We start from the raw sequence: 72,089 nt of genomic DNA, 5'->3' as shown, positions 1-72,089 counted from the left end.
CCAAGGAATGTTAACATTTTAAAGAGCTCAGTGATACAATAAACCCTTACACTAGATTTACAGTATTGGCATCATATTTAATTTTAGTATCTGTAACGTTTTTCCACTTTACATGCAGAAAAGTGGTGGAGGGGTTACAATTAAATTCTAGAACATCCCTATACTGCCATTAAAACCTCTTTTTCCTCCTCTAATCCCAAAGCTAAAATGACTTTGTTTTCTGTATTGATCTGCCATTGCATCACGATAAACAGATACATATCTTTAAAATTATATTCCATAATATGCAAATTGGCTCACCACATAAATAAATTACTGAAATGTCACAAAAGTAAATGGAAGAACAAAAGATTCTTATAAACCATATTGCTATTCCTATTGGATACTAAACACCTGAATTTTTCATGCCATATTTATTCCGTCTTTAGTGTACACTCCTTAGGACAGATGATTTCTTATGGTATCTGAAGGCAGCAAATTCTGTAAAAATTTGCATGCAGTAAATTTACCCAGTAAACATTGGAAAAGATGGGCTGGGCCTAAAACCTGTTGAAACCCTATTGAAAATATTTCAATTCAAGTTGCTTTGGATCAGTCCACAAGTGCAAACTACCTTTTGTAAATAAACATTTTAGAATATTATGTCATAACATACTCCCACTTTCTTGTTCATTACAGTATTGCCTTCCTTACATTATTCACCTTAGAAATTATATATCTATATATGCATATATAGAGATATACACACAGACCCTTTTCCACAAGAGGAACTTAATATGTTGAGACATTATAGCTTTCTTAGTATGCGTCATACTCTTCCCTGTTTTGCTATTGCCTCTAATGATCTATTCCTATCCATTTTTAAGAGACCAACTAATACAACTGCACTTCTTGCTAACAGCAGATCTTTGGAAATGCATTATAATGGACTCTCTGAAATTCATGATTCCTCTCACCTTTGACTGATATTCAGTTTTCAATGGCAGTTCTATATTCTCACACGAAAAAAAGAGATTACTCCCTGAACATACTTAGGCTTCATGCATCAAATGCAAACATCTAGCAGTCCCTTGGAAATTGTATAGTACCATACAACTATGAAATGGACTTTTCTACAATGCCAGTGGGACCTCACATTTTTAATAGCTTTCTGCTCCAGTAGCCCTGGAGAGGAAAATGTCCAGATATTAGCAATAAGCACTATTAATAGATATTCACTAATCGTAATATTCCATGATACGATACCTGAAGTAATACATCTTAATGTAGGCTTCAAAACCATGTGCCAAGGAAAGCATTTAACTTCCACCTGTACTTGTATATATTATTCACATGACTGAATGCACAGAACAGGAGAGTATCAATGAAAAATTACTAAACAAGTAACTCATTAACCACTTACATATATAATAATTTCCTTTACAGTAACTATGACGCAAATTTAACCATGGCAGACAGCTCTCCACCACTACAAATGTATTCTTACATAAGCTTTCAAATCCCTGCATATAGGATCTCAAAAGTCTCTGACCCTCGGAAGCTATTTTATCAGGCAGTCAGAATTTTCAGATCTTTTTCTCCTCAAAATAAAACAACAATCAAACTCAAATCTGATGTATTTTTTGGATCAAGAATAGCAGAACAAAAAGTCAGCAAAACACTAAGATTAGTGCCTAAATATTACAGTACTACTTCCTTTTTCCTTGGCTTTTTTTTTTCATTTGAAGAAACTTCACGTGGTGTAAAATAAAATCCATTCTTTTCAATGCGGAGTAGAACAAGCAGTTACCTACTATATAATAACTAAGAAGCCTATCCAATTAATGAGGCCCCTGTGAGACATGTTAGGGTTTATCTGCTGGTTATCATGGAAGGCAGTGATGCTGATGGAATGTGAGCGCAGGCCCTGCCACTCTGACCGCAGCACCTTTCCAGACCTCATCCCAAATGGAAACAAAAACCAGTTGTGACTATCAGAAATCTGATTAATTGAGAGTGGCATTCTGAGCCTGGTGCTGGTGACCCAATGACTGGGAATTGCCCTGGAGGTTTAAAGTCGCATGTCCTTCCCAGGGTAGCACTCACACATATAACAAAACTGCCTAGTTAAATTACATTAGCCAACTACTGTTTACAAATTTCAGGATCACATACGGTCTGCCCATTGTTTGGCACAGATAAACACAATCAGCCCTGGCATTTGAAGCTGCTGACAGATTGCCAGCCACTGGTGCAGATGGTGGCAGCACAAGAGCGCTAATTACTGATGACATTAATGATGAGGTAACCTGTCTCTCTTCAGCTAATAAACGGATGGAATGTGTTTCCTATTAATTTTTTTTCAGATAACAAATTGTTTAGCTTTAATGGTAGAAAGCAACAAAACCAAATTATCTGTTCTTTGGAGAAATTTGTTTTCCGCTAATTGCTCTAAACAATCAATAAAAGAATTACAACTAGCATTATCCCACTGGGAACAGAAGCAGAGAAGTCAAAGTCAATTAACTTCCTATAGTACGATGCACTCAGATGGAAAGAGTCATTACAACAAAGTGTAAAAGTCAAACTATAAAGTATGCAATTCCACGAACAAAGCAGACTTGGATGGAAAATCTAACAGAGGGCTTTTACATACCTGTCAATTCCTCATATATCACTGCAGTTTCCAGTTTTTCTTTAGATGCTTCCAAAAAAGGGTAAAAGACAGGTAAGACAACGTCCTTGGATCTTAGAAGACTCTGTGACTTAGGAGCACATTAAGGCTACAAGTCTTCAGAAGTCATGGCTGAGAAATGTCTCATCTACAGAATAAAAAGAACAAATAACCAGCTCAGTTGTCTGTTAATGTTCCATTAGTACAAATATGATAAATATAGAAAGGCCTCCACAGTGGCTAGTGAAATACTATGCAAGTGGGCAAAATAGCTGCCGTAGTTTACTTCCTAGCCTTTTCTCCAATGTTCTCAATGAGGGGCGGGCGGCAATGAAAAAATAGGGCAACTGTTGCTGCCACATGATCAGTGATTAATACGACGGCAATGCTTCAAGTGAGGACACAACTTCATTGGGACTGGGAGTCCCTGCCTTGTGTAAGCACCAGATACCGGCAGTGTGCTGAATGACCAGAGCGTCCATCTTCTCAGAGGCAGGAGTTCAAGCTCTTGCTGAGTACCTAAAAGTCCTGAGGAGAGGTCAGATTCTTGTGTCCTGCAGGGCCATGGCTCCTGGCCCTGCTGAGCAGTGCCTCTCAGCAAAGCCCACAGCCTGTTCAGGAGGAAGCAGCCAAGAGGCAGTGACCCCCATTCTCTCACACACTAGCCAACTAGCTGTCTCTTTGCCCTGTATGCACAGAAACACCTGCCATCCCACTCCAGACAGTGGTGCACAAAAAACTTGTTGATATCCTGTTTCAAAATTGAGAAGTGGTGATGTGTATTTTTGCATATAACCCCATTTCCCCCACTGTGGGTTTATGATACAACAGAAAGTACATGTGTGTATATATATAGATACACACACACACAAACTGACTATTCACGTTGAATATTTTAACTAATAGCAATTGGATCAAAGCAGCAACCATGTAGCAAGGCAAGTCACCTTCCCTGGAGGTATTTAAAAGATGTGTAGACGTGGCGCTTAGGCATACGGTTTAGTGGTGGACTTCGCAGTGTTAAGTTTAGGGTTGGACTCGATGATGTTAAGGGTCTTTTCCAACCTAAATGATTGTGTAATTCTATGATTCTATGACCATCCATATAAGAAAAAAATTCAAGCACATAAGATATAGACATATTCTGCTAGAATAACTTCTCATTGCTGTTATATCTGATTTTCCTCAAAGGCATGGAGCTATAAATTTACTTTTATTTTTTAAACAATATTTATGGATTATTTGTTGGTCGACAGCCGGCTGAAGATGAGCCAGCAGTGTGCCCAGGTGGCCAAGAAGGCCAACGGCATCCTGGCCTGTATCAGAAACAGTGTGGCCAGCAGGAGCAGGGAAGTGATCATGCCCCTGTACTCGGCGCTGGTGAGGCCGCACCTCGAATCCTGTGTTCAGTTTTGGGCCCCTCACTACAAGAAGGACATTGAGGTGCTGGAGCGTGTCCAGAGAAGGGCGACAGAGCTGGTGAGGGGTCTGGAGCACAAGTCTTATGAGGAGCAGCTGAGGGAGCTGGGGGTGTTCAGTCTGGAGAAGGGGAGGCTGAGGGGAGACCTCATCGCTCTCTACAATTACCTGAAAGGGGGTTGTGGTGAGGTGGGTGTTGGCCTCTTCTCCCAAGTGATAAGTGATAGGACAAGAGGAAATGGCCTCAAGTTGCGCCAGGGGAGGTTCAGGCTGGATATAAGGAAAAATTTCTTCACTGAGAGAGTGGTGACAAACTGGAATAAACTGCCCAGGGAGGTGGTGGAGTCACCGTCCCTGGAGGTATTCAAGGAACGTGTGGACGTGGCATTGTGGGACATGGCTTAATGGGCATTGTAGTGGGTTTTTTTTGGTTGATGGTTGGCCTTGATGATCTTAGAGGTCTTTTCCAACCTTAGTGATTCTGTGATTCTGTGATTCCAGTGCATTCAATTAAGAAACATTTTAACACCCTTTGTGTTGAACATAACTCACATTGTGTGTTCGAAGAGTCAAATCCACACTATTTCACATTAATTCTTTGCACCCCCCAGTTTCTCATCAGTGAAAAACTTAGTAGCGTATATTTTGCCCTGGAAAACTGAAATCATAGAGCTTTACATGAACCCTTGACTGATTTGACATCTCTCTTGGGCTGAGCTCCTGACTCTTCTAGTAAGGAGTGGCTAAAGAGCCAAAGTGCTCTTGCACAGGCTACTTGAATGACAGTGCTTGTTTCTCCCGGATCATTCCATCAGGGCACTTCCCTGCACAGGTTTATTTTTCTACAGCAATGTCTCTAATTTTATACAGGGTAAAAATTGCTGGCCACACAAGGTCTTAATACATTGAGCCGTTTTCAGCAGTGATGTAATGTTGTATTTGAAAACACATTATCTCCCCACTTTCTACTTTACGCTGTTGCACACAAAGGAGTCAATTGAATTTTTCATGCAAGCACAATTGCAAAGGCATCCAAAACTTTTGTTCAAGGCCACCTACTTTTTCCATGAGTTATCAGAAACAACACAGGCAGCTATTTAGAACTGAGTAATAACGAATGGCTGTTCTGGGCTGGGAAAGGTTTACATACATCCTCACAGTTCTCTTTATTCAGAGCTTGTAAATAACAGTGTACAAGCCCTACAGCCACTAATTTAGCACGACATTGTGACTCCCTCTGTTCCTCTCCATTTGCCTCAAGCAAAGTCAAGTTCTAGTGACCTTTTCTGGACGATGTATATGAATCTAGTTCATGTGACCTCCGTACTGTTTTGTACAAAGCATTAAATATCTTGTACCAAAAAAAAGGGTACAGTTTGTTGACCATGAAATTCCTATGACTGGGTTTAAGTTGGTTTGTCTATGCATTGCTGAATAATTAAGTGTGGGACCAAATTTTGTTGAAAAGGAAACCAAACATTTTGTTTAGTTTTGTTGCAAAACATTGCTAATTCAGGGGCCATTCTGCTGCTAAGCAGAAAAAGGAAATCTTTAAGAAATGAAATTTAATAGTCCTCAGTTTTTCTCCTTAGCCAGGATTCTTGTAAAATGAAGGCAACATCCCTCTATGGCTATATGTTCAACAACAATTAGTTAAGCCACCTGTAACATGCTATATTTTCCTATGCAAAACAGAGCATGTGGTGGTTAGAACAGATACTTGTTACAGAAGAAAACATCTCTCTTATATAGTCTCTGTTTACAAAGCCACTTATGAGATTTTAAAAATTGCTCTGAAAGTCTTGCTTACTTTTCCAGAAGAGATGTTTTCTTCCTGTGCTAACACAAGATAGATTTCCACAGAACCCAGCTGAGTGCTAACATTTGTTCTTTACAATGTACTCCTCTACAGATGAGACCCAATTCTGCTTTCCTTCTCATTTTGGCAACTACTGTATAAGTAACAGTTGCACAGTGTCATTCTGAATCACAAGTTTTGCTTATGATCTGTAGAATATATCTCACGTTAGACCGCTTTTCTTCCTTAGTGCTGGAATCCTCATACTTTACCATATACGGATACACAGGGAGGGTATCTAACAAAACCTAACCCAGCTCTTACCATGCAACTTTTGTTTTCCCTTCACACACATGAAGCGCTCCTGAAGTGTTTATACAAATGAAGGAAATCTTCTATCATACTCTTTGCTCATCTGGGTCACCTGAAAAGCAAAGTGCAAAATTAAATTCCTACACACAGTAAAACCGTTCATTCCTCTTTCTGTGCTCTGCTGCACTTCACCATGCACACAATGTGGTAATTGCTTTTGCTTGACTTGTTCAAACAGCCATTTTCATGATGTGACAGCTAGGGCACTAATATATTTATGCCCTTTGTAATCGGCCAGCACTGCTTGTAATTAGGTGCAAAGTTAATTAAGTGCAATACATCTAATAACTGCCTGCCAGTAATTGTAAAGTTTGATTTAGCACATGAACTGTCAAGGTGTCAGAATGGTGTGTTAAAAAATAAGTTGCTAACAGAAAAACAATCCTGCCACAAGCCAGAGAAAAGCACTGTGACAGTGAGTCCGTTGAAAAAAGGAAAAGGTATTCAATACTTACTATTTCCGACAGTGGGAAATGACCCTACCTGCATGTTGATAAGTTGTATCTTGCTTTATTGAACAACAAATTGAAATATATTTTTACTTACCAGCGAATGTCTTCTCCTATAGACAACCCTTCCTTTTAAAAGCTATGAATATGACATAGAATTTTTTAGAGTCTGTAAATGTCAGTAAGAGAACAGATTTAATTTAAAAAAAACCCTAATGCATGAAGAGGGTTATAAAAAGAGCCAAGAAGGCCCAGAGAGTCACATTTCATGTTTAGGGACCTGGTTTTGTTTGTTTCTTTTATTGCACAAAATACATCTTTTCTTCTACTGAACATTAGAGATCATTATGCATATCCTAAATACTTATATATAATACTAGCGTAAATAATTATGCTGTAGTTGTTTGTGCTTTAGTTAATTTTACGATTTCAATTCTTCACCTGGGAAAAAAAACTGTTGTTCATTATTTTATTCACTACAGGATATCCTTTCTCCAAACCACAGTTTCAAACTACTTGTTCTTGGTTTCAGCTATTTACTTGTGCTTTTATTTATCTCTTCAGTTTTCTTGAAAACCAGCTCCTCTCCTAATGATTGATCATCCCTTCTCCACAAGCACATTGTGAGTTTTCCAGCTCCATATTCTTCTTTCTTGAATTCAACTTTGATTCTCTCAAATGTTCCCTTCACCTCCATCCCTGTATGGTGTGAACTATAAAATTTTCTTTTCCTCATGCTAGGCAGTCAGGGCAGGTTTGAGCAAAAGTGGGGGGGAAAAAAAGAACAAACGACAAAAATTCTACACGTAGAATAATTTAGGACTAGCTGTACATCAGATTAGAAGTTACAGTGAGCACAAATTATGAGTTACATATGTACCACAGCAGCACAAAATATGTGCATAGTTCAATAATACTTTGATTATTAACACACTCACAGATGTATGAAGCTTAGAAAATTACACTTATAAGATATCAAGAGGGAAAGCATGGACAATGCTCTGAAGCTTTTTTAGGCCAGCAGCTGCAAGTAAATTGATGGAATTTGTACACATATAGGATAGCCCACAAACCTTGAGAAATAACTGAAGTTCAAGAACAACATTGCTACTTCCAAAGCAGTCACCACTAAAGCTTTCTTTCTAAAATACTTCACAAAAATCAATGTCAGGTAAGCTAATCTTTGTGGTTAGTTATTATGAACTGATATTTGATCAGGGAAATTATGCTCTAGATTGACATGAAATTAATAATGCTTGTTGTGTGGTGCCCAATGACAAAGGTAAATGCTAATAGCTCTGAAACCCTAATGATTGCCAAAGTACTCTTCCAAGCTTTGATTAGTGCTTGTGTTGTGCAATTATGCTTTTCTATAATTACTGTGAATTACCATCATGATATTATTATTCTCATATTTTTTATTCCTCTGAAATTCTCAAAATTTCCTGCAGCTAAAAATGGATTTCATTTGCATTATCACAAGCTTTGATTGTTTAATGAAAAATAATTCCATGCAGACCCTTATGTTAAATTGTCCATTTAAAATTTTCCTGTTATCTAGATTATGTTGAAGTGCCCCTTCTTTCATTTATCATTTGCCTTTATTATCACAATCACTGCCCCTGCTTAATGCTATATTTCAGAGAGAAGGAAAAAATGAAAGAAATTTTTATTCATATCCCTGTCTTCTGCCTGGAAGCCCTTTCTCTGAATGTTCTCCCTTTTCCTTAAAATTCCTTATTTGGAAAGCTTAAAAATGCCAGGACTTCTCAGTAAAATATGGTAGCTATGCTAAAAATATGATTTTCTTTGGTTGCAGTAGGGTCTGCAGAAGGCTACCTTGGACTTGTCTATGGCTTAGAACCATGCCCTAAGCAAGTGAGATGACCAAGGGCCATCCTTGTCTATGCCTGATGGCTGCTGGGTATCTCCCTCTTAATAAATACACGTAAAGGGACAGTGTGCACTTCTTAAGAATGTCCATCTCTCCACTAGGCGCACAGCTATGTCCGCCTCACTACTGAAATGTTTTTGGCAAGTGTGGATATCTTCATGGTTTTCAGTGCTGTAGTGGCTTTAAACTTCACAAGACAGCCTAAAATTACAACCGTTCTTCAAAATGAGTCTTCACTTCAGCAAATTTCAGGACTGATTTTGAAGGTGTTTGCACTCCCTGTGAGTAGTATTGATCAATTTATCATTAATCAGATGGCTACTTAACAGTCTTGGCAAAAAAAACCCAAACGAGATCATCTCACCTTCAGAAATTAAAAAATAAATAAGCCATTTGTTTGCATGTTTCCCAATGATTTTTGTTTATGCGCAGGAAAATATTAGACTCAAAGTATTGATTTTTGTAGTCTTATTTTTTCCCATCTGTAGACATTCATTGATTTTCTCATTTTTCCTTTCTCAGTAATTTTACAGAACATCTGATGTCTTATGAAGCAATGATAGTTTTGAAGGCTTCCAAAAGCCTTGCTCCATGGCAGCTTGCAAAACATGAGTGCAACTGTGTTGTGGGGGAACACTCGAAGCATGTACTCAGCCATGCTGTAATGAAAATGCAGCTTAAGCCATGCTCAAGGCTAATCTTCAAAAAAATTTTCAGGAGCAGAAAGGAAAGAGCAATTGACTTCAGTAGACTTCTGGATACTACATCTAGTTCAAAATGCGTACAGTACCAGAACCAGCAAAATCCATTCAAAAGCCAAGTTGCAAAAATCGTGCGAAATGTGGGTTTGTAAAAGTATATAGGAGCCTTTCTCAGAGGCATTGAGTTTGATATTTTTAAAAAAACACCAGAGACATGACCTGCAAAATTAAAAAGTATGAAAGTATCCCACAACCTAAAGAAGAGGTCATCTGATATTTGAAATATTTCTTCCTACATGTATCACTTCTGCATGAAGTGCATGTATGTTTAAATAGATGGACGAAAGGAGATAGACAGAATCTAGTCTTCAAAATTTAGTAAAATTCAGTTAAATTTTTCTTGGTTTACATAGAAAGTTTTCACTTCTATTGCAACAAAAATAGAAAAAACTTGTGACCTTTGCACAGTTTTGATAGACTTAAGGTCTGATTTGTATGTTCCTCAGTCTAGCTCAAGTTCACCATCATTTTGCTGTCTCTACATCAAAAGCCTTCACTGCAGTATTTCTACAAAAAGAGTAATTCAGACATTTTTAAATAGATTTTTTGAGCTATTTTGTGATGTATTCACAAATGCTGGACTAGAAGACGGTCTAGATAACTAAATTTATATTATGTATTTCACTACATAGACACAGAATATTATTTTTTTATTTTGTCTCCCTCATTTCTTTCCAATCTTTTTCAACTGGTTCCATTTTCACCTCATATATGCATCTGATTTTTCTCTCTCACACACACAAGTCTCCTATGCAAAGTGTTAATATAACATGTGTGGTCACAATTTCACACTTGTAATATTCAAATAGGTTCTAAGTTAGTCAGAATGAGTTTGACCATGCTCATATGTATACTGAAGGAGACGAAAGCCTGAATCAGATGAAGGAAGACAACCATTTTTTCAAAAAAAATCTTATATAAGGATATATGTCCCTTAAAGGTTTGTTTTCATTTTCACCATGGATAACAACAAATGGAGATACTTCATCTATAACTTTATTGTGATGTGGGGAAAATTGAGCCCACATTGAACATGTGTAGATTGCATCTTTCGAAGCAGTGCTCCACCAGTAAGATTTCATAATGATAGCTAAAGAATGTTGGGTTTTGAAGCAGCAATGTACTTATGAAACCACAACTTCTTTTCATCCGTTTGTCAGAACTGTGAATCTGTTCTCATTGCTTCCTAGATGAATCATTGTTCCACTGGGCTGCATAAATGTCCTGATGAGCATGTGTTACATGGTCATCTCTGACACTGCCTTAAATATTGGTTCCGTATCTCCTAACCCAGCTATGGCCTCCAACTGAATGAACATGGCAGTGACACTGATAGTAACATTAGCATCTTGCACACTTTCATCCCACTCTGCTTCATATCAGTTCTACTTGAAGTCACATTGTATTAAGAAGGGCTGTTATTTTTAGGTACCCAAACCAATGTTACATAAACAAATAAGCGGGAACAAGTTATGCATCGGGTATTGACCTTGCCAGTGAGCCAACCTTCTCCAACTGGAAACAGTATAAATGTAAATTATTAGAGAAGCTCCCACCCATACTTCATGGAAACTTCCACTCTGCCACCCACACGGTCACTGCCCAGTCTTACCCCTCATATGGGAGGTCAGCACAGATCCTGCTTGTTTCAAAATGTTTCTTTTATAATACAGATCAGCTTCAAGAGCCTAGGAGAGGAGCTAATCCTACACACATGTGCCTCTGGTGAGATGGCAACTGTCCCTGGCTAAGGAATTAACACCCCTTTTAAAGTTATCCTCTTTATTGTGAGCTTCCAACAAACAAATCAAAGCCAGCATTTAGCAACTGCATGTTTCAAATCACCAAAAGCCCTTTCAGATCTTGAAGCTGTACACACTGTCTGCTAGAATAACCTCAGGCATTCTGTGACAATTGAATTATAACCAGTGACACCCTCTTTCCCATCCCATTGCATTCAGTTACCTCCACTGTCTACAGAGAGTACTCCAAATGCTTTCATGCAGGCAGCAATATGCTGGACAACAGCGGGAACATATTATTAAATATTTCTTTTATCTTCACTTACAATAGCCACAAATTTAACCAGTCCCCAAATATTTTCCATTAGAGTATTGCAGTCACAAAGGTTCCAAGCCACAGAGACTAAAGGGGTTTAGGTGATTATGGCTCTTCAGTCACTTTTATCTAGCCCAACCAATTTTATCCACAAAACCTTGAAGAAAATACCCAGTCACATGCCACAGCACAAGATGAAATGTATACAGTCATCTGTGTTGCTCTGTTTCCTGCTAGGCCTCTGAGATATTATAGGTTTGGCTGTTGACCTTTCAGTACAGTTTAAATTTTGTTTGAGGGTGTTAGAAATATTTCAGCTTCTGAGTGGTCACCTGTGACTGGAGAGACTGCAGCCGGTGAGCTGGGTGGTCCTTTCTAGTTAGAGGCTTTTCTGGGCTCTCAGGAACTTACTATGCTAATCCGTCACTGAACTCAATGTGCTTGAGTAGCCATATTACTTCATTAGTGCAACTTACAGCGTAGTGTGGAGGGATTTCCTTTCTGTATAAATTGGGACTGTCATTGACTCTGGAGCCTGCCAGAAAAAATATATTTGTATGATTTTTTTAATTATCTTGGTATTACTTTGTGCAATGCTTTACATGTATGCAGGAGGCATTGTTCTTCCTTCCCTCTGAATGTTCTGCAAAGAATGGAAGAGCAGCCTGAATGCAAAGATGGGAAGAAATCACGCAGAGCACTGTATCCAAATCCCTTCAGACAGGGAAATGGTCTGATGGGTTCATACCCATCAGCATATGGTTATTCTATTTATAAATTCTTATAAACCTACCTGGTTATGGCTAGAGCAGTGACTCTAAACTGCTTTGTGGGTAACTCAAGGGGATTTGGGAGAGGAAGTTCTAATCCAGGAACCACTGCTTAGCTGATGAACAGTCTTGGATTAATCACTTTCCTCCCCATATTACTATTTCTGTTTGCAAAGTACAGTGTTATTTAAGGGTAGGAAGCTGTACATAAAACGTCTTTATTATTATTAAAGGATACTCTACTTTTCACACTCCACTGAACTGCAGGAAGGTTTAAAAATGTGCTGCTGTAATCAGTCAAAACCAGTGTTTTATTGGACAAAACTGTTTCTACCTGTCACCAACTAAGTCATCTCACATAACTGTGGCCAAACTCTAAAAGCATTAATTTTTTCTAGGCAGCTACATACATGCCTGGAGGGATGCATGAATTGTCTTAGTGTGTTAGAGTCTGACTAGCAAGATACCAAAAAACTTCAGTAGTTATATACACCTCTCTAAGTCCTTACTTGGACATTCAGGGACTATATGCAGTAACGCATACAGTTTCAATTCCCTTGATCAAACAGCTGTGAAGTCTGGAGGAAGCTCCTGACTGGCTCTTTGAATAATCCTTTTAATGGGAGTCAGATACACACAATGTGTCTGAATCTGGACCACATTCAGGTTAGAATGTGATAAGATCTTCTAGACAACCCAAGTTACGCTGAAGATGGTTGACATAGTTAACTGCTGTCAGAATACCGCTTGAGTCACCCATTTTGTTAGTCAATTCCCTGACTGACATTTCGATCACAATGTATAATAAACTAGGCCAGTCACTTAATTGTATTTCAAAGTGGATTACAAAGGAATGTTGCCTGTTCTAGATAAAAACTGGACTGTAGCCAGCAATCCATAAATCCCTTTGTCCCATCCTGAAGGCAGTATGTAGTACCAGAATATGGCAACATTTTGGAGTCTCTGAAATGATCTTTACCACAGAGATGACAGATGAGATACTGTAGAGCAAACACCGCTGGAGCTGTGGCTACTACACTGAAAGAATACTTGGTAGCACAGCTGTGCTGCCAGGATGGGTGAACAGGACTGAAGATGTAGTAAGTTTGAAGGTCTTCGTCTGCTTATCCAGCCTTACATTAACTCAGCCCAAATACTGGAAAGCAGAAGTTTGCAGCCTTACAGATATGAACCAAGGTTATACAAACAAGCAGGCAGTAATCACAAGCCAACATGTTGAAATGATGTTGTTGAACTAGCCAACACATTGTCTTCTCTCCCTCTGAGAAGAGCCTGGCAGGCAAATGAGTGCTAAAAATGTTTACACTCCTCCACGAAAAAAGTACTGACCTTCTCATGTAGAAAAAACAGCCTAGGTAGCTATTTGATCTTCCCTCAATTGGTTTTATAGTCTAAAAAATCCTTCTGCCTTAATGTAGCTATCAAACAGAATCAAACAAGTTGAAACTTACTTTTACCAAAGCAAATGGATGATCATCATTCAGATGCAATGGCAGCAAGACAAGCTCAATGAGAACTGTTGTATCTGTACTGCTGCATCCAGACCTGCATTGTGATTGGGATCTTCACTCTAATACCGAGTGAGCTGGAACACTGAGCTCTGTGTTGTCTATCAACAGAAGCAAATAAGTATCAAAAGAAATTCCAAAATTAGACCAGAAGCAAAAGCAACACATGGATGAAGAGCAGGATGTTCAGAATAGTAGACTGTATTTGTAGGGATGTTTCCAGTATGAGCTGGTTAGAAACCATGCCTGAGGATATCTCTGAGAGATTCTTGTCACGGATGAGTGGAATGCACCTCACTCAAAGAGAGAAGCAGCAAGCTTTTTTATTGAGGTAAAATAATAATTTGACAGAGTTCAATAAATTCGATGGAATTTAACGAAGTTTAACAGTGGTTTACCAAGGTTCAGTAAGTTTGATGGCAAGGTTCACCTTATTAGTTACTGAATGGAAGAAACATACGGAGGAAAACTGAGTTAGAATCGAGTTAGAATGATTCACACATAGACCGGAGACGCAAAGCATAAGGAAGACCCTCCCTTTGAGTCATGAGGTTCAGTGTGGACCCCTTTGCTCACCACAGGGTGTGAGCAGCTTCACTCCCTTGTACGTGAGCCATCATTTTCTTCGAAAGTGAAATTCCTCACAGGTGGGTATTTATTTCTTCCGGAGGAACTGGGCCTGACTCCAGCCTTAGGGATGCCATTTCAGGGACTCTCAACCAGAGGCCTCATCCTGAGGACCCCAGATGTCCCAAAAGCGAAGCAAAGCCAGAACCATCTAGCAGGTGAGTTTAAAAAATCTGCCCTGAGACAGATCTGGGCAGCTCCAGAACACACAGGGACCAGCATCTGTTGAGAAGACTGGGGGACAAACTTAGATAAAGAAATGCCATGTTTAAATGTTTCCTACATCTTATATTGTGGGATTCCTGACAAAACCTTTTTTTTTCTTTTTTTTTTTTGGGGGGGGGTGTCCCCTTAAATTAAAAAAGTACTAAATTAATTGAAGAATTTATTTTGGCAATCCATAACAATACTTAGGGGACATGACTGACTAATTCATTGTTCCCAATTCTTACCTTAAGCCTCTAAAGCATGTTATGTTCCTGTTCTCAAATCTGTTTTCTTAAATTGAAATTTTTATCTTTCCTATTCTTTTTAACCCTCACATACTATTTTCAAAAAGCATCATTCCAAATCTCACATATTTTTGTGAATCAGGAAATAAAATATTCCATTGTTTTGCAAGTTTAATAGCTACCACGCTGTTGAGTAAAATGTAAACATCAAATACTCAGCTATTTTCACTAATTAGAGGACTTTCAACCCTTACCTCAATAAACAGAGCTGCTAATACATCTTTCCTCTTCCAAGGCAGAGAAATGTTTCAACAAACCAGGGAAAAGATGCATGAATGTTAGAAATAATAAATATGACTAGTTGCCACAAGAATATCATGAGATGTTCAAAGCTAAAGAGGCTTTGGGAGTGCTATCTCCATGTGATGTTTTGTTTCGCCACCAGTTTAATTTTTTGTAATTTGTATTTCCTTCTATTTCCAGCAGCCCTGCTCTCCCATGTAAATTCTGGAGTTATCAGGTAAAGCAGATTCAGTACCAGCTTACTCCTAAATTGTGACATACCAGCTCTTTGCTTTCTAAGCTTAGCTTCTATCAAGGATTTAAACATGAAACCAAGTATCTTGAAATTCACCAAAAGAGCTTTCTGACACAAAACCTCTTTCTTGAATATCTATATTCACTAACAGCATTCTTACAGTTTTTTGAAATCAGATTTTAACACCACTGGCAAACATAAAAATAGTCTTTCAGAAAGTGAAGAGAGGTTCCTTTGACTCTGGCACCATCTACTGAAAAGTGAATAGCAGTGCCTGGACTACAAGACCAAGAAAAGATATATTAATCAAGGAAATATGCTCTAATTTCTTCTTGCAGCATGAATTTTTCTATTTTCTCATCATCAAGAAGGCTTTCCCTTACATCCTTGAAAAATGTTTTCTTAGCTTCTCATTACTGTTGACATTCATCAGAGCACAATGATATAATGTAATAGGATCTTTTCAGTCTGCAAGATAACCAGTACAAATAAACAAAAAGTTGCTTGCACTGACTTTGCAAGCAATTCTTCACCACACAGACGCTGAGGAGGAACAAGCCATCTCAGTGTAACTGACAGGAATGTGCTCAACTGTGCAAAATCCATTAAAATGTGAATGCTAAAAAAACCTCACACGAAGGCTTAGTTTAGAAAACAGTTTTCTTATTCTTGCCTTTCTAGACAGAATACATTCTCCATGCATTAACAAGCAACCCATAAAGGATAAGGAACTGTATTTTGTGATTAACATTTAAGTTGAAAAATTTTCTAAGTAAAAACTTAAGAAATGGCAGTTTTTTACCTGTTTTTTATGGTTACCGAAAAGTACCAAAGTTGAGTTTCATAAATTTTTGCCACTAGTGAAAACAGAGTATTCAGAGAACAACATTCGTACTAAAAATATTTTTTAAAAATATTGAAAATGGCCCCTAAACATTTTCAAAGTATAAGAGTTCAGGGGAAAATAGGCAGTATTTTGCCTCGGTCTGTATACAGAACTCACTTAAAAGGGGAAGAGAATTTAAAATACAATCAAAATGCATAAGGACAACTAGGGGTTACAGCAAATTCAGAAGATGAAGACAGAGGTTAATAAGTAAAAAATGCTGCAGAATAATAAGAATTGATCACCTGTACCTCTGCGCAATGAAATGACAAGGAATATTGTCTTAAGCCTGCTGGACATTCAGAAGAACAGAGCCGTCATGCTCGCAGGGTCTGCTGATTAATGCTCGGCTTTAACATAATATAAGATTTATTGTATTTTGCCTGAAGTGGGTAATTGAATAATCCTTCTAAAAAGCAATAATTTTTCCATGAAGTTCATAAAGTTAATACACTCCAAATCTCCAAGCAGCAGAAAAGAAACAGCTAAGCATGTACCTGTGGAAATCATTGGTCATAATTCATAATGCACAAACGTCACTTCATAAAAGTTTGTAATTAAAGTGTTTTACAGGAAAGAATAAATAATTTATTTTAAAATAGTGTCTATGTACACATACCATGATTGGTTGAATGAACAGTGATTCCTGATCTCATGTCTTTTTATATCATAGCAATTCCATTGAATCACTGAATACTATTCTCAATTTATATGGACTAAAATAAAATTGAAACTCAAAGATAGCCTGACTCAAAATCTGTTTATTTTTGTTAGTCTTTCAAGCTGCACTGGCAATATTTCCAATTGCTGGGAAATGGGAGAACAAGTTCCACATGTACTACTTTGGCTCTTGATATCAATGGGAATATGGGTAAAAGGAAAGAAAATTCATATTGATTGGTGCTGTGTTTGGGGTTTATAGACCATATCCTGTAAAATACATGTAAGACTTGGACCATCAGCCAGAGAGCTAGCACTGTACCATCTAGCAATCACTACAAAAAGATAGAGGATATAATCTCTGTCTATGCTCTAGAGTGGAAATCACCAGTACGAAGATCCTAGCAGACCACAGAAGAAAGCAAGCTGTCCTCTTCTACTGGGCTGTGTACCTAAACCAGATCAAAGGGGCGTACAATAATGACCATATTCCCTAGGGTTGGATTTATAAGTGTTCAAAGGCATAGGTTAGACTAACAGACCAAAGATGTGTCACTTAATTAGTTTATGCAAAAAAGAAACTGAAAAAAATTTTAAAAGCAGCATTTGGACAAAATGTGGCAATCATAAATTCTGCCTCAGATGATGATAATGTTAATAAAGAAATCTGAGCTCATAGTGTCTTTCAAAGCAACACAAAGCAAGATGCAATAGTCTCAAATCTAATAAGATCAAATCTATCAAAATCCTCAAGCTTATGTACTTAAAAACTATCACCTGCAACTGCAACATCTACAGACATTCTTACCAGGAGAAAGCACTGAACGGATTTTTTCTGAGGAGAAGAAGAAAATATCAAGCACTTAGACTATCACTAAGAATGCTGTATAAAGGAAAGGCGAAAATCATACTGTTGCAGTGGCCTGTGGGCTCTTCTTAAAATCCTGAAAGATGGTCCCAACTAGCAGAACCATTTCACTGCATCCCAGAGGCTCCAGCAGGAGTAATTTTTGAAGACATCTTACATGCTGCAACAGCACCTTGATGTCTGATAATCAGGCTGCTCCTGAGATCAAATTAAAACAAAAATTGTCAACACATAAATGATACCTGCCCACAATGTTGTGATGAGAGTCTGACACTAGTATTTTAAGAATGATTGTAGGAAGTACTATTACTACTATAATCATCCGGTAAGGAGAATCAATTACAAGGACATTTTACTTGATAGAACGAGTAGTTATTTTATGTAAACATGCAGTGGACATTGGTGATCAAGGTGCATATTTATGCATCCGAAATGACTGACTTGTGCACCTGCTGTGCCTGATTTGGGGCCTGCTCCATTAAGGATACTGACATCAAATTTATTCTAATGTGGCTGACCTCTTAGCCACACATGGCGAGAACAATTCTAGGGGACGGGAAGTTCACTGTGAAACTTTCAAAAGACTTCAACTAAAACTGTTAACGATCAAGCTCTTTTTTCTAAAAGCGCCCTTGAAGATACAGCCAGACTAGAACGAACCATTGCTAACCTGTCAGAATGCCAGCTCACTGCCCCATGGAGAATGTGCACCATCATGGAGAAGTCACCCACACTTGAGGACACGTGCCACGATATTCTTACTATTGAGTCCTGTAACAAAGGTAGATAAATATTTCCAGCTTCAATTTCAACAAGAATTTTGAACTCTGAATTACCTGCATTTTCTCTATAGGTCCTAGGTAATACTACAGTTCAGAAATGCAAAATTATTAACTCTAACCCAATCATGCCCATAACTGTTCCAAATTTGGTTCCAAGTATCATATCCAACTGTTTGGCTGGAAGCTTCCAAATCCATAAACATCAGTATAGGACAAATTCAATCCTGGTGTTAGTGGATGCAACTTGGCAAAAGCCAATGCAGTCGCAAAAGATCTGACAGGTAAGAATTTCTCAGATGGTTGGAAGCTATACATGACTGTATGGCACATGCTATCTAAACCTAGTTAGTTCCAAAAGAACAAAGTTACAGCGTTTCTTTTGTGAAGCATCCATTAATTTATTTTGAATTAGCAGATACAAAAACATAACAAAACCAAATTCCATAAAAGAATGCTTAGAGTGTAATTCGGAACAACTGGCTAAAACCAGAAAAGCAATGAACAGCAAAAAAGCTCAAGGAAAAAGTCTGTTCACAGGAAATCCGTTTATATACTTCAGCTTTCTAAACTGCCCTCTTGTCTGTGGCCTCATACACTTCAGATATTCCCACACAGCCATACAAATAGCTGGACATTGCACCACGTCCAGAAAGTCAAAGGATTTAAGCTGTCCTCAAGAGAGATAAATGAAATCCAAAGAGGAGGAACAATGCTCTTGCACTAACCCTACCAACTTAAATCAAAAAGCAGTGGCTCAAAGCCTCTTCCCCAATGGGTCCGTGTAATACATCGAGAGACACCACCTCTTAAAACAGGTCATCGTGTCTCTCACAATTTTCATGGCTTCTCTCTGTCACACTGTCTGAAAACACTTTCTGGAGCCCCACATAGACTCAGCTCCTCGGTGAATGTAAACTAGTAAGTCCTGGAGTAGAGTCAACGGCTCCATACCTAGCCACAACAGATCAGAACTTGGACTCCAGTTTTTCACATAGCTTTTCAATCTTTGTTTTTCACCTGGCCATGACAACAAAATGGCCTTTTTGCTGGGGCGTGCAACTTACACCTCCAAAATTACCCTCAGTGGATTACAGACTCGAGAAAATTGTGATTCCTTTTTCATTAATGAAATGATTCTCAGGCTAGATTGCAGTGATACAATACATTTCAGACATTCTTCTTCTCTGAATTAATGCATGTGGGACTACTAATGTAGTACTTTTGACATAAGAGATCTCTTTTGATTGTACACTTCATGTTACATAGCTTCACTAGAAACACCAATGGAAACATTAGAATTCTCTACTCATATTTTTAACTTTCACTTTGAACCATCTGGTAATCTCAGCCAGGTATGAAGTAAATTACGGGCCTCCAATAAATTTTCAGGACAATGTCTACTACTTAGACTAGATAAAACCCACATTTTAAAAATATGATATAAACATTTTAAATTTGAAAACAATGTTATCACAACATATACAGTAAGGTAATGGAAGAAAGAGGGCGCATTTTTGGTACTGATGTGTAATTAGAAAGAATGATACTTCCATCCTACAATCAGGTTTAGCATGATACTACCTTGGGAATTCTGTACGAAGAAAAAGGCCAGATGGGACATATTGGTCAAATACCTCTTAGGGAGTAAAAGTGTTTGTTTTGGCTCCTGTTAGAATAGATTAATGGCATAAGAATGGCTATGAGAAACATGGGAGTTCTTGGCTGAAGAAAAGTTACTCAATCTTGAAAGCAAACAAGCAGTGTGGGCTGCCAATGAAGCAGTCCTTAGTGTGAGACACTGATTTCTCTTGTAATTTTATTGGTTTAAGAATTTAGAGTTCTTACCCATGTTAGTCTGAAACATGATAAACATTGATTTGTGTTTCCATAAAAAGTCTGTTGTATTTTCTAACTCAATTGAAGAATTGCTTGGATAAAGTATTATGCTTTTCAGGGCTGGCATAGAGCTAGGCCTGACTGAATGATCAATATTTGTGATGCCAAATTTGCATTCTTCATTAAGCAACCAAAATGCAGTCTTTGGTGTATAGTTTAGGAGTTTGTGGTAACACAGTACCTTACGTAGTAAGTTCTGTTCCAGATAGCATGGCAGATACTAACAGAAAAAAGTGGAGAGGGGAAGTCCATGCCCTGCAAGCAAATTACAGTGGGGCCTAGTGGGGACCATACAATAAAAGAGGATGGAAGTTTGGAATGGCTTAAATATTTGGAGAGGAGAGGAGAGGGATTGAAAACTGGGAGTAATGTGAGATAGAAAATCTTGCCAAAATATTTATGTGTCTCTGACCTAGGCAGGTTAGATCTTCAGATGAGAATCTGTTTGTAACAGGGGCAGCTAATAAAAAGTAAAATTTATGGCTTTCTCATTGTAAACTCTGCCCCAGATGTTCAACCACAAAGTACATAGGTTAACCATCTAACGAAATGCATGGAAGAAGATCAATAAAACAACATCAGAGTATCCTTTTACCAGTGAAGGCAGAATATTTGACTAAAGAGCAAACAGTGTATGGTATCTCAAGTGACTCCTTAAAACTCTTGCCATAAAATTATTGAGGATGTTAACATGAGAATTGCAATATGAAGACCAAAGACCATATTTTTCACTCTTCTCCTTTACAAAGGGAGAAACAGAGCGGTTCTCAAAACCCGGACAGGATCAATACTGTCCCTGATAGGTTATGAGAAGTTCATATAATAAGATAAAACCCCCAAAGCATGAAACATAGAATCATACTGTCCTTTTATTTGATCAGATGGAATTCCACAGGGACTTTGATCTATATTCTAGCAATAATCTACTTTCTGAATTTCTGCAGAAAGAATAACATTGGAATTACTGTGTCTGTGACCCCAGTGCGGCACATCACGAAGTAGTCTATCGCAATCCTTCACTTCACCCATCAGCTGGTTTTGAGGTAGGCATTGCTGTATTATGTAGAAATCTGATTAATCACCATGCACCCTTCATATTCTACAGCCAAGAGCATCCAGAGCTATAACTTTTGAAATGCAAGATTTCCCTTGTTGTTTGCTGAGTAAGTCCAAAAAGCCTCAGTCTTAGGTCAAAATGCCTGTTGTCAGTTGCAAATAAGCTTTCTGCTATTATTCATAAATTTTGGGGCTAGATGCATGATTACACTAATCCTCATGATAAAACAGCAATAAACTTACAACCAGTAAAGGTGAATGGTCCCTGCAAATGATCAAGACTAGAATAGATTTGTGAATGTTTATGTGGATGAAACATTCAATCTTTTTTAATATTTGCCTGCAGATAGTTTTCTGTTTGTCTTTTTCAGTGTTGAGGCTTAGGACTTCTTCATTACATTATACATAAAATTCAGCTTTCCCTGCTATTGCTTATACACATTAGAGAACTTTTGCTATTGAATTTTCAGAGGTCATTGATGATGTACAGATTAAGTACATCTTGCCTGTAGTAAATTTGTGAGAACACCATATGCCTGGTTCTCCTAAATTGTCTTGGTGTCTTTAGCTGACAATGTAATAAGAATGAAAGATGACTTATTGCATGTGAGAGACCTTAAAAGTGTATCTGTGGGGGAAACAGCTTTGGGAGCACATAAATGTTGCAATTTTTGGTTCTGCTTTGCAAAGGAGACAAATAAAAAGTCCTTGCTATTTGCTGAAAAGCTAGAAATACGCAGACTGAAAAGAATTAGAAGAGTTGTCTAAAATTTCTCAAAGCCAAGATCAAATGATTTAGAAGGTTGGGCAAGGTGTGCAGGGAGCAATGGATTAATTATGTATTTAACTTTGGTTTCTTGGTTTGACTTTCTCATGAACATAGCACAATTAGCTGTTCTAATGAATATTTGCATCTCAGCTACTTTTTCCTATCCATACCCGATGATATGGTATGACAGGTCTCAGGTTTTGAGCGCTAGCCCAGTGTTTCTGGTTAGCCAGGGCTTGATTTCAGGAATTCAACTTTCAAGGTCTACAGGTACATTGATGCAAGATGTGTTAATGCAGTTTTTGGATTTCAAGAATGGATTATATAATCTCTTTGTAGACATACATAGCTGATGAGTATTATTTCTATAAAAGGATTGCACTGGAGCAAGGGAAACTTGGAAAGTGTAAAATATTCCATATTCTTTTAGACCATCTTTGCATCTTATGCCAGGTGCAGTTTTAATGTCACTTTATAGCTACTTTTTTTCTTGTAATCATCTATGCCCCAGCATAGAAAGGGTTCTTATAGCTTCCCACTTATATGTTGATGATTTCAATTCTATTCATTGTCATTGTATAATTTTTTCACGGAAAGAAAAAAATCACATTATTGTTTGAAATAATTACATTCTGCAGCATTCTGTGGCAGTGATGTGAGGCCCCATCTTTTCCACTGTTTCTGACATCACATTCCAGGATTATTGTATCAACATTTCAGTTGCAAACATTCAGTCCTATGAGTGTTCACATGCATGATGTAACCTTCATCAGTTGTATCTCACAGTGTTCTTTTTACCCATAAAAAGGAATGCCAAAAATTTAGGATGGGAAGCCCGATTATTTGTTTCATCCCTGCTGCTTTCCTACTATCTACTGCTGCTCAACACATGAGAAAATCATCTCTGGTCAGACCAAAGGCCCAGCTAGCTGAGTAGCAGATGCTTAGGAAAACAAGGTATTTAGAGATTTATCCTTCCCTTGAGATGCCCTCTCAGGTCTTGGAGTTGAGTCACTCAAGAACCACCTGATGGCATCTACTCAGGTGCCTCTTTTCTCTTACTGGAACAAGTAGATTCAAGGTGGAATTTATTTTTCTCTGACACTATGCTGAGATTTCTGAAGTCTGTCAATCTTCATGCTACTTTGCCTTCACTAACTGTAATAGCCTGACAAGCATCATATGCTCCTGACTGGCGACCAGTTCCGCTTCCACACAAGACTGATCTGTTGTGGGATTTGGGGTAGGACACTTTTTCTGTCTCCTCTCATACCTAGGACTGGTATGGTGCTTAACATAAACAGGTTTCAGCTGGAATCTCAGCATTCTGCAGTAATATAAATAGTAGCAACACTGCACATCACATTTCTTAACCAGTGAAAATAAGACCTAACATGGAACTTGGCCCCTTAGTTATCCACAGTCAGCATCTTCATCTTCTTCCATTGGTCCTCCACCTTGCCAACACTTCCTTTTACCCTATTTTTTCTTTTTCCCCTGGTGTCAGAGGTAGGTACATTGCCAAAAGCTAAATTTTCCCAGGTAAAAGAGGTTTTCTGGGATTTTGGTAGCAGATCTTTGCTTCTGGAATAAAGTAATTTTATTTTCATTTTCCCTTTACAAAAGAGAGGATGGGACAAAGGGGATTTAAAGACATCTGAAGACTACAAAGAATCTGAGAAGAGCCTACCTTGTGTTAAGGGTTATATAGTAGGAACCCAGTAGTCCACCACACTGAATTTACTCGTAAAATGATTTTTTTTCATTTAGTTACAGTTTCCGCCTCTCCTTTAAACATTACTGCTGTGCCTGTCTTCAATAGCCCGTGTTTCCGGTTCAAAACTTACTTTTCTTCCTTGAAGAATATTGCTCTTTATTATGTCATTTGTAACAACAGAGCTGTTAGGCTAATGTAAATTTAGTCCAAATTTCACTTCCTTTCACATTCCATTTTTGCTGAAATGAAATAGATGAGAAAAATACAGAAACTTCAATGGGAATAATCTTGTGCAGATGGAGGAAACCCAGATGCATTTAGTAGAGCAGCTCTTTGTCAGTCAAAGGAGTCCAAAGGACAGATGTGTTGTTTTTTAATCATTCAGAAAACCCTTGTGATTAGGAACTCCTAGATCTCAAAAAGGCCAGCCAACTAAAAAAGATACACTGTGCTCCAGCACTCATGGTACTCCATTTGGGAGAATAAGAGGATTCCTTGGCCAGAAGTAAGAACAATGTAAATAAGATTATTATACATAAAAATCAGAGTGCATGCCCTGGAGGATGGGGAGATTCCAGTTCTATAAATCAGCTAGGAAGTTCATTGTCCAATTGGCTTACAAATTTAACAAGAAGACTAGTGCAGACATTTCTTTAAGAGGCTTAAGGAAAAACAGAGGAAGATTCAAGCCAATGAATTAAAACACTATAAAAGGCAAGTGAAAGCTACTAGTAAAGAACCTGAAAGCAATACACTGTGACCCCCGGAGAGTATCCCCCAACTGTACAGAGTATAAGGGTGGAGGAAAAGCAGAGAGGATCCTATGAGAGCTAACATAAATAATAATGTGAAGTCATGTGGAATATAGAAAGAGTTCAGCATGTACTGAATTTTTGCATGGGAAAAAATAAATGTATCCATTTTATATAATTCACATGATACCCTAGGATTTGTAACTCCTGTTGCATTTAATCAACATCAAAATTAAAAACCATTTTTATTATTAATAATTATTTGTATTACTTAGGACATGGTCCAAAATCAGGGACTCGAGTTGCTAAACAAACAAAGATGAAGTATACAGCTGCTGCCCCCAAATATGCACAAATAGATAATACTACAAAAAAATAAAAAAGATTAGTCAACAGTATGATCAATCATTTCAGCACATCCTCTGCATACTTGCTTTCAATATTTCTGTAGACCTCATGACAAAGTAGAAATATCAGAGGCTGAAGAACAGTTTTGAAGTGGCTTTGCTAACTCATGGTGAGATCCTTCTAAAGATGAAGGACAACTTAGAAGAAAGCACAAGATGCTTGTTTGGAAATCTAAGTAACAAGGGAAGATGCTCTCACGGGGAAATCAGTTTGGTAGAAGTAGCACAGTAGTGATAGAGCAGTGTGGCTCGTACAGTAACTACAGCAGAGGACAGGAACTGAACTGTTGAGCCAAGTTGATGGTAAAGCATTCAAGAATGGAAGCTAATGGCAAATGACAAAGATTTCAGTCTGGACTAAAGGAGACAACTGAATGTCCTTGTTGAGAGATTATCCAAAGTTAAGATGTAGAAGGAAAAGAGGAGGAAATCAGAGGCACAAAACCCCCACAGAAAAGGAGGAGGGAATTGGAGAGGATCTGCTTGTAAGATGCGCTGAAGGAATAAATAGGGAGGTAGAAGAGAAATCGGAAGAAGACAGAGGCACAGCAGCCAGACCAGACATGATCTCAAGCAGACAAGCACTGTTGGATGGGTCAAAGGGGATGAACAGGGACACTGATCAGAGACGCCGCTAACTCTGGATAGAGCTTCAGTCATGCTGAGTTATGAGGCAGCTGCAACAGCCACTAACAAAGACTTGGCTCAAATAAGCACCATATTTAAGTATTGAGACTCACTGGAACAGAATGGTACTGCACAGCAAAATCATCTCTTTTTCTTGTTATTCTTAGGCATAAGGACTGAGTACTGAACAGCTTTATGGTCCATCTGTGGGAGAACGTAGCAATTGACATAATATGTGAACAGTAGGTCCCTGATTTGCAAAAAAACATGGGTTAAAAAAATCTTTGTACAAAGTTTAATAAATTTTTTCACTCCAGCTAAGCACTGAGGCCTGGAAATAAACAGGTGAACACACCACTGATTGTGCCATACGTAAATCCATGAGCAAGCCAGGCATCGTTTTCTTCTACCCTTTTCTACAGATCAGAGTTAACTATTTACCACAGGAAGATCATAGAAATATTCAGTCTATGCAACAGAGCTGTTCAGTTGGTGGTTTTGCACAAGCAAACATTCTGTTCAATTTCCTATCTGTGGGAGTATGCATCCCCCACATCTAATTTTCAGATACAAACTCACACAAACCCTTATTCTCATAATAAACATTCCAAGCTACTTCTCACCTAAATTTTCCATGGTGCTGAGTTTAATAAAAGCTGGATTTAGCACAAGTTGTTGGACAAGACTTGTTAAAAGGTTTCTGATAAAAAAATCCTTTTTTTTCATCTGCACTATGAGAAGCATAGAATTGGTGACTTATGACACTTTGCATTACAATAGTTCTAAAAAAAGATAACTAGAAGATTAGTTTAGTGATTCCAGCACATAAACCCATCCTTTTGCAAGGGAGAAAAAACCACTGTTCACACTAATGCCTTCTATGTGTTTTATCAAATAAAATAGTTATGGTAAAATACAACACAATGTTCAAAAAGATCTTGTTTCCACGAACAAATTCTAGTTTCTGGCCAATATACATCAGAAGAAATTTATCTGCAACGTACACCCATTGGTACTGTGCCACATTTGACAGTTTTTCTTACAGCAGTAGATATTCTTCAAATACTTGAATGAAGCCAAAGTTTATAGGTGCTAATGTTCAGTTTTCAAATAATTATAACTGTACTGAAGCTTAGGGTTTAGCATTTTTACTTGTTAACAACATGCTAACACACTTGTGATCCAACCAAAGTAATCAGTTACCAAAGTAATCTGAGAACTATGAGTAGCTTGCTCTTTCAAAATTATCCTTAGTATGGCGCAGTGCAGGAAAAAAAAAAGATGAAAAGTTTTCTAGTATTATTATGAAATTGAAAGGTCCTTTTCCTTTGTTGCAAGTGCTTTAAGAGCTTATTTATGAAAGTACGCACATCACAGAAACAGTGTTTCATGACAAGTATCACTGCTGAAAGACTTGCTTTACTCATGTTTGAACAATGTGTTCTCTCTGAAGCTATAGCTCCTAGCTTTTCAGCCTTCTAAGTACAGTAGGAAACACTATATTGTGTTTCTTTCATCAGAGACTTTGATAATGGAGCTCTGTCATGCTTCCTTGCTGAAGTCGCCTTAGGCTGATTTGGAAGGCCATCTGGAAATTACAACTGATTAATTAGCTGTGAGCCTATGATGTGAAGAGGGCAGATGGAAGAACACAGTACTTCATTGCTCCCCGCCCTGCAAGAGCTACCAGTCCAATACCCGACCCATTTCAAGGTCCCAGTCTCTTTCCAGGAAGATTTAGAAAGATTCAGATAAGTCTGCCACAGTAACTGTCTTTCCTCAGCTGCTTTTTCTCCCAGCTCTATTCACTGGAGATACCAATGCTGACAAAGATGGTGTCTAAAAACCATGACGGAAGGAGCTGACAACAAAGTGTTTTCAGCAGAAGTCCTGCCTTGCAATCCACATAACTCAGGCAAAACCAGCTTGGTTTTACATTTATCACTCCTAGATGTATTCCAAATGGAAAAGCTATGGCATTATAAACTTAAATTTTGTCTAATAGAAGAAAGGTATTTGAGAATCCTCCCGGCCCCTGCACATATACACCAGATTCACTTGCACACGCCACACATACATTCATATTTACTACCCGTGATTTTCTGGCCAGAGATATGGAAGCCCTGTACCAATATCCTGGTGTTATAAGTATCATAACGTAAGTACTAAGAAGCAGTTTTAGACTGAGAAGGAGCGGAAAGCTATTCAGCTTTATCTCCCCACTGAGCCTTCCACTTGCCCTCTCTTTACACACTCTAAGTGGGAAGGAAAGATGAAATGAATATGAAGTTATTCTTCCATATTTCTGAGAACAAAGACTTCCTCTCTAATGCTTTGGATTGCTATCCTTGTGGTCAGCTTGAGTTTACAAAGTCAAGAGAGACAGCTGATCCCTTTGGCCTAAGAACTGTGTGAATAATGTTAATAAAAATAGTATCAGAAAGATTGGAGATTAAAAAAAAAACCAAACCACTCTATTTTTCATTGTCTGGTTTAGGAAGTGAGAAGGTCTGAAGACTAATAGAGCACATGATAGAAATGGTAAAGATATTATTGCTCTTGATAAGGTAATTACATTTTGGAGCTCCAGTCATGAACCACCACATAATACAAGGTCTTATGCAATCACAGAGGAATATCTGATACATGCACTACAGCAAAGTAAGAGAGACAGATTATTTATTCCATTTAGAGTTATAGCTATGCATGAACTACAAGTAATCAAGCAGCTCTTCATTTCTTACTGGATGAAATACAACATTCTCATAGATATCCTAATGAAGAAAGTTGAAGTTAGCTTACAAAGCACATTTATGCAAAAAGCAAATTATTCTGTCATTCTCTCCTTACTGTTTTGTCAGCTACTTTTACTTGAAAATTAAGACAGATAAGCAAAGAGGTATCATCTTTGATAAATAGCTTTGTCTGCACAAACAGTATCATAGCATGCCACCTTAAATTTAAGTCTCACTTCTTCCAAATTTATCGCTGATGAAATATATATGTATGAGCGTCACTGAAAACTGTACTTTCACAAGTTTTCCAAGAAACCTGGTTATAACTAATGACTTAAGATTAATTTAAGATCAACACCAAATGCTTGCCAGAAGATGGCTGGTAAGAGAGGGATGCAGAATTATAGCACATTTTCAATTAATGTTGAGACAGAATTTAAGACAGAAGTTCTTCAATAAACATGTGTACAAATATTTCATTGTGTTTGGATTAAAATGATATTTTGGTCCAGATTAAAACATAAGGCTCAGTATTTGTTCATCAAATCCTTCTTCTCTCTTTAAATTACTTAAGAGTCCATGTTTTGACACACTAAACTCCTTACTAGAGACAGAAAAAAGCCACCTGATGTCCACTCCAAAAAATCCTTCCTTCCGCACTGAAATCTGAAAACAGAGTCAACCTCTGCTTATTTTACTCTGTCATACTTGCTGACATCAGCCTTGCCATTTTCAACCTGTCAAACAGTGCACTAACTAGCTATTCTAAACCAAATTGTAAATATTCCAGGAGCAGCACAAAAGAAAGAAAAAACAATATATCTAGTCTGCAAAACCTTTCCAACTCATCATCATTTTCCAAGTGGATAAGTCTGAAGATCTTTATTTTTCTTCCAGTCAGATAAATGACATATGGACTCAAATGTGAGTCCATACATAAAAGCACTTCAGCTCTTTGCTTGTCCATAACAGGGTGAAAAGTTCAAGGCTCCTGAAACTAGCTAACAGTAATATACATGTATGCATAACCTTGTTTACCTTTCCTCCTATTCCTCTTTCCTCTTCTTCCTCCTCTAAACCATTTCAGTGCCCATGTCTTGACATATTGAACTCCACAGGTTAGGCTGCTTTTGATTTGCAAGGAGAGTTACAATAGTTAATTACAGAGCACAGTCTTCTGTGACTCAAACATTTTGCATTTATAGGCTTTTGATATAGTCCAGAGCAAGAGGCTAACCCATATTTAATTTGTCCAACACGTTTCTGGTTAAAGTTCCATCAAATGGGTGACTGGAATCCCTCCGATTCAGCTGGAAAAGTGACTTTGAAGGAGGCGTTTATTAGCAACATTTGCCTCAGTCACAACAGGAGGCCCTGAGGGCCTGGGGAAAATCAGTGGTTGCTTATAATAGTCAAAACTGGCTATTCCCTACAGGATAAAGTGTCAATAATAGGTTAGATATTATTATTTGGAATTGATTTTACAGCGGGTATAAAATTAAAGAAAATGAGGCCATTTCTTTAGGCAGCAAAGGTCTGTGCTTTGAAATGCCCTCTAGCCTGACCCCCGCAGCCACAGCCCCAGCCCCAGGAAGCATGGGGAGGCTGCAGCAGGGCTTGCCTCCCAGCCGGCGTGCCCAGCGCTGCACAGCTGCTCCGCATAGAGCATGATTAACATAGCTGAAGGCCCACAGCACTTAGCACAATTAAATCAACAGGCTGTAGCTCATTCCTCCAGCGTGACAGGAAAAAGGCGCAAAACCCAGATGCCTTTGCTTTCTTCTATCTTTATGTTTGCTGGAGCGATTTTTGTGAGTGTTTAATCCTCTCTGCGGCCCAACATTCACACGAAAATTTAATGTGCATGTGGTTTTGACTGAAAAAGTCCCAAACCAGAATATCATTAGCTCACGGTCTTTTCAATTGATATATTCAGTAGTTAATTCTGAGGGTTTTCTACATTAAAATGAGAAACATTTTGAGCAGTATTGTGAAGGAATGCGTTGGGCAGCCTGTAGCTACGAATATTTCTCTTTTCTTGCTAATGGACACTCTGGAACACCTCTACAGACAGCCACAAATTCCTTTAGCAGGAGGAGCACTGTCAGACTGCTTCATCTTGAGGAAAAGATATTCTGTAGTCTTTTACATTATGTTACTCTTGAGGTCTCTTACAGTGTTTTACTCTGTACTGTCCTGAATGAGAGTCCTGCTGTATCAGACAGACTGTATTACTATTGTAAACGTGATAAAATCATTCTTTGCAGAACACAGAAAAGACCATCCTTAAAAATCTGTGGAATAAGAACGACCTTACTGAACAGCTGCATTAAACAAAAATGTGAATACGTTCTCTCTCTTTCGTGTCCCAGCCAGGCGTGGTAACTGAAAGTTCCTCTCGTTCAAGCCAACAATTATTATCCTTTCCTGGTTATTTCACTGCCCCTAGAAAATTTAATGGATACTGTTCTCAAAAGCATTAATATTCAAATGTTTCATGGTACATAAGCTCCTCATTGACAAACACCTCTAAAATTTAGCGTAAGCTTAAGTCTTGAAATGCTATAGGCACTTCGGAGCCGAAGTCTCAGTGAAACCCTGATACTCACAACTCCTTTCAGAGAAAACAGACTAGCTCATAAATCACTGACCATTTTGTCCAAAAAAAAAAAGCTACATTTTTGCCCTGTTGTAATCAGGTACAAATCCAATTGGACTTATTCCCAGCAATATCAGGTCTAAGTTTCACCAACCCTGTGTAAAACCTCGAAAGTATAAAACTTACTTACAATCCTGTCTTTTTCTTTTTTTTTTTTTTTGAGGTAGTTGTGTGGATTTTCTTTTTTAATTTTATTTTCCATCTTTATTTCTTTCTCTCTGCCTCCATTATACTCTCCTTTTACATTCTTCTGCCAGTGTTTTTATCTCCATTCAGTGCTTCTTCATTGCCCCTTTTTCATAAGACTTCAAAAATTATTTTTAAGCATGTTAAAACCGGGAAAGTAGGACTGAGTCTCATGATGAACACAGTATTTTGAAAGAAACCAGACTGTATCTAGAAAAGGTTGCAAGTAATTTTTTTTTCTTTAAAAAAAAAGGTTTAGTGCTTTACCAGTCTCAAAAGGTCCTCTGGGTCTGAAGGTGGAGACCATAGTGCTCTTGATGGAGAAGGTATAAAGTGCATGGCCTTAGTGAAGAATAAGATGATGGAATATTTGTTCTGTCTGCACCACAATGCATTAACCACAAAAATTTCTTCTAAAGCAGTCAATGCATTGCCTTTTTCTCAAGGGAATCAAAGAAACATTTGCATACAGGAGGTGTTTAAATAGATGTTAACAGAACATCATGGTTACTTATAGGGGCCTGTGAGCGCTACATCCCAGTGCAAGGTTCTTGATGTTTGACAGCCCTGCATCAGGCCATCACCCAGCTCTGTCCTGAGCTTTCACACATGAGGTGGCTGGATCCAACCAAGAGTGGAGGGAAAGCAGAGAACTCTCTTTTCATGCATATTTGGGAGTCCCAGGGATAAGAATGCTAATACAAAGTCTTTGTCATCCAGCACTATTTCACAGACCTTGATGTGGCCTTTCTTCTCATAGTATGCTTGCTTAAGGAAAAAGTGTGTCCTGTACTTTCTCTACTTGTGAGTTGCAAACTAATTGTTAAATCTTTGTGGCAAATGCGTTCATATTCAGTAGCGGGGACTGTTCTTAGTCTGTTGATACCTTACGTACGTCTTATATTCACCCTCATTCTCTTCCCTAAGCTGACTATGAATCTCAGAGCTGGGGGGACCTTGGTAAATTTTCCTTACTGTCAGGGTTAAGCAAACTTTGAGAAAACAGCGCTGGCGTAAATACACAACTGACTTCAATGCTCAGCTGGGATGAGAGCCGGAAGTAAAAAATGGCTAGTTTCACAACTGTGGTACAAGTATCCTTCTCCTACCACACACAGAAAGCAACAGAAAAACTGTGCGAACTTGCTCCCTTGCTCTGCATTATCAGTGCATGTCCTCTACATTACAGAAAAAGAAACAGCCCTTATGGAACCATGATTTGATTCACATTATCACATAACCAATACATTAAATAGTTATTGGAGATGATTTTTGCCATGTCCTTGGTGCGGTGCTTTCTGATGAAGTGTGCACAAAACACACATCTGGTCTATTAAGCTATGGAAACATTGTGTGAACCATATGGTAAGGACTGATGAAAAAAGAGACCAGTGAAATCTTCAAACCTAAATACATTTGCCAGAGTTGGGTGTCTGATTCTGGTAATAGCCAGTACCAAGCTGGGATAAAGTAATTAAAAATGTGTGATGTTACATGGGTCCAAACATAGCAGGAGATTCCAGTCTGAAATCTAATGTGCTATGTGAAATGCTGAACTTCATCAGGTGAAGCTTCTAACAATCATATGACACTTCTAAAAAAATAACTTATCAATGCAACCCATAACAGTGTGAAACTGTGTAAGTTTCTATGTCTCTTTTTACAAAAAGTATCAAATTAAACAGATTTGGCCACTCTTACAAAAAGAAGCTGCTAGGTTTCCACCTGGGATTAGGATGTCTGACTAACAAATCTTTGAAAATACATTTTATTTTCATAGATATCTTTGTAGCCAATTTTACATTTAAGTATCTCTAAATATGATATGAATCATTCTTCAAGTAAGCTACCAATCTAGCTAGTTATATTAAAATAGTTTGGAGTATTTTAGCTGTTTGGATTTGTGCTGAAGGAGATAAACCAGTAACAACTACGGATTTTGTAAAATCAGTGTCCTTAGGTGGCTTTAAAACTGTTATTTTTGATTATCAATGCCAAGACTCAGGCACACATTATCAAGTTTTCAGTTTGATTTCATATATATGATTACTTTATTTTATTTTTGAAATAGGAGCAGGTAGCAGTGCTGGGTTCTGGTATTAATTACACATGGAAACAGAAAACCTGAAGTAAACCTGGTAGCATTTTAAGAATCCAGCTATTGTGAATTCATCTGGAATTCATTGAGCTACCCCTGGCTGTAATGAATTCATGCTGTATTAGTAGTAACATCACATGTACACTAATAGATGTTCTACTGAAATCAGTATTATTTAATTGACTCAAAGGATTAGTTTAAGATCAATTTTCTTTTAACTGTATTTTAACATAGCTTTCTAATGAAGCACAACTTCCCACAAGACAAAAAGAAGACATCAGAAGAAAAACATGCGTAAGAAAATACACAAAGTCTGACATTTTTGTCTCCTTAGAAAAGATACAAAAAGCATTAGAATCATATAGTCTATCCCCCATGTAAACAAATACATTGTGTTTATTTATTAAATAATTTTCTCTGTGGGAAACAAAATATTCAACTCTACAAAAGTGAACATATGCAGATTCAAGAGAGGTATTAAGATGCATCTAAGTAAAAATGATGTCTCTTACTTAAACTGAAAAAAATGATGCAAACAATGTTTGCAAAGAAGTACTGAGCAGTATCATCTGCATATTTCTTCTCTGTCAGACATACTGAATAGGAGAACAGAAATAACATGTAGAAGATTTCATTGGTACCAGTTGCATGACTGGGATATAGTAACTAATGGAAAAACAATAGCTTGGATACTTTGGGTTGGAAAGGGAAGATGTTCTTAACTGTTTGCTACATCTTGTGAACTGTACCAGAAACACCAATGTGACTAGTGTTACCCCTTTTCAACTTAGGTCCTGTTCGCCAGTAAGTTTGTATTTCCTTCCTGAGTTAGCTGGCTAAGATGAACAGGCTGGTCAGACATCAAGGCTCAGATCCATTTAATATAATCAATCAGCGCTTCTAAGATTGATGAGAAAAAAACAGGTCTTCCCGAGTCTACTGGTTCAGCATCACTAAATAAAGTATAAAAAGTAAAAATAAAGAACCGGTAAGCTCACTGCTTCTCACATTTGAATGCCAACCTCAGTAATGTCATGAGTCAACGCTATGCCAAAGGAACAGCGAAATGCAACCAAGGAAACAAATGTGTCTAAAAAGAGGCCTTGTCTCCTAACCAGCCAACAGCCAACTAACTGAATGTGCAGGTACACAATTAAAAGCATATGACTGAGAATTTTGTTGAAAAAATCTTGCAATTCCAACTCATATTTCTACCTACTCTCCTCCTCTAGAGATCCTAGAGGGAAAAAAAAAAGGCATCTTTGTTTTCTCTGTACTTTGAAGATAGACTGGCTTTCTTCATTTTTTCTTTAAAGAAAGAAACCACTGCAGAGGGAAGTGGAAAAAAACAGGTAAATAGGGGATACCTGGTTTGGACAATTCTACTTTTCTCAGATCGTATATTCCACCTATGGACAGCAAGCCTTAGAAATCATCAACATTCCTTACGTCAAACAGCTGCACTTTCTTATCCTTTTATTTCAGATTATCTTCCTCCGTGATTCTATCCATCAGTAGCAGAATCAGCTCTTAGCAGAGCTGAGGGCTGTGGTCAGCCTCAGAATTTACAAGAGCTGCTTTCTTAGGAAGCAAGAATTACACAGTCCTGTATCGCGTGTGTATTCATCTGTCTGAACTATTCCTCTCAACAGTTTTAAAGCTCTGCCAGCCCCCTTCAAACAGATTTATCAAAACAGTAGAGGTCTCAAAAGATCTTAAATTTCTACAGTTTTCAGGAATGGGGAGAAAACTTACTAATGCCCATGTGGGAAAGGAGTGATGTCTCTCAGTCCTTCGATAATTCACACAAGAGGGTATTATGAATGTCCTAAATGCAGAAAAAGGTTGAAGGAGGTTTGCAGCTTAGCAGACCTCAGTGAATCCATTTCCAAGCCATTCTCTTTGTCCTGTGGATTTTCTAGAATCCCCTTCAATTCCACACATCTCATTTTTCTTTCCTTTTCTCTGTTCAGATTATCTGGCAATGCTTCCAAGGATGCAGTTCTTACTACTTCAGTATGATCTCTTTCACAGTGACTTTAATTTTAATAATCATAAGGTACAGCAACATATAGCAATTTAAAACTTCCCACTATGCAAATTAAACAACAGCTTTTGTTCCTATAGGTCACCTATCTACTGCTCTAAGGTTATGTTTGTGTGGACCCTTTAATCAGCTTCAACTCAAAAAAACATATTCAGGCAATCTATGCCTACAGGACATGTGGCCTTCCTCAAGCTCTGAAGAACAATACTGAAAGCGAAATGGACAGAAACAGGACAAACAGGAGGAAACACGCACAGACAATAAGAAGGAGGAGAGACAAATGTGAACCCAGGCTTGTCTCTGTCCTCTTCAGATATAAGACAATAGCAAACCTTTTTTTTGTTGTTTTCAAAATTAATTATCTGATGGCGGCAATACTTTGTACTAATCTATATTTCACTTGCAGTTACTTCAGATACCGAGGTATCGGCATCTCTTTACGTCTTCTGCATTCCTTGGTGCTTGTCTCAATAAATATTCACAACTATCCTTCTGTTGTGCTCCCAACTGTACTCTGGGCTTCAGTGCATGAACAAAAAGTTCTACTCCCTCGGTGGCATCATTATGAAAATGCTTATATTTAAGGGAAGCATTACAGCAGCAAATGGTGTGGCTTTACACTAATCATCTACTACATTTCTGCATACAGGAATCTGCAAAAAAGCTCAACAGGGAGGTCTGCCAAGTGTCCCCTGGGATAGCCTTTGTGTAAAAAGGGGTACTTTCGAAGTTAATTAGAGACAATCTGGTTTTTATACCGAGTTTTAAAAAGCCAATTAGAGTTAATAGGAATTCAAATTATTCTCATTCAGATTTGTTTGATATAGTTAATATTATAATTCAGTTTTTACAGCAAACCAGCAAAATGGACATTAAAAGTGCCTGAACAGTGAAAGAATCCTACTTGCTGGAATTCAATTTTCTTACGGCAAACATCCCTTGCGTAAGAGTTGTGAAGGCACCGGGGATTAATTAAACAGCGTAAGAAAGATACACTGAACATATGGACACAACAGAACTTGCTAACATTTACCACATAATTCACACAGGGAAAGGAGACCTCCTTTGTGGAGCACGCTGCCTCACAGCATGTGTGAAAAAGACCGTTGTTACAGTACCTTCCTCAAGCACACTCAACAGCGAGGGAACAGCAACAGTCTCCCTTTGAAGACAAATACACACACTCCGGAGATTAACTGAACAACTGAACTAGAAGGGGCAGAAATTACGTAGCGGCCATCAACCAAATGAGATAACTACATTTCCAAATAGTACAGCACTTCGATCACAAGAGAAGGGCTACGCTGCACAGCAGAGAGCAGTGAAGAAAGAGATCCTTGAACCAAGTCTAACACATCCCCCTGCTTCAACAAAGGGTTATGAAGTACTACTACCTCTGAACCCCAGCTGCAACTGGATCCAGAACAGATCCCCAAGTCTATTTTAGGACAGGTATCTGCTTCTGTTTGTAAACCAGCTATTGGCATGCAAGGAAAAGAGGCCATGCATACTGTGGGCAGCTAGGATGGGGCTAGGAATAAGACTTGACTAACACTGGTGGGAAGTGGGACTCTGTGGAACGAGGTTAGTGCTGAGCTGGGACCACCCGGCACTACAGGTACCTTTCACTCCACGGACCACTTTACTTACCTCACTTTGGCAGAGGCTTAGCACCACACTATGAATAGTAATAGGCTCTGCAAGGGCAGCACAGATCCCAAACTAATTTTGACACTGAACAATAAGCTGAATCAAAGGTTTCCCCTCTTTTTCCCCCCCTTCAATAAAAACAGCTATTTTGGCCCAAAATGTGCATGGATGGGTAACATTTTATCTTTCTTAATAAAAACAAAGGTATCAACCACTAGAATTTATTTTATTATAGGTTTTTCTCCACCTTCCTCACATGAAAATGATTATTTAAAATATGTTTTGATGAGCTTCAATTTAGTGTCATGCTTTTTTCTTTTAAAAAGTGCCTTGTAAAGGCAAAATAAAACAATAAAAATAAAATTTAAGACAACAATAATGAAAAACTGCCAGTTTACACTTACATTTTTTTTTTTCTAAACTGCAGCAAGAAACCAAACAGCCTGGAAGCTATGTGAAATTCTGGACAGAAGGTATGCCATTATAAGATGTTAATATTTATGTCCTTGTGCTAATACAGTCACTTGTGCAGGATTAGCAGAAAGCAAATTATTCCATATTTCTTAAGTGCCACAAAAAAACTCCCAGCTCTGGATCTTGTGTAGCCTTGTGTGTTGCACTTCTCTGAAGCTTCTCACTCCCCTGACGAAATGTCCACTTCATCAGTCCCAGCAACTAAAACACTAGTAGCTCTGAAAAGGTCCTTACTCAAACAAATGCCTTGTAACCTGGTCAACACAAACAGCTGGGTGATGTACACAACTCTACCTTTCCTGCTCTTAAATATGATTCCCATCTGGAACGCGCTCTGCTGAAATGCTCTTGAATCCTACTCAATCATTAGCGCGGAAGCTACCCCTTGGTCTTCAATTCAGTGCCTGCCTACCTACTTATTGTTCCTATTCACAGAGCAGGATGGCAAATAATTAAATTTAAAAAAAAAAAAAAAACAAACCAACAAGGGTTTTGTCAAAATGCTTGCTTACAGCCTGAATAAAACAAACATTACATTTTGATGAAAAATGAAAACCCATGAAGTTCCAATGCTATTAATCTTAAATCTCTCATTTTTTTCACTGACATTTTCACATAACCATATTTTCTGGCAATACTGTATTTAGCCAGAAAATTTTCAGCTAAACCTAGGTCTTAATCTGTCTCAGAAGCACTGACTTCGTACTCCAAAACCCTCCTACATTTTCCATTAATTTCACTCATGCATTTACAATATACTTCATAATCCACATAGGTTTATATGAACATGGTAAATTTTGATATGATGAGCACAAAAATTATCTATCTTGCAATCCATCCAGTAGCAACTTTTCGAAAGACACACATCTCAAGAAGTGTGCTTTAATTTAACTTCACGTACATCAGAAGTTAAGAATAACAAGTAGAACTTCCTACAGAACAAAAATACTGGTTTTATTCTGGTTAGCATGTCTGGATAAATCCAGACATTTGTACAGACTTTTGTATTAGAAGTTCATAATCTTCTGATTCTCCCCACTCCCTCCTTGATGAAGTACTTCCTGATAGACAAGATTTCCTGTAACTCTTCACAGGACATATAAGAACAAACTCAGACTACTGATTTTGTCTGTGCATCATAACATTGCACTTTCCTTTGACTGCACTCTTGAGCCAGAATCATACACTTCAATTGTGTGACCTCTGTTTTAATAATACCAACACCAAACACTCCCTACAGGGTTCTAGAAATACCAGTCTCATAGCATTTACTAGATAGTGCTGACCTCCCTCACACACTCATGGAACAACTGTTTTTTTATAATTGTCAGTTATAACTATTTCTATTAAATGCAGACCCAAAATACTGCTAATCATGACTTAACTTTCAACTTTAGTCTTCAGTTAGCAATGGCAAGATCAGCTGGTGCTTTAATGAAAGTGGCATATAGTGCCATCTATCATATTCCAATGTGCAAATAAATACTCAGTGATATGAATTTTTGTAATTTTATGGAAACACATAGGAATATTTTCCATGAAACTGTCACTTCAAAAGTTATAATTTCATGTAAACATGGATTAAAAAAGTTAGCAACCTGGAATTCATGGAATATACAGCAAGCAAATGAAAGCTGTAGCCTGCTTCTACAGGGGAAGAATCAAGAGTCGAATACATTCAATATGAGACGTCACTCAGAATGGCATATGAAACAATGTTTTTTCACAAAACAGTGTTTGCACTGCACCAAAATATTTTTTAAAGTGAATTTAAAAACCAAACAGTAACTCACGAAAAATTAAACAATTAGACTCTTATCCTTGTGCGTGTAGGTAATTTCATTGACATTCACTATGGCAAGGGTTGTTTCAGTCTCAACAGTTTGTAAGACTGCTCTGCATTAATAAAAACTAAGCTTGAGGCTCTTCCTATCTGAATGCCTCTATTCCTGTTCCCCCTTTCAGCATTAACAGCCAAACAGATTTATCAATGAGCTGATGTCCTCTAGGATAAAATACCTTGAGACAAGCTGAACATAAAGGGGAAAGAAAAAACTATTCTCTGCAGGAAATACATAATGCAGCTTTTATAGCATTCACTGTAAACAAGCAGGCTGATGTGGAGGCTTGTTTACTGAGAAAAGGCTGCTGTTTCAATCATTTGTAAACAGAAACTATATGAGCACCAGAATAATTTATTGAAAAATAAATACATTTACTAAAGCGTCCAGTTTGCATAACTTTTTAGTAAGTAAGAGAAATATCAATGTTGCAAATATCCTCTATTCTTATTGCTTCTTGTGAGTTACTGAGAGACATCTGGCTTCATAGGTATTGTGCCAAAGCCCGTTCCCATTTACACTAATGTAAACGTGGTGTAACTATACCAGTTTCATTGTTTAACTGAGCTTGCCTTGCTGAACATTCCCATAGGGGAGAAATGAGATACTAAGCATCATTCCTGAAGGTATTCTGATGTGGGTTTTGTCATATCATGACTAGGTCTGAAGGCTTTCACTCCTTAATAATCACATGTGATGTTTTATTGGCTGTGTTAACTTACCGAAGTGTTCAGGAGAAATATACCATACCCCTCTATCAGACACCCAGTCACATACTCCATTACACAACCAGTTAGGATTCTTGCCACTACTGAGACACCAGAAAGGTGAGGAGTTCTGTTTGGTGTTTTGTTTTCTTAGACAGAAGCAACCAAAGATGTCTTCACTTTACAAAGATGCGAAACTTTGCTGCTGACCTTCCCATCACCAGGCGCTGAAAGCAGCAGAACCACTGTGCTGTCACTGACAGAGAAGAGGTCACTGAGCCTATCTCTGAAGAAAAAAGTAAAACAGATGCATCTGGCAGACTTAACTCCTCTGCGGATCCCTGAGGCTTCCCCTGTTCTGCCAAATTTAAAGAGAAAATGAAGAGACTCCAAGTCTTTCTATGTTGTGTAGGAGATGGCTAGGGCTGTGAACACTTTAATACTAAGAAGAGACAAAGGAGGTTGCTCAGTCCCAGAGCCTTTGCGCCCAAAGCCCTTAAGATGCCTATGGTGCACAATGCCCAAAGAAACTGCAATGCTTGTAGAAAAGAGGAGCCACAAAATTAAAAAGACCCAACTGATTTACTAGGATTTTGAGGCTTCCTCCCTAGAGAAAAAACTGCTTGGTAAAGCTGTTTATCTAGAGCTTTACTGTAACATTTTCATTTTCATTAATGGTCTGGATGATGGGGCAGGGTGTACCCTCAGCAAGTTTGCTGATGATACAAAACTGGGAGGAGTGGCTGAAGCACCAGAGGGCTGTGCTGCCATCCAGAGGGACCTCGACAGGCTGGAGAAATGGGCTAATGAGAACATCACGAAGTTCAACAAGGGGATGTGCAAAGTCCTGTACTTGTGGAAGAATAAAATAACCCCCAGGCACCAGGACATGCTGGAGGCCAACTAGCTAGAAAGCAACTTTGCAGAAAAGGATCTGGACACCAGGTTGAACGTGAGGCAGCAACGTAACCTTGCCATAAAAAAGGCTAATGGTATCCTGGGCTGCACTAGGAAGCGTGTTGCAGCAAGTTGAGGGTGATGATCCTTCACTTCTACTCGGCACTGGTGAGGCCACACCTGGAGTACTGTGTCCAGTTCTGAGCTCCCCAGTACAAGAGAACTATGGAGCTACTGGAGAGAGTCCAGAGAAAGGCTGCTAAGATGATTAAGGGACCGGAGCATCTCTCCTATGAGGAAAGGCTGAGAGAGCTGGGACTGTTTAGCTTAGAGAAGATCTCCATCCTTGGAGATACTCAAAAGCCAGCTGGACATGGTTCTGGGAAATCTGCTCTAGGTGACCCTGCTTGAGCGGAGGGTTGGACAAGACAACCTCCCAAGGTCCCTTCCAACCTCAACTGTTTCACGGTTCTGTATCTCCTTCAAAGTGCTAGAAATAACATGTGTTATGAATAAGTACACATTGAATTACACGTGTAACCTTTTCACTTCTACTGCTTGAAAAAAGCATCACAGAAAAAGGAAACCAAATCCACCAGAGCAAGTATGTATGTGTGTATATATATATTTATATATATATAAAACCCAGTCTGAGATAGAATAAAACAAAAGCATGTAACACAGTAAATACAAATGAGGAATATTTGAAACGTGGCTTATTTGTGCCTATTTCACTGCCACACACCATGTAAATTTACGCCTTTCCTGGTTCCTTACATTATTCAGAACTTTGTTTTTAATTTTCCTCAGATATAGACAGATTTGGATGATTTATAAAATCTGCCAGCAAGCTGTTGCCAATTTCAGTCTATACATGATTTAGAACTGTTTTTAGTTTAATTGACATTGTGCTTATTTAAAACACAAAAATTGGCCACTGAGGAAAAACCACTGACTTTTTAACAGGATCATGGAAATACTAGCAACAGCAGTCCATAAATCACTAAAAATGATTTTTAGATTCCCAGAGAATGAAGAGTCAGTGTGTCAAACAGAATGGAGGTTTGATGGGGAAGGAACATGTTTTTCTGGGAACAATTATTTTGCTTCACAAAAATGAGTCCGGTTATAAAGGGCAGTCCTACTCTAACATAAGCATGGTTTCTAGTGTTCCACTTAATAATACAGTAAACCAAAGATAAGAAAATTCATTCTCAAGCATATAAATAAGTAACAGCGCCTTTACCAAATACAAGAAAAGACAGGCTCCATAAAATCTCACCTTAATGCTGTTAAAGATAATTTCAAGAGGAAATAAGGGAGATATGCAGTTCCAATGCCACACTCCCAGACCATGTCCTTCTCCTCCACTCAAAGACAATGAGAATAGGGCTGCAACTAGAAAAAGGAAGGGGAAAAAAGGGTCATGAAAGGGTTGAGTAGGGACTGATACTGCCTGTTTCAATGAACACCAAGATTTAACATAATAGAAATACTCTATATAAAGAAAAGCTGAGGTAGCACTAGATAGGTCAGTATTTTGTTTCAGACCAATACACGCTAGCTTTTATCCAAATCTGGCCATAGTAAGTTGTGGTCATTATTGATTAATACATGCGTCAGCAGCTGCTTGTGATTTAGAACTTAATGAAGGTTTCAAAAATGCTTTTAAAAATCACATCAAGAATTGAATTGTGAAGGTGAAAAGTGTATCACTGCCTTCTCAGAACGTCTGCAAAGGCAAGCATTGTCATCTGTACACAAACACAAGTTATTCCCTTGTCACAACAGCTCAGACATGAGCTGCTCTGTATCTCGTAAAGTAGGTAAAGTTGATTTTTATGAGCTTTTAACATACTGAAAGTTGGCTAAACCACGCTTAATCACAATTCATCATCTCAAGAAATGGAGCCCACTTTTAGTATCTAAATTGTTTGCCTAAATCTTCAGGAAGTCTCAAAATACTGTGCAGCTGGTAGTTTCTCATTTGTGATTTCTCCATGCAAATTTAAAGCCAATCATTTTCCAGTTCTGGTTGTGCTCAGCAGCTGTAAAATTCAGTTTATACTAATTACACCTACCAGAACAACTCTCTCAAGCAGAGGTGGTTGATGAGCAGTGCCCAGACAAACATCACAGAATCTTTTACAAACCTATGTTATTTATGGTACCATGACTACTGCAACTCCATCTTGAAGTAAGTGAAATTGAAGAATGGGGTCAGGGGTAAAAAAAAGGTAACATGACACAGCAAGTCATGGGTAAATGAGAATGTGAGAGTAAACCCTGTGTTTCCTGAGCTCTAGTTTCTTGCTTACTCCTAAGAATGCACCCATATGGAGGTCATCTCTGTAAAACTATTTTTGTTACTGCATGCTTTAAGGTGTTACATAAAGCTTTTGTTTACAATGCTTACCCACCATTAGATCATGTCCTTTTGCTCTACAGCATCCTGTTAATGTTGGAGAATATCTATGTAACGTGTCTGCTACTGCTTCTTTCCTCCAGGTTTTTGTTTAAGTCTAGGTCCAGTTTTGTTACTATCAGCGGTTTTTCATATTCTTCATGAAATATCAGTACAGCTGTCACTGGAGATGGAGTAATCATGTGCACATCCTCTACCGTCTGCAGAGAACTTTGGTAGACTCTTTTTCCCTCTTTATGAATAACAGTGCCATTTGCTTAGTAAATATAATGCAAAATTGGCAAGGATAATGTGTAAAAACCGGCAGGTCAGCACAGATTATTACGACTTCTAAATTCATGTGCAACCTGGTTGGCCAAAATGTGCCCAAGGACAGAGCAAGGTTAAGGCTGCTACGGAGATGAAATCTAAACATCATCAGTGTAATGCAAAACGTGTGTGTGGCAGTAACTGGAGACAGCCATTCACAGTGAGATAAAGCTTTTGGCAGACAGAGTTCAGCAATCTGATCATGCTGTTGAGTGGAAAGAGCTACATGCAACTTCGGGCACGTTGAAGAGAACACAAAAAGATGCAGGGCGTTTTACCTAGCAAATTAGCACAGGCAGCAAGCAGATATGGTGAATCATCCTGCAGCATTTTAGGACATTATTTAGGTAGTAACAACAGGAGGCATGTACCCCTAAAGTTTACTATGATCATTAGGGCAACATGTCTTTATTATCATTTCCCGCTAATATTGTTTTGTGGTTTTTTAATGCTGTTTACAATGAAAATGTCACATAAACAAATGCATCAGTCATTAAAAAGAAATATTAGAAGATATTTTCTGTCATGAGTTTAATTCAGAGCAGGAGACCTCAGCAAGTTTAGATTTTACCGATACCGAAAAGCTTATGCAAAGTGAAATTATATGGAAAATAAAGTATGTGAAACACAAAATAACTTGGCAGCTGGACTGCGGTTCTGGACTCTCTTTTCCAGGTCTGACCATTAAAGCTCAATCTCTTCCTTTTCCCTTCTGTCTTCAAATGGATTTTCAATTCCCTTTCATTCTGTGGCACAATTTCAACAGATGGGATAAAGAATGTTGCCCAGCCAAACTAGCCTAAAGCTTGATGACAAGAACACTTCTCTGAGGAAGGGAGATGAGGGTTTGGATATCTTCTGGATGCAAAAGTTATTGAACCTCAATCTTTCAACACTAGATGACTATTCTCATATCATAGTATTAAATAAGTGAGAATGGGCATCATCGCTGTCACATCTCTACAAAAAAAAAAAAAAGTAGAAGCTCTCTGTTTTTTAAAATAAAAGGATGGCAGGACTTGTAAATCTTTTGTTGGAAACTTAGATCTAAACTGATTAGCCCAAGTTCATATAAAGTCCGTGGCAAGCAAGGATGGAAATGAAACAGAGTGCTGACTCCCAACTGCAGTAGCCACAAGGGGCAGCATCCCTTTGCAAAACGTCGTACAGTCACGCTGCACGATCCTTGCAGAGAGCTTGTAACAAAAAAGGAAAGCCTGGGCCAATATGTAGCTCAAGCAAAGAGCACAGCAAAGCAATGATGCCACTCCTTGATGTAACTGGGTAATCAGTTATTACCCAGTGATTTCTTCTCATCAAGCAGAAGATCTGCATAACCTTTGAACAGATTATATTGCGTTTCTGCAAAAACTGCAGTAACACTGCATTTAATAAAAAAATATTTATTTATATTTATTATATTTTTTGCTCTCTCTGACAAATGTTTGATCATTGCTTAGATTGCTGCTTCATTACATGTAAGTCCACATCCATGGACTTCTTCATTAACATCTCTATAGGCTTAAAGAAACTTACCAGATCAAAGATGTGGCAAATCATTCAGCTAACACAAACGAAGTACAACTTTGCTTGAGCTCAGTGAATTTTCCTCAGTAGCAAGAGTGACCTGAACCTTAGAGTAAGTATCTACTCTCGGCCTACCTGTCCACTAACTGTCAGATTACAACCAAGGAATAGCTTACTTTGAGCAGTAATGCCGTATTTTCACTCAAATCAGATTTCAAGGAAGGCAGACTGTAAGGAACAATTAGCATCAAACTGCTACTCACATTACCAAGCCATCTGGTTTCCATTTTTACACTCCTGGCAACGTCATATCATGAGGTTTGGATGAGGCCATCCATGGTGCAGGAGACACAGATAACTAGCATGAACTTTCAAATATTGGTCCACTCTTCTCTAGTTTTTCTCCCAAAAATTTTGCCAGTGCTGACTAACACAACAAGCAGTGAATAGCATGTCCTTCTGGACTCATTAATGGCTTAGAAAATAAAGTGATTTTATGCAAATTGTACTAGCAAATCCTTTCTTCACTTGTTTTCCTAGCCACTTTGCAAATCGTCCCACTGTCCACCCTTAAGTGATTTTTTTTTTAAGGGCAAATAGAATCCAAACTAGTCTTCCCTGGTTTCTCAAGTGGCTGCCAGGCTGAAAATGAATCAACGACTAAACTCTAAGAAACACTTAAGTATTTATTTATTACTTGATGAGTGTAATTAAAAAATAATTAAGAAGTAGGACATTTCACCTTCCATGTGATCCGTGTGATGAATTGAGAGAGAGGAGATTCTTTACACTTAAAGCAGAATTGTATAAGCTTTGTTTTGTACCTGATACTTCCCATACCTAGCTCAATGATGTTCTTGTGCAAAGACATCTTAATTGCTTTTAAGCTATCAATGTTAGTAAATAAATATTGCCATGATTTTCAGATAAAGCTGTTTTTAACAATCCATGTCACTCCTAGACTGCTCATGTTTCTTCTGCTATTAAACAGCACAGCAGACAAGTTCTGAGGAAGACATCACAGAAAGTTTAGAAGTCAGGCATTTGTCTCCATGCTATAGGATTAGACTTCCCAAGGTAGCAATGTGCAGTGAGAGGTGCAGGTAGTGAGGTGGAGAGGAACGGCTCAGGGTATAGTCCCAGCACATGTGGCCTGGGTGCCTCGTAAAATTATTTAGCTCAGCTTACTGTCATGACACATTGATGGCCATTTGCTCTTTCATTTTTTTAAAGAAAGGTATGCATAAATTTCTCAAAACAAGTGAAAAATCATGTTTTTCTTGAAATAAATTACGTTCCTTAAATAATTCCTCCTTCCATATGGGAATAGATACCTTATTTCAAAAGTAATCCTTTACTGTTTTCTTAAGCTGTCCAATACTTATGAGAAAGAATTTGAATATTTTGCATGCCTATTTTCAGTGATGGTTATTATTATGACAACAGGGCACCTAACTGGCCTGGGGATCTAACTGTAAAAAAAAAAATGCATAAAAACTAATTTTCAAGAGAAAATTAAGGAATTATTCATATTGTTTCTTCTAATATTTCTAATGCTAATAATATGCTTTTCACAATATATTTACCTCTTCAGTCATCATAATTCTTAGGCATTATGTAAGCTGTATGGGATGCCTTGCAACACAATGAATTGAACAAGTCCATCCTGGTCATACATCAGAAGTGACGTGATTAGAAAGCAATCACAAAATAACAATTGTCATCTAACATGTTGTAATCATACAACAGGATCCTATCAAAAGTCCTTATGGTACTATCAAGGTATATTTACTATGTTACCAATCTTCTGGACCCTTTTGCTCCTCAGTATCCAATGACCCATTATCAGTCTAAGTCTCCACTGATAAATCTGTTCTGGTGTTCTTTGAAGACCTGTTTTGAATTTAAAGCTAAACTGCATTATACTGCCTTAGTAAGTGTAAACTACCTGAGAACGCCTTAGTTTTCCATTAATTTATTAATATGAAAACTTCGATGTGACAGGAGCTAACATGAACTGGATTAACATTCATCTTTCAAATTATCAACCTTCAGGTTGGGGATTAAGTAGTAAAGGGGATTAAGTTGTAAAAAGCTGAACTCAGTGGATTTCACATTACCTGTTACCACTGTAACCACTGTAACATGACATCATCAAGCACTATGGATTTTTCAAGGCAGGGAAAGCTCATTCGAGTTCTGCCCTTTCCGATTCTGAAACAGGATTCCTGTCTTCTCTTAAAACTTTTAAAAATAATTGTTCATCAGTTACATTGTCTTTAGTGCAACACCAACCAAAGGTACACATGAAAACTGGGCATTAAGTATTTCCTTCATTCTGGAACAATGTTTTAAAAACTAGAAAAGGAAACGCATCTAAAACTTGTCTAAAGTAAAGTACGTAACAGTAAAATGAACTCACTGTAGTTCAAGACTAAACTGAAAGGGCGGAGATAATATATGTGCCTGCTGCCACCTCCCGGTAGTTTAGAGGTAAAACCATCACAAATTTACTAATTTTTTTCCTATATATCCTTTAGAAAAATGTCCGATCTTCGCGGGGGGGCGGGGAAGAAAAGAGAGAGAGAAAGAGAGAATTCAATGTTGTTCCACAGAAGTAACTCAGAAGTAGGTTTCAAAACTCTCATAATCCACAAAGTTATTTCACTGTACAAGGCGGCCAGTATCTGGATGTAGCTACTTTCAAGCTAAATGGTGTTCTTACATTGACTTAAATATGGAAACATCAAATCTCTTTCATTTTCTGGAAGAAATAATTAGTCACCTGAGTAAGTCTAATTTCAAAATACATTCAGTACCACTGATAACATTTAAATTGAAAAGTAATTTTAAAAAATTCTACACGGGTTCAAAATCAAAATGAGGAAGTCCCTTTGAGAAGTCTACTCATTATATTAGAAGTTATAGTGCAGCTTATTAGTCCGTATTGACTCATTTTAAAATCAATTTCTTTTAATTAATACTTAAAATTCAAGACAATCTTTCCCAGTTGCACCACTCTTCTACTGCTGTTGGTGAAAGAATTGCTATTTATAATAATATCTCATGGTCTATGTTTTAAAACATAACATTAGCCAACTTGAAAAGAAATGTTATCATATTTTGACAGCTGACACAAGGTACCTGCACTTACCCTGCAAACTTTAATGCTACAAAGACTATTGAAAACAAACTTGACCAACACCACCAACAAAAAAGAAAACAAAATGAGCTTGGTAATAAAATGCCTGTCAAAAAGTGCAGTATTTTACATTAATTCTAGAGTTAATTCCAGATAATAATAAATCACCAAAGGAGTCCTGGATGAGAGTCATGAAGACACAATGGAAGGCAGTAAAGCAGCTCACAAATAGCAAAGTGATTTAAAGATAGCAAAGTGATTTAAAGATTTTGAAGATTTAAAAATAACTCTTACATAAAGGAACAGTGATGGTTACTTGGCTGTGCTGGTGGCCTCCCCTATGTCCAGGAAAAGCTTTTCCTGGGAACCACACAGATGTCACACCCTCCTACAGCACAGAAAATAAACACCTGATTAAAAAAAGTAACAGTTTCACCAAAACTCATGGAAGCTCAGCTGAGAACTGCCTCACCCAGCATGGGACCTACAAATACCACAAGCTGGGCAGAGGAAGGGAGGGGAGCAGAAAGTCTAACCTTCAGAATAAGAATGAGCTCAACATCTGCCATGAATTTTGAGTGCTGGCAACTACAGGATGGGCAGCATTCTAAAATCCTAAGGAGAATCAAAGTGATGCACAGAAAATAGGATGGAAGAGGGCAAAAGGGCCAGCTATTTCTATGGGCTCGTAAGTACAGAATCTCCTCCTAAAGTGTGGGAAGAAATGACTCAAAAGAGCTTGAGATCTACCAGAAAAGGCGAAGCACTATGCCTCTGTTGGCCAGGGTAAGACTTCCTTTCTCTGCACAGGAAAAACTGGTTTTACTGAGGCTTAATATGACAGTTTGTTAATGTGATATGAAGGCTTTTGTAGCAAACAGAACTTTCATTTTATAGACTATTTTGCTATGCTGGAAGGAGAAACCTGTCCACATCATCCTGAGGGTAAAAAAGAAAAAAAAAAAAAAAAAACTGGGAATGAGCTCTACAAGTGGATTATGTCTTCTAGTCTGCTGAATGACTATGGGAATGTGACCTGGGTTGCCTTAAAAAAAGTAAAGACATACCAGTGATTTGGATTGTCCCAGGTTCATTGACAATTGCCATGGGGAAGCAATCATTAAATGTTACAGAAAAGCCAAGCTAAATAGGGGACATTTCCTTCCACAAAAAGAATAAAAAAATTCTGTCATAACATCGAGCTGTAATTGAGAAACAGAGCAATGACTAAAGAATCGTAAGAGACCTTAATTAAATACAACTGGGATTCCACATTCCTTATGAAAATTAAGGTTTTAGCATGAGATAATTAAAGCAAGGATAGCCAGCTCATGGTGCGCCAGAACATATAACTCAGCCTGTCATCTTCGTTCCTTAGAGTCCCTCAGAGTTGGTCAGGAAGCAGGCTGTCAGCCACACAAATCATTCACTAACCCACGGCAGTCTCCCTGCTGTTCTCCCTTGCAAGAGCCCTGCAGCCTTCCTCCTGTCGTGTAGCTGGACGTGCCCTAAACACAAACTATAGGCATCATCATCACATGAAGCATGCCTGTTCAATAACATGAAAAAAGGACTTATGTACATATGTCTCCATCACACTTGACTGGGCTATGGTCAAGTGGTGATTGCAGATTAGTTACGTGACAGATAAGCACACATTCCCTGGGTGCCTTGGTTGGGGGATATTGGATTGACCTGGCAGAGAAGCTGAGTGACACTGACCTAAACGAAGTGAAGAAAATGAAGACAAGTGTTGTGGCGCTTAGGACATGTAACAGAGAAACAAAGATGAAATAATTGGAGAATGTGAAGGGAAAAGCAGCAAACACACAAGGTCAAATAACTAAACCTTCATGTAAGTGAATTATTGGTGGGGGGAAGGAGGGGAACATTTTGATAACATGAGAAGAAAAAGAGAGGTGAAGATGAAGAACATTCCAGCAGAAGAAATACAAAGGTTAAGAAAAAGAAAGATACTACTTCATGGGCTTAAAAGACCAAACTTTTCAAACTAATGAATTGGCTAGGGAAAAATAATGTGTTAAAAGACAAAGGGAAATATTAGGAGCTTTGTACCACAAAAGAAACTCAGAAGTATTGAAAATATGCAGCTCTTACCATTAGATTATGTTACAGGATAGATAAGAAATGTAAAGAAAAGTAGTGACACATTGTAGAAGGGAAATTTATTTCCCTAAAAAGAGAGAAAAATTAAAATTCCAAAATGCAAAGAAGTTTTTGGTTGGGTTGTTGTTCTTTTTTTTTTTTTTTGGGGGGGGTGGGGGCGGGCACATCAGCGCAGCAACCAGTGTTAACTGCAATACAGAACTGGGGATAGAGAAGTGATCCAAAACTCTGTGAAATACCGTGTGCCAGGTTCACTGAAGGAAGCTTAGAATTTTAACAGAGGTACTGGGGATCACCACCACCTCTCAGTACCTTCCAGATGAATCTTGGGAGAAATAAAGAAGCAGCAATTAAGTCTGTTGATGATAAGCATGTCTGCCCGGTCATATCAACAACAGATCTTCAAGCCATCTACACTAAAATACAGTGAAATTAATTTGGTAAACCAAGAAGCATTTGGATTTTTTTCTTCCATTTGGTTTTAACAGTAAAACAGCTGGAGGAGAAATGTCTAAATATTAATCATAAGCTCCACTACTCTTGCCTGGCCTCATGCAACAGGGCTTTCAAGCTCTTAAATTTATCACAAAAATGAGCAGCTCTCCAAAAACCTCAGAGGAAGCAAAATGGATGAAAAGCCAAGTGGGAAAAAAAAGAAGGTTGAGAGCATTTTGGGATAGATGAATAAAAACATGATAGTCCATTAAGGTTTGAAGCAAAACAGCTGATATTCACAGCTATCTAGCTTCTAAAAGCTGGGCTTTGTATGAAAAATGCTTCCATTACCATAGGCTTTGAAATACACCACTCCTGCTCAGAAAATATTTTATTCAGAAGACTAATGTATAACACAATCACTAGTGATCAAGACCCAGAATAAAGTTCTCTATGTTAATAACTAAATTATTCAGACCCTTTCAGAACTTCAGCACATGATTTCAGGACTATAGTATTTGTTTTAATCACAGCAGTCTGAACCCTGAAGCAAACTATACTTCCTCTTAGAGCAAAAACTGGAAACAACAGAAAGTCTTCGCTTTTGAGAAAAAGTATTTTATTATGAGAAAATAAGCAATCACACCATCAATTCACTCTTTCAGCAGTTGGCTGTGTAATGACCATACAGTTTTTATCCTAGGTTTAAAATACTCCTGTTTTGAACGTCACTTCATTTTAAGGCTGTTCTGATCAGTCTCTTCCAAGGTCAATATGGGCACCTAATACAGGTATGTCTTAGGTGATAATGTCTATTGATTCCAGACATTTCAGAAAAATCATATTCCAGGAAGGATTTAATTTGCCGCTCTTCCACGCCCAACAAATCCATTCACTTTTCACTTACTTGTCTGTTGACTGATTTTATCAGCTGACTAGCCGGCAAACTGGTTACTATCCCAGCAGACTATGGCTTCTCCTCTTCATGATACTATATAAATATTTCAACACTTAACATTTGCTTGCTGTTTCACTTGGTCTCTCTTACCTGTTAACCTCTGCCAGGGTTTCCTCCATTTGATAGTCACCTCTAGTTGCAGCGTCTTCCTTGGTGTCCCTGTAATAACGAGATTGAAGTGTTTTGACCAACTAGCAATTGCCCTTCACTGTGGCAGCCTGACAGCAGGGGTGGGTATGTCCAGAGCAGTGAGCTCGTGGGTTCCCTGCCTTTCTAAATGCCTCTTAACCCTTTCTTTTTATGTTACCCGCTATCCTACAGATTTAAGGAGAAAGTGTCCCACTCTCCCAGGTTCTCCCTGCCTGCCTTTTCAGTGCTTGCAGAACAGACCGGTTTTATTTTAGATAGCTACTAAGTGATTTATAGTGAATGCTACCAAAAAACACCCATAAACGAGGTACATGCTTCATTTCATTCGTACCTGGAAAGTATCATTTCTGAGTTCAAAAGCGCCTTCATACGGACGAGCGCATCTAAACAAAGTCTGAAACCGAATTTCCCACAGCACTTCCATGGCGAGCCTGTGCTTCCCTCAGCCCCGCCACAGGCGACGGCTCGGCCCCGCGCAACAGCGCCTAGAGCTGGTGGGAAGTTTAGCGCGGAAAGACCTTTTCTTTCTCACAGGTAGCTGCCGGAACTGCACCCAACAGCCCTTTCCACCGATGGCAGCAGGGCAGCCCCCACAAGAAGACACGCTGGGGCCGGCGGGGTGCGGTGCGGTGCGGTACCCCCCCACGCCCTCAGGTGCCAGAGCCGCCGCATCGCCTCGCGCCCCTCCCGCTCACAGCCCCACGCATGCGCACCAAGACCGGCAGCTCCCCAACGGTCCGCGCACGCGGAGAGGGGGAGGCGCGGCCTGGCTAGCGCACGCGCGTGCGCGGCGGCGGGCTGACGAGCCGGGAAGGGGCGTTGCGGCGGGGCGGGGCTCGATTTGAACCGGGCGGCGGGGAAGCGGCGGCCGCGCAGCCCCCATGGCCAAGCAGCTCGGCCGGGACCAGCAGGGCATCACCCTGCGGGGCAGCGCCGAGATCGTCGCCGAGTTTTTCTGTAAGGGGCTGCGGAGGGGGGCTCGGGGACCGGGGTGGGAGGGAGGACGGGCGAGGGGGCAGGCGGCTGGTAGGCCTCCTGCGGGGCGACATGGCCGCCGGCGCGGGGACCGGCCGCCTCACGCACACATTTCCCCCCCGCATCCGCGTGTTGCAGCCTATGGGATCAACAGCATCCTCTACCAGCGGGGCATCTACCCCCCCGAGACCTTCACCCGCGTCCAGAAGTACGGGCTCACCCTCCTCGTCACCACCGACCCCGAGCTGAAGAACTACCTCAACAACGTGGTGGAGCAGATGAAAGGTGCGGGGGGGCTGGGCTGGGCAGCTGAGGGGGCCTCTTCAAACTGCCAAGCTAGTGCCGCTGGCAGGAGCCTGCTGCGCCCTCCTCGTTGTGTCTCTGCTGATGTTTCCTACCTCTCCCGCACTGCAAGTAACAGCTGTGGCTTCTTTCAGAGTGGCTGTACAAGTGCATTGTGCAGCGCCTGGTGGTGGTCATCTCAAGTATCGAAAACAATGAGGTTCTGGAGCGGTGGCAGTTTGACATAGAGTGTGACAAAACTGCAAAGGATGAGAGGTGAGTAACTGTTCTTTTCCGCCTGCTCTTCCCTATACCTGGTAGCAGTGCAGGCACAAGGTAAGCGCCATGTGCATCAGCACTATTCTGGTTCCTCAGAGCAGCTGAGATAGCCTTTTCTCAGTATGAGCATGGAAGATGTTCCTTCAAACTTTCCCAAACCTACTACCTTTCTTACTGCTGTTCCATTTGTCTGTAACCCAGTCGTTATATGATTGAAGCACACATAATCCTCAGGTGTGGTTTTGTTGTGGCTTTTGGGTTTGGGGTTTTTTTAAGCATCAGATCAAAACTTGATTTTTAATCATCAACAAAGTATATAAAATCCTCTATCAGGTACGTGCCCTAAAAACCTACCACTTTCCTCTTACGCCAAAATGTTCTCATCCATTCCAGACTGAGAATAAATCTAAACTTCACAAACAACAATAAAGGGAGAATGACTGTCACTTAACTTTTCTAAGCCTCTCTACCTAGGGCTTAAATGAGTGTCACTGCTATAAAAATCATATAGCAAACAGACCTTAATAGGGAGAACTGTATTTAGAGAAAACTGTCAGTATAGTAGAAGCTTTTTTGCTTAACAGAGTTTTCCTATCTTTCCAGTGCACCACGAGAAAAGTCTCAGAAAGCTATTCAGGATGAAATTCGATCTGTTATCAGACAAATAACTGCCACAGTAACTTTTCTGCCACTGTTGGAAACTGCCTGTGAGTATTCCTAACTTCACTACAGAAATCAAACTTTTATTTTTAAAAACCTCAACAACTTTTCCACTTTAGAAAATATTTTCTGCTAATTTTCTAGGGCTTTTTAATAATTTTATGTCATATTCCATCACACTTCTGAGACAGCATTTTGTTAGACTGAGATCATGTCTCTTGCAATGGTGTACAGTATGGAAAACAGTATGTTGGATTAAATATTTCTAAGAATTATCCTATAGTGTTTCTTACACAAGAAGTGAAAATAATTGCAAATGTAAATACTGTGTGCTGTCTCTCATTAAAGAACTTGGAGCAACTTCATTTAAAGGGACTAGTGGTACTTTCTCCCCAAAATACTTAAAAGCTTTTCTTGTCAAAAGGACAGAACTCAGGGTGGCCTAACTAACTTAATGAAACCAGTAGATGTACTCTGAGGAATGTAAGTTTTCATAAATAATAAATTATTTTGTGACTGTAGCTGTGGACAGGCTTGTATAAATAACGACTGAGTTAGCAGTGTTACATAGAGCTCAGCTCCACAGCATTTTAACGTTTAAAAAAAAAAAATTCACATCATACTTGAGCAAACTAAAATGGCTATACATGAATATAACCAGGACTTGTTTTTCATGTTTCAACTATTTCTTTTCACGTAACTAGTATCAGTGTAATTTCTGAGAACCTTGGTACACGTCTCAAATTCTTGAAGATGCACTTTAACTTCAAACATGCCATCTTCTTATGCAGGCATTACTGTTAACTTGTTCACATTTGCTTACAGGTGCCTTTGACTTGCTGATATACACAGATAAAGATTTGGCAGTGCCAGAAAAGTGGGAAGAGTCAGGACCACAATTCATAGCCAATTCAGAAGAGGTTCGTCTTCGTTCCTTCACTACTACAATCCACAAAGTAAATAGTATGGTGGCTTACAAAAAGGATTCCTTTCCCTGAGGCATGGGAGTTTTGTATATATCCTGTCATCTTGTATAGTTTCTGTTCATAGTGCAGCTAACTCATGAACACATCATTACTGTTGCTCTTTCTGAAGTATGATACAGAAAAAAGGCAATGTGTTTGTCTATGATAATGTGGTGCAACACTAGACTAAGCTAGCGTTTTTAAAGAGGTCTAAATAAGGTGTTCATAATGATAGTTAAATTCTTACTTAACTGTATGAGCTAAACTAATGGTGTGTTAAACTACCGCATTCACTAGAAAAACTGCCAAATCTAGGATTAATTACTAGAATTGTGTTCCGATCCTGTAATTCAGCATTTTAAGGTTATTATAAACTACATTCTATTAGCAGGCTTAAGTTCTCTCTGGCACTAAAAAAAAAAATCTCACTCCCGACATGCCAGTTCTTCATGTTAAAAGCCTGGGTTGTTTTATTACCAGAAACAATCCTAAAATGAATCAACAGAACAACTCTGAAGTTACTTGTACCTCTTTACAATGAAAGCAGCTGTTTAAGATTTTCCTGATAAATATATAAAGCCTTGTATATTAATGACTGCTGGACTCAAGTTCTGGGGATGGTGTTGTTCTAAGTCAATGTACGTCTCTAGTGCCTGTCAAGCATTTTCTATGTTTGTATTCTTGTTTTACAGAATAAAGCTTGAAATTATATCATGTTCTCTAATTCAGAGTCTGTACTACTTTGTATTTAGATGGTTTAATGAATGCTATATCTTAGTTTATAACTGCCATATTAATACCATAAGGCATCCTATTTATTATTACTTTAACTGTTTCCTCTGAGTCTCAAAACAAGTGTGTTGGAGTCAATATGAAACCCATTCATAGATTAGTAGTTTGCCCCCATGTAAGTCTTCAAATAACAGTATAAATAGTTACGGTGACCTAATGATTAAGCACAGTGCCTTCCATATTTGTTAAATGGCATTCTTCATGCAAATTAGGGATTTAAAATTCTAAGAAAGTGGTAATAGAACTTTCAGGCTCTTCCCTGGATTTGTTCATTTCCTTCATCAAATTCACATCAGCCAGAGTATTTAGCTTCTCCCACTCTTCTAGAGTTATATACAACTCTTCCTATTGTAACAGTGTAATTTCAAAAGTTTATTTAAAAAACATTGTAGTACAGGGGTAGAGGATATGTAATCAAAGTTTCTGGGCTTTCCTACCAGGAAATAGTTCTAACAGTCCCAATCTAGCAGAATTGAAAAGACAGCCTTTTGTAAATCAATAGCATAAAATCATGGCTTTTAAAATAAATACAATCTAGGTACATGAAAAAATGTTACATTACTCACTTCTAGGGCTTGCACTGCAGTAACAGAGGAATACCTAGTGTCTTCTTCTGCCTGTCAGCAATATTCTTAAACAGGTGACTGCACTGCCCCTTTACACCCAGAAGGAGGTGTACTTCCCTCGGGAGGACTGGATCAGAACAGTGAGTGCAAGTCAACTGTAACAGAAATTTAAATCAGGAACTGACAACCACTCCTTTATACCAAAGATGAGATCAGGAGGTGACTGGTACAGAGCCAGCAGTAACAGGTATTAAAAAAACCTTATTTTACAGAGATGCAGAAGTCAGATTGCTCCAGGAAGTTCAAGTCACTTCTTTCTTGCGCCAAATACAATTTATCTTCTTTAATAGGGACCATCCCAAAGTCCATCCCCATCATCGTCTGTATACTTTTTCTACAGAGGCACCAACAGTCAAGAGATACAGTATATCACTGCATAGTAATAATGTCCATGAAAACTACATGTGAAAAAGAACAGGTTACAAATCCTGAAGTTTTCACAAAGACCCTGCAGAACAGGAAAGAAAGAAAAAAACCCAGTCACATTAATGCAATCTCCCAGAAGTCAAGCCTTTATGGAGGTGTCCAATAGGATTTGCTGATACCTAACGGCACCCACACTCTTCATCAGCTTCCCCTACCTTGAGGGTCACTTCTGTAGAGCAAAGAATCAAAAACAAAGGAGCCCTCCTCATCTCCAATGGCAGTGTAGTTATTCTTAGGACACCAGATAAAGGATAAGATTTAGAAATTACACAACAGGCATTCCTCACCTGACTAGTTCAGCTGACGTATAAGCTGGTTGATTGCTTCACCTCTGCAGCCAGGCTTACCCATTTCCTTGAGGAAACCCACTTTGTTACGTGAAGCATAGCGAGCCACTGACAGATGGAATGGCCATAGAAAGTTTGTGACTTTTTTGAAATACTTCCCAGCCGAGTAGATTTCATGAATAAGGTCTTCCAGGCAAATAATACCACAGTCTCCTGCAGAAAAAAAAAAAGGTAAGAAAATCCCAACAAAACAACAAAAACAACAAAAACAACAAAAAGCCCCCCACAAACAAGATGCCCAACTGTATTATCTTTCTTCATACTACTTCATACTACTCCAGCACTGTCAGTCCTCCATATACAAGTCTTGCAAGATTTTTCTCCCTCCCTCTTAGGTCAGATTGCAAACTCTCAGCATCCGCCTCTTCCCTTGATTCACTTCATTTTCTCATCCTCTTCCTCACCTAAATGTTTCTCTATCAGCATATTGTCTGTCAGAGGCATCCTCTTTTTCTCAATCTTCGCTTGGCCCCGTTTCAGGATGAGCTCTCGTACAGATTTCAGGTTAGGGTGTCTGCGGAAAAACAAGAATCAGATTCTGTAACAGAGACACGATACAGCAGGAAGTCCCATCCAACTTCTTTGTATAGAGGTGGGAAAGTAACCAAGTTACGTTTAAAACAACGAGAAAAGGGACGATCACACCTTTGTCAACTTTATATCTAAAAGTTTTGACCATTACTGGAAAAGCCAGCTATAGGTTTGTGACACCAGATGGAGAATCAAAAAGCTATGATATTTACATACAAACGACTATCGAGTCACAGGACTAGTACTTACCCCCACGCCACGTAAGGTTCTACAATCCGCAGCATCTTCAGCGATAAAGGAGTCAGTTTAACAAACGTTCCAGTGAAATTTTTTCTCAGCCGCAGCAAATCAATCACTCTTCTTACTCTCCTACTCACTCCCTTAATACTGAGTCAGGAAAAAAAATACTATTAGTAACCACATTACAGCAACAAAAGGTCTCAGATTCCCTGCAAGGAGACATGTCTGGGTTGATTACCCTTCCTTTGCTTAGCAATGATGACAGCTACAAATAGTAGCAAAAATAAAAGGTAAGGAGCAACAGAAGTTTCTTACTCTACAATCCGCACAACAAAGGCTAGTTTGTGCTCCTGAGGTACAGCCGTCTGTCCAGGTCTCTGCTCCATGCGCCTCAGCCGGATGTCATCTCGGTGTTTGCGCCATGAATCTCGAACAAAAGTCTCAAGGCGTTTAAACTGGATTTGTTTCCCCTTCTGGTGCTAAAGACAAAAAGATCAGAAATTACCACCCTTCCCAGCAGCCTTAGAGGTTTGCACTCAAAGGCCAAATGAAATTCAGAACTTGATGAACTATGCTCTTTCAGTTTTGGAGGCAGTAGGAAGAAAATAAATTTGATAATCTAAGCCCAAGGGAGACAGAACTGAGGAACAACGTACGAATTTACAAGCAGCTAGCTATCATTTATGAACAATGAACAAACAGTTTTTCCGCAGAAAAAAACTAAATTAGGAAAAACAGAGCAAGACCCAGGATACTTCTAGGCATAGGAGAAATCAAATGGAAGCATTTGCAGCCACAAACAGATCTTCACAACTGTGTACACAGCTCGGCCAATCCCTGGGAAAGCCAGAAACAACATGCGTATCTGGGTAAAACAGATGCTACAGCAATACCCTAGCGTGACTCAAAATTACCATCCAACAGAAAATAACTAGGTTTAAAGTCCTTTTCTATAAAAGCACACATGCAAAAAAATTCCAAGCGTTTAAATAACTATTAAGTATTACTAAATTAAACACAGAACATCCAGCTTACTTGAAAAAAAATCTTTTCAGAACTATGGGAAAATTTAAAGCTTCTTTTAAATTAAAGAGATGTTTAAATGCCTATCCTTACCTCAAGAACAAGTACATCCACCTAGATCATAGCACTTTCTCATATGAATAGGAACTGAATACACATGGCAGTTACCTAATAACATTTTAGGTAATTTAGCCGGTAGTGTATTAGGCCATTTTAAATTAAAGAATCTAATGTTATGTGTCTTCTGTTCTATTTCACCTTGTAAATCACCCATGAAGTTGGCTTGAATTTTCAAAGCAGGCAGACCTAATCAAAATCTCATCACTAGGGTCACTTTTCTAGTAAGTCTTAAGAGGTGGCTATTTAACACTATTGCTTATGCTTCCACTTCCATGTTGAAAATACAGCAAGCTATTGATATATTGAAAAACATTGTGTTTATTGTGTATTATTGTGTCTAACAAAAACGTCCTGGGTTCTGCACATAATCCCGCCAACTCCAAAGAAACAGATTAACTGGGAAAGCTTTAAGCCAATTCCAAGACAGGCACCTGCTACATTAGCTGAGATACAGCAGAACAGGTCTCAAAATCTGAAATAGAAAGGTTTGCTGTGCTCTGCCAGTCTGGAAGCCACACACTGTGCACAGGCAGTCTCTGCACTAGCAACATGTGACACCCTACATGCAGAAAAAGGCTTCGCGATGACCTGTCTGTGCTCTAACAGGTTTATCTAGCTAATGATAGCTAACTCTAAACGCAGTCTCAGAAAAGCACACTATTTCTATGAAGGTTTACATTGCAAAGGTGAACGGGTTTTAGACAGTGTAATCGCATGGTAATGTAAACAACTCAGCAGCATTACATCTTACCACGTGTGGCTATACACACGCAGACCCTGGTAATTACCGATCTAAGAGGAACAACTCACAGTCTTCAATAGATTTGTCTTTCAGTATAACAAGCCCAAAAGTTTTATCCTCTTTATAGGGCGCAGAGACACATGGGGAAGATGCTCAACAACCGAAAAGATGAAGTCAGGGTTCCCCTCAGAAATAACCCAGAGGATCATCACAGTATCAATACAGAGTCTCAGCAACTAGCTGACTCCCTCCTCTGCCCACCCGCAGAGCTCCGGCATCCCCCCTCGCCAAGGAAGCTGATCACTCACATCATTTCTACCATTGTACGGAATTACGACTCCCTCCTCCCAAACACAAGCACGGACGGCTGCAACAGCACTGCAGATCCACCCCAGGCTTCACCCCCTTACAGCCAGGCTCTCCCAGCCGGCCGCCACCCGCAGACTGCCGGACAACGCCAACTCCTCCGCCCCGTCAGCTCCCGGCCGCACCCCCGGGCCAGGGACCCCCCCCGGCCAGCCCCTACCTTCCGCTTGCTGAGGAGTGCCTGCTTGGCCTGGGTGGCCTTGATGGCCTGGTAGGCCTTCCTCTTCTTCAGCAAGTTCTCCGGCACCAGCGGGATCCGCCGCCTCGGCCTGCAGGGCGGGAGAAGCCGGTCACATCCAGCAGCGCAGCACCGCACCCCGACCCCCCGGGACTCCCCCGCCGCCGCCACCCCCAGCCCCGCGACCGCGCAGTCCCCGCGGATGGCGGCGGATAGCCGGCGCGCCGCCACACTCACTCCTCCTCCGCCATCTCGCCGGGGGTGCCGCTGCCGCGCATGCGCCGGGGCGGGGCGGTGTCATGGCCGTGCAGCTGAGGGCACCGTTCCCCACAGCTCCTCCTCGTCTTTTACTCTGCTTTGCCAGCGAACCTGCAGGGCGCGGAGGCATTTCCCCGGGGAGAGGAAGAACGACTCTGTTGTCCAGGCCATGCTCTGTCGGCGGGAACGGGTACGGACGAGATGGCGGTTCTGTGAAAGCCTAAAAACCGTGAAGCCTGGAAAGCAAGCCCGCACCCCCAGCAAGGGGCTGCTTTGAAACCAGGTGCCTTCTCCACCTCACTTCAGAGCTCCCAAAGAATGCTAGAGGGGAAAAAATAATTAAAAAAAAAAAAAGGCAATGGCGGTGTCCATAAGTCCCCTCAGCTCTTCCACTGCCTGCGCCGTGGTGACAGGGCAGAGGCACCCCAGGCAGGGGATGGAGGCCGGTGCCTGGCAGGGGTGGGAGCTCCCCGCTGTCGTACACCTCGCTGATCCCGGGCAGAAACATAGGCCGCTGCAGAGCAGAGAGACAGCAGCAGGGGTGGTTGGGCCGGAGGTTTTGCCTCAGGCTTGGACCTGCAGCGGTTCTATGGGAGAGCACAGCAGTATCCACATTTGACAACACCACAGGGTGTAAGCGCCTTCCCTCCCTGCTGCTCCATCCCACTTAAAAGATATCAAGGCCAGCATTACCCCTGTTGTGAGTGCCAAGGAATTAAAATAACGGGTTTGAAGGGCTGTGGCCCCTGGATCTTAACTGCTGCCCTGGGCAGCTTGTGCAGCCATGTCCCTCTCCCCAGCTCTCCTGGTCTAAGAGAGATGTCTCACCAGGCCAGAGGCCTGCAACAGAGAAAAAGCCTTTCAGAAAGAGCTTGTCTTTCAGCCCCTCGCCTAAATGCCCTGGGGAGCTTCCCTAGGAGGAACAGGCTGTTTTCTCCCCCTCCCTGGTAGCTTCCAAGTGCAGTGGTCCTGTCCCCAAACAGCAGGTCCTGTCTGAGGGACCAAGTAGACCCAAACAAGGACTCGTGGGCCAGACAGTGCACCTGAAGTGCAGGCAGGCAGCTGGTCACAGCCACTTTTGAGGAAAGGATCTCAAACATGGCCAGGGTCCTGCAGAGTAGGAAGACAGACAACCTTTCCTCTCAGGCAGCAGGGTCAGTGTGAGGAGGCAGCACACCATGTCCAGCTGTGCTGGACAGCAGGGTGGTTATGGAGCAACGGACTAGGGATGGGGAGTTGCCATGCAGAGCTGTAGGCCCAAGAGGTGGGCCAAGAAACACAAGCTTTAGGTTTTCAGAGCTGGCCCTGCTTTTTACACCTTCACATGACTTTTGCTGATACTTCACATGAATGTTGTGCAAGAGAATAAGGTTACAAGAGAACATTATTCCTTATACCTGCCAGATCTATTAACATCTCTACCATTTTACACGGCTATTTGAATTGATCCCTTATGTGTTTTTTTATATCAAATCAATGTGACTTTGACCAAAAATGTATTTCTCAAGAAAATAGACACAGCAACATCTTGAAGAGGCACTCGGAAGCCATGCAAACACAGAAGCTGCTTTGCGTTTTAACATCCCTTACCACTCACTCGGGACATTAAAGAGCATCTGTCCCTGCCTGCATGTAATAAGTCTGAATGCTAGATTAGGCTATACCAATAGCCTAAACATTGGGCAACATAATTTCACATTTGGGAAAGGTTTGGGAAAGCACTATGCTTACTGGATCACATAGTTGGGGTAGCTTGTGATAAAACCTGTGGTGAGAGCAACTCTTCTTAGAAAATATGAAAGGACTATTGCTTGGGACCTGTAGGAGCTTTTGAAATTATAGAAACACAGTCAGGATTTATGTCTAGCATAGCTGGATTTCAGGCTGAACTCATGGACCTGGGCTAAGGCGATGGGGGCGAAGTAAGCCTAGGACAGCATCCAGAGCAGTGCATGTCTCTTCAGCCCAGGGCAAGGAGCCCAGGGAGAGCAATACTAAGGAGAGCAGCCTGATTCGGCTATTTACACTGCACTGAACATCCTCAGCTGAATGACAAAAAGCATAGCTGGCAAACACCTGGAATCAAAGCTACAGCAATGCTTTTGTGTTTTTTTCAAATTCCTATTAGAGAAAAGGGGAAATTGGGACAAGCGGTTTGGACAGCACTCTTACCCGTAGATGGTGCCATAGCCTCACACTAAGGACATGTTGTTGCATCTGATGAGGTATTCATGTTCTGCTACCTCCTCTTTGCCACGTAGGGTAGAAAAGGGATGTGTGCCTATACAGTGGACTTGTTACTTTCATTGCACCTCTAATCAATTTGATTTACATCAACCATAGTTTCCTCTTTGACTTAACAGTTGAGAGCTTGAGCCTTTCAGTAGAAAGCTCAGTGATGTCAAGGTTTAACTGCTCACCTCAATTAAGCTGCAAACCTTTATGACACTGTAAATTAGGCCCCTTCTATTTTGACACCTAATACTCAATCATCTGTATTTAGAAACATGATCCCACATTCCAGTACCTGCTCAGGCATACAGTCTGCAAAGTACACACCCCTTGATGAGCAAACCCAGCTTCCTATCAACTGTTCTCTGATGCAACCTTTTGGATTATGAGGCAGAAAACAATGACCTTATTAAATAAATCGTACAAAACTTCCACTGAAGAAACTAGAAGCAAATTCGTAACTACATAGATTTCACTTTGACATTAGGGTAAGCTGCTCCATATAAAAATAGCTGAAATCTCTGGTAGCTCACAACAGAAAGTGTCGCCCATTTACATCTACAAATGAGTGTGGTTTGTTTAACAGAAGGGAAATGCAAACGGGATCTTTGGTATTTCATTATTAATGGTAAGGAAACAATAAGTAAGTAAATATTTCAAGTACTGTTGCTATGACATGTCACACAGCATAGCAGCATACACAGGCTGACTTGTTAAACTTTAACTAATAGTTATATTAACAAATGACTATTCAAATGCCCTTGGTTTGCAGGGTTACTCAAGAAAAATATTCTCGCTTTCCTAAACAGCAAGCTGTTGTAAACTGACCTTCAGCACTCTGAACTCCTAGTGTCTCCTTTTTTCTTGACAAGGCCTTACATTTTCTAAGATTTCCATGAACTGTTACAGACAAATCCAATGACTGGGTGTTTACAATAGTCGCCATCCGTCAGTGATAGATTAAATTATTTCTCCTAGTTTATAGCTCATTCAGAATGATAGGTAAAATCCTTTTTAAAAAGCTGGAAATCTAGTCATGCCCCTTTCAGACATTGCCATTCAGTGACTTCACAAACCAGCTACTGGCTTCCCGTCAGTATTTTTGATGAAGCTCTATTGTGAGTGCATTTTCTCCATTCTTTGCCAGCACATCTCAGATGAGGCTCAGAACCCACCCAAGGAAGTTATTTCTGAAAACTAGGTTTATATAATTCAAAAAGGTATGTTGGTTTAGGGAGGGTGAGAGGGGAAGGCAGAGATCACCTTTAAGGACCAAAATTTAATGTGTTGTATCAGAAATAAGTTATCCATAAAGCAACTCAGGAAAATACGTATCTTTTCATCAGCAGAATAGAATATAGCCTTTTTTTTCCCCTTGTACTGCATGGAGGCTTTTTGCAGTTTCATTTCAAAATAAATATAAATCAGAATATGTTTTTTAGCAAAGCATGTTACTTTTTGATACTAGCTGCAGCAGGTCTTCTATGCTGTTTTGAGAAGACGTTTGAAAGGTTGAATAGAGAGCTCAAAATCCAAACACGACAGATACCTTTCCAGAATGGGCAGGTTTTTTCTGCACCCTGGAAGGGAAGAATTTAATAAAAAAAAGTATGTCTCAGAAAGCTAGGTCCTGTTTTGCCTGAGCTGCTTGCCTTTATAAATAAAACCTGGAATATTTTACAGATGACAAAGTGATCACACCGGTCCATATCGGAGGGCTGCTGCAGCACACTCACAAATCACCGCCACAGTTTCTGCCTACCTTGGCTTGAAAGTCTCCACAGTGCAACTACAATACCATTAGGTCCTGCAGAGCTAGTCAAAAGCAGGTCCCTTCATTATGCTTGGGACTTTGTTCGAGCATTAGAGTAACTAAAAGCCAACAAAGACAGATCTCCTCCCTTTTGTTCCCCTGCAAACCTTACATGACTCATGTTCTCTAGCGTTGTGTCTTGCCGGCTTTCATTTCATTGTGATACTTCAGACTGGTATTTTGTGTCATGTATTTTAACATTTATTACCTTATTCACAGATGGAAATGCAAAAACATCAGAAAATACAAAAATAGCAAACTCATGCTGGTGGGTGTGAATCTCACTAAAGGAGATGCTGTTGCTTTGTTTCATTGTTTTATGGGTGTAGTCCTCTTCAACGAAGTGACCACAGCTCTGGTGTGGATTAAACATTTAAGGCTATTTTCTCACTGCAGTAGGAAAAAATAGCATAGACTTTAGCCACAGCTTAAATCTTCATTTTCGTTATGCCAAAGGCCTAGCTTTCTGAAAGTATCTGGATGTCCCTCTCTATCAACTGAGATGTTTCCTATTTGGTGTACAGACAATTGGTTTTGGATGTATTGTTTTTGATGGTGAACAGTACATAGATGTGGAAGGAATAAGCTGTATGCAAAGTTCTAGTCATCTACGTTACCAGGCTGTTTCTACAGTTGTGCAGTGATGGCAATCATGGACTCTAAATTTCTCAAGTTTTTAATCCTAGACAACAGTTTATGTCCCCAAAAGATCTTGTTATAACATGCCTACTGGGATAGAAATTGCCAACCTTTTCTTTATACTTACTATGCTTCTGTTTAGATACTGCCAGCTACAATTTTTACGTTACAGCTTTTCTTAACATTTCTATAATGAGGGGATAGTTAGTAGTAATATGATACATTGTACTGCCATAGTTCCATAACTGTATATCTAAGCCATGTACCTCTATAAATATAAAGCAAGACAGCATGCCTGTGAAGCTGTCACAGTATTGAGGCTGGTATTTGATCTGCAGTTTGAAAGTGCCGCATATGCGGCTTGAAAAAGTAACAAAACCACGTTGCTAGTTGAGCACACAAATGTATATAAAAATATATAAAATGCATATATGTGAATTTGTGTAAAAAAGTAAACATAATAAAATGTAAATATGTAAATATAGTTAAGAGGAGAGTATGTCAAGAACTGACTCACTTTTGCATGCAAACTTTTAGGGCTCCTGTGATGCAATCTATAGTGCAGAGTAAGAGGAGGGAGGATGCTGACCTGACTGCAGAATCAGTGCCTGCATTTCAGAGAGGACGGCAAGGTAAGGAAACAAAGGGTGGACAACAACACGGGGACAATGATTCTGAAAGCTAAGTCAGGAGGTGAGGTAGGATGTTAGAAGCATTTTATCCATGAAACTTCTTGCCTTATTTTATGGTCTTACTTTAAGAGAAGAGTATAAAATGCCATTAAATTCATTTCAAATCCCACAAAATCTCTATTGAAACTGTGTGCAGTCTCAAAATAGCAAAAGAGCCATGCTTGAAGTCTGTCACTCTTGCCAGTGAACCGTGCTCCAATCTGAAATCTATCTGTAACGAATTCCCTATAAAAAGAGCCAAAGAATTAAATTCTGTTTATTTTGCCAAAACGTGATCTAATCTTGGGAACATTTTAATGGGAAAATACCTTGTGATCTTAAATTATGCCCATTTTCAGATCTTTTAAGGAAAAAGTTTATATGATTTGGAAAGAGGCCCAGGAACTACTCTATACACACACTCAAACCAATGTCTAACAGAAAAATGCTGGGTGGTCCAAGACATTTTCATGAAAATAACTTTTCATGAAAATAACAATCATATAGAGATAGACTAATATTTAATAAAAATATTTTTGTGAAAAGCTGTGGATAGATGCATATTTTTATTCTTTAAAAATAAGGTTCCCTAACATCGGTGTTTTTGTCAGAAATCCTGCAAATTCATTTCATGCCTCAAAAGCAGTAATCTGGGTATAATGCAGAGGTGTGGATGAAACTAATGTAGGTGTGTACCCTCAGCTAGTGGCAACCTAATATGTCAAATTGGAAGTGCTAAAAAAGTTAAGTTTTTGGCTTTGTGTCTTCCTGGAAAAAATGAGTGGGGAAAACTAATTAATTTAAAATTAAACTTTTAACATTTTAGATTTCTGCCCTTGTCTTTTCACTGAAGGGATTTGCTTTATTCAGACTTTACAAGTAACCCCTCAAAACTCTACTTTGTGACCTTACAATTTGTTGAAAAACTACATCTGGAGCACCATACTGAGCTGCAGGTACCTGTGTAAAACAATACTAGCAATTGAGTCCATCCCAGCCGTGGGATATACACCTCCTGGATATGGCCCACATGTAATGGGGTTTGCTACATCTGCATCCATGGTGAGTCCAGCCTGCTGGGCATAACCAAGGTATAATCACAAGACTTTTCAGGATTCGACCCTAGATATGGCCTCCTAATACATGAACACAAATTTGACCCAAAAAGGGGCTATATATTTATAATTAATTTTTAAAAATCCCAACACAAAAACCTTTCAGAATAACTTAACATTATTCTTACATTTTCACTGAATTCAAAGGAAATAGGATCAGCCAGAACCCTACTTTCTAAATATTGTGCAATATGCATCTTATAAATAGATTCAAGTAAGTACATAAAATAACTCTCCATTGACTACAACAGGGTGATAATTAATAACACACCCATTGCAGCAAGATCAGGTTGCTTGCCTCCCTCATTGTGGTATAACTGATGACCCCATCTTGCAAGCACCTATTTCTGTGAGAAATCCCCCTGGTTTCCATAGCCCCACAGATGACTCTCAGTCTCTCCCACTCTGGGATATTTGCTGGGCTGGGACAAAACTGACTATCTGTGGGAGATAGGAACGCTGCATCTCTCAAGAGGCACACAGTCCTACCAAGTAGGACTGAACATGAAATTATTGCTCAATGCGCTAGTTCATTTATGGCTTTACTGTCTTCTTCAAGCTGCCTCCTGTATGAGAAGCAAAGACTTGGCAGCTATGAAATGCTTTTTAATGTGGGGAGTTTCCCATGTACACAAGACCAAGTCCTCTAGCACTGCCCCAGCAGAGAGGCTGGCCAAGTTCCTTCAGTAAATGCTACTGCCATTACTTCTTTTCTTTCTTTAGTGCAATTCATTCCTAAGCATTAATGGAAAAAATTCTAGCTTCAAAAGCTCGATTTTACAATAACTGTTGTGAATACTTCACTAGAAGAAAAGCAGAATACTAATAAACCCCTGACACTATTTACAATTATTGTCCTTGGAAATTAGATCTGGAGTTTTAAGTTATGAATATTAAATCACAGATTTACATCTGTCAAAATGTTCTGACATTTTCCAAGAGTGATGATACCTATTAACAAGTTTGCAAAGTGAAACACTTGTAAGAAATAAAATGTAAATTAATTTCATTTTACTTCTAATACTTGTAAAAGGCTTGATTAATGAACCTGAAATAGAAAAATTAATGTTTTTTGATTGCAATAAACAGCGATGAAAATAATTTCTTTTTCTCTCTTGTCTGCAAGACAGCGTACAGAGTGTCTGCAATTTGAGTGTACTACAAATTTAATTGTATCTTTAAAGAAAAGTGGATGTAAAAATAGACATCATTATATATGGTCTCCACAGGTCTCTATGACCTCTCTCCTTCCTCCACAGGGATGAAAAGCTACACTTTATTTGGGAAAAAGACTGACTGAATTACGTCTGAGATGAAAGACAGAGAGAACAGAGTAAGTGTCTTTCCACACTCAGTAATTGGGAATCCTACCTCCTACTAGATTACTTTTTAATTGAACCTTCGAGATAAAAATGCAACTAATTATGCCATTTAGGTTGCGGAAGCATATTAATAAGCACACCACAGCATGAACTATTCATAAAAATACTACAGACTGGGGAGCCATAAAAAGAGTTGGAATGGAATAACCTAATTAAGAAGTTTATAATTTCAACATAGACAACCTAATAGGAAATGCTCCATATACCTAGATATGCTTTCTGTCCTAAATGTCAATGATTCTGATACAATGGTGGTGGGTGGTAGACAATGAGTTTTATCTTTAGAAAAAGAATCTTTTAATTATTCTTCCTTTATGGCTCTGGTTACTGTCACAACTACGTAAAAATCCTTTAACAAGTTCAGTTTTGGAGACTAGGGGAAGGAACTGTTGTTTCAAGCAGAAATAGCAATCAAAAGAGCATTAAAACATCATAAGTGAGAAGTGATCTGCAGTAATTTATGTAAAATCACAGCAGAATAGTTTTACTTGTTTTTAGATTGCACTGTCAAGCTCTAAACAAAGCTGTGGTTCTGAGTGCTATAACGGTGCATGGCAATAGGGCTATAAAGATCCTCTCACTTTTTTCCCCTGCTGATTTATACGGGGAAAGTTTCGGTTGGAACATTTTATTTTCCCTACAATTATTTGTGACAACCACCTAGTTAAAGGAAAGATACAGAGCCTTCATACTTGACCAGGAAATATCAGGCAGGGAAACATAGAGCCTGAAGGATATAAGTGGTCACCCGTAGCTTTATCCCAAGACAGGGGCTGTGCCCCAGCTACTCTGGGCTGCCTGCGCATGGCAGGAACAAGGGAAGGGAGGAGGTAGTTGCAGGGTTCTCCTCATGTCACAGCAGAAGACCTTATAAGGCTAAGCACTAAGGCAATAAGATGGCAGACAAAAATCAGTAAATAAAAATGCAGCAAAGATTCACAAATTTATATATGAAATGATGGGCTCTAGGCTAATTAATAAGCTTAGGAGTAGGATTTTGGAAGTACTATAGATAAATAAAAATACCAGCTCAATCTTAGGACAACAAACAGAATACTAATTGAGAATTATTAGAAAAGGAATAAAGAACAAAGCAGAGACCATCATTACATACTGTAACCCCTTACACCCACACTTTGAGTGCTACAGCTTTAGTCAACCCTCTTTCTTCCAACTGTCCACCCCATACCTCCACCCACCTCCCGCCAATATAGACTTGGAAAAGGTTGAAAGAAAGAAGATCAAAGATACGGAATAGTTTCCATCTGTGGAGCAGTTAAATAGACAGGACCCTGAGGCTGGAAGAAAGGTGGCTGAGAGAAGATAAAATAGTCTGTAAAATCATAAACAGTGGGATAGTTGCTCCCTCTTTCTTCCAGCACAAGAGGTAGGGAACCTCAGAAGAAGGTAGCAGGAGACACGTTCACCACAAATAATGGGTTTTTCCAGCATGTGAACTTGTAGTTAAGACACAGACCTCTTAGCCACTAGATTCTGAGAAAGGTCAGGTGAATCAAAAATTAGGAGAGGAACTTCTTGACCTTATCATAGACTCCTGAGTCTTAGAAGAGCATTGACGTGGCACATCTGCCAGCCATTTATATGTTATGAAGATGCACATTTACATGCCATTTTCTGTGAAGATACTTTTCCTGCAGAAGACTGGAGATCTATTTACAATACTGAGCTGGGCCTGCAGAGACAGCATTAAATAATTTCATTCTCAATTATTGATAGTTCCTTCTTTGGTCATCTTGGCAAAATGCATTTCAAGTGGGCACCTATCAGGTGAATGCAAAACATCATTTGAAAATACCACCTAACATGCAACATTTAAGTGTCTTACACAACCTACAGCACTCATAACCTAGGTTTTGTAGCACTTTTGACTGTCTTTATACCTCCCTGTTCTTTATATATTTGGGTTAGATCATGAAATTTATTCAGTTCAATTCCTGAACAGGTTAACTTTTGCAGTATTCTTTCTATCTCTACAGGCAGTGAGACTCTGAACTATTATTCTGTTTCTCACAATAGTCACGCACTCCATATTTTCCTACAAAGAGTGCAGATGTTTCTTTCACAACACTCAGTCCATTTTTTTTCCTAAGCCTTTCACACACTGATCCTAATACAGATAAGCCAATTAAGAAGGTTGCTGAAAATGAACAAATGAAAGCCCTGGGGATGAACCAGAAATAAGGAAAAAAAAATAATCAATGCTATGCCCAAAACCCTATACTCCAACAATGTACAAGTCTATAATTAAAAAGGAAAACCAAACTGAACAAAATCAGTGTTGTCACAGAGGGGCCAAATGATCCTGTATTCTCCTCCAGTATTTTAAATATTTATGTTTGGGTGGACATGAGAAAAGAAATACAGTTGTAGGTCCAGGTGTTGTTTTAAAAGAAAAATCAAATAATCTTTTAATTGTACTGCTATCTGACTTTTCCTTGATATATTGATTTAGGATATTAAAAGGACATCAGTATTTGTATGTACACCTCTGGTTTGTTGTGTTTTATATCAAGCCTCAAGCCCTGCTGATAATCCCATTGCATAAACTGTGCCATCCTGTCTGTCTAATCTCATAGCAAGATCAGTAACACCTCTTATTTAGAGGTAACACCTCTAAATAAAATTGAGGCAGTTCTGTTCTAGGCTTTCTGCCTACTTTCTCTTCCTATGGCAGAGAAAGTCTCAATGACTGCTCCTGCTTCCTAAGATACAGCATTTTTATTTTGTCCTTGCAGCAGACTGGGATTCTGTGCCAGCCTCCACATTTTTTGCAACAATGCTTGCATTTGCAACAAACATTTTTCATTTCGTTCAAAGCGTATGGTAGGTTAGGTACCTGCTGCAGAATCACGCAGTCTCAGCATTGATAACCCCCTGTCTCTCTCTATAAGCTGGTTTTGCCAAGCAGAGGAATTACAACTTCAACCACACATCCCTGTCTGCCTCCTCCCCTCCCCAGCAGATCTGGCCTTTCCCCTAGCTCAGCTCTAAACTTTACATTTCAACTGAGATCTATCCCATTTTATATTCCCCCTTGCTATTACAGCAAAACATTTGAAAAGGCAGACAGAAATCGGTTTCTTCGTTTGCATATAGAAGAAGGGCTAACTTAATCTGACTGCATGTCCTTCTCCCCAGTTGACCTGCGCTGCGTCCCATTTTCCTGCCTTTGAAGTGCATCCTTTTCAGATCTTTAAACAGGCCCAGATAAATGAATCCATTCTTGTAATAATCTATTATCACTGGTGTCTGAAAGCTAAAATGATGAGAAAATTTGCCAAAGACCCGAGACCAGATGG

At 39.2% G+C, this 72,089-nt stretch overlaps 2 protein-coding genes across 2 annotated transcripts; one reads left to right on the top strand and one right to left on the bottom strand.

Moving 5' to 3' along the window:
* Positions 1-52,984: 52,984 nt before the first annotated feature.
* Positions 52,985-55,301, top strand: MAD2L1 (mitotic arrest deficient 2 like 1). The gene is made up of 5 exons (XM_059826795.1): positions 52,985-53,064; positions 53,221-53,367; positions 53,520-53,640; positions 54,247-54,350; positions 55,129-55,301. Exons 1-5 carry the CDS (start codon positions 52,989-52,991, stop codon positions 55,299-55,301), a joined length of 621 nt encoding a protein of 206 aa, XP_059682778.1. The 5' UTR covers positions 52,985-52,988.
* Positions 55,302-55,308: 7 nt separating this feature from the next.
* Positions 55,309-60,950, bottom strand: RPL7L1 (ribosomal protein L7 like 1; the record flags this gene model as incomplete). Its single annotated transcript, XM_059826725.1, is given in 8 exon segments — positions 55,309-57,134; positions 57,400-57,612; positions 57,864-57,973; positions 58,240-58,377; positions 58,546-58,709; positions 60,642-60,750; positions 60,897-60,922; positions 60,924-60,950. Coding segments are annotated over 7 exon segments (783 nt in total), but the record flags the coding sequence as incomplete, so codon positions are not given.
* Between the last annotated feature and the right edge of the window lie 11,139 nt (positions 60,951-72,089).

Source organism: Gavia stellata, chromosome 19 (assembly GCF_030936135.1).
Source record: "Gavia stellata isolate bGavSte3 chromosome 19, bGavSte3.hap2, whole genome shotgun sequence".
NCBI lineage: Eukaryota > Metazoa > Chordata > Aves > Gaviiformes > Gaviidae > Gavia > Gavia stellata.
Note: the sequence above shows the minus strand (reverse complement) of the source record. Positions and strands in the feature narration are given on the sequence as shown.

Coding starts and splice junctions, on each gene's coding strand:
- MAD2L1 (XM_059826795.1), top strand. CDS start 52,989: ATGGCCAAGCAGCTCGGCCGGGACCAGCAGGGCATCACCCTGCGGGGC. Junction 53,641..54,246: donor AAAACTGCAAAGGATGAGAG/GTGAGTAACTGT, acceptor CTATCTTTCCAG/TGCACCACGAGAAAAGTCTC. Junction 54,351..55,128: donor GCCACTGTTGGAAACTGCCT/GTGAGTATTCCT, acceptor ATTTGCTTACAG/GTGCCTTTGACTTGCTGATA.